Genomic DNA, 71,788 nt, shown 5'->3' on the forward strand with positions numbered 1-71,788 from the left:
TTGCTGTTTTTCCCCCAGAGAACTCAAGTGACACTGATCGAATGCTGATAGGTCTGTTCAAAACCCTTTACAGGACAAATAAAACAAAAATAAAAACTCTGATGCAATCAACAATAACAGTTTTCTAATTCTCTCTTTCTTTTGTCTACATTTTTCATTGAAAGCATCAACGTCATTGCGCCACCCAAGTCACATGTTTCAAAACGAAGTCGGCTAAGGGACAAGTTCCGCTCGCGGTCCGTGTCCCTTCGTTCAGTATGTGCAGTACGTTTACGGAACGTGTTAGAACCATATGTGGCATGTAAAAAGACGGGACCCGCTCGCGGGATTGCAATGCAGACGGCGGAGATAACGAGGTTGAATTTCCCATATAGAGGGAATGGATCCAATGGGAAATTCAGCGCCGGGTGCGAAAGTTCTCCTTCGGGCGGCGTGACCTCGTGGAAGCCGCTAAGAATCTTGACTAATGTCGTCACGGCAAACCGGCGGAAAACCTGGAACATGGAGAGGGAGACTCCTCACAATAGGTTGTGACGTCAATTGATGAAACGTGAAATTCTCCAACAGGTTTCTGTTATTACCTTTTTTTTTATTTTATTATTTTGTTGAAATATATTATGTAGACTATCACAGCGGGATGCGTGTTTTACACAAGTTGCACGATCCTGTTCTTTTTCCTCGTGAAAGTCTTCGTATTTCATAAGAAACTCGAATGGGGCTTGCTCTGCGTGTGTCTGCGTGGGTAGACAAAGATATGGTATATTGTTTCTTCATGATATGCCATCTCGATTAATAGCTAAGAATGAACACACACACACACAAAAAAAGAACTAGAACTACGTCATTATTGTATTTACATATTAATAAAGAATATTAACCAAAAAAAAAGGGGCCAACCCTGTCTTCCGTCACAGCTTGTCTTTTGATAATAATACATTTTTTTTACTTATTTCTTAGATCAAATTGCAACAGGAGGGAAGAATGGGTTGACCGCAGACTTGGTGAGGCGGCGTTACACAGTGGGAACGCGGGCCGGGCTTTGAAAGAGGCGCGCGCTTGACGATGAGATAAGCTTATACCCTAGGTGGGCGTGGGGTCTAGGGGAAGCCGTCGCTTGCCGTATATAAAATACCACGATATCCACAGTAAGGAACGTCATACAGACACAGCTGGTCGCGCAAGCTAGTTCACACGATTCAGCAGGAAAAGCAATTGACTTATTTTCATTCACTCGCTGATTGTTTTGGGAAGGAAAAAGCTCCACCCTTTTGATTTTTTCTTTTCACGCTCTATCCCGACACAATTATCGCTGGCCGCCTTTTTTATTTCAAGTTATTTTTCGAATTCAGTTAGCGAGAAGAGGAAAAATAAAGAAACAAACAACATAAATTGTTTAGTAAGCAACCTGTTTATTGGATTTCGGTTCGGATTACTCTTCACGCAGAGTCACCAGTTCCAGCCGAAGTGAAACGTATCATCTGTCGACCTCAACATTCGATCTTCTTTTGAGAGTTTCAAGGAACTGTGAAAGCCTATTATCGCCAGTTTGCCTATTTCTCCGGGTTTTTTTCTGTACTCTGTCCTTTCGAACACGAGCCTGTTTCATCGCCGTTTCATTAAAGGACGACAATCGGAGAAGAGCATCAGCAGTTCCAGTCGTCAAGGAAACAAAAGAAAAATGCATCAGAAATCAACTCATTCTGTTCTTATAGCGGTGATTGTTCTCAGTCTTCTAGCCGTCTCAATTCAGGCCTACCCGTCCTGGAGGTAAGTTTCCATGATCCCTTTGAAGATTATTTATAGTTAACAAGCTAACTATACATTTATAAGCATCTCATTTGCATTCTCGTTTATTGATCTCTGGTTATTTTCATTGTGACTATTACAGGGGTAGTAGACAGAAGAGAGTGTCCGATCAGCGATTGGCAGAGCTACAGACTTTATTGGCTCTGGCCCGTCTCAAAGGCAAGATGTCTTCATCGTCCGGCAAATATTACGGCTACGTCGACCCGTCCAAAATGTAAGTGTTCATCCACTTTTCGATAAAGCTTGCACCCAAAATGCTGTGTCTAATTGCGCTCTTGTGGACGACAGTGGCCGTAAGAAGAGGAGTCAAGACGAAGAGTCGGACGGATCGCTGATGGACGCTCAGATGGACAACGGCAGCCGGTCGGAGGAAGACCGAAAGGCAGCTGAAAGTCAAGAAGAGATATACGACGATATTTGGCGTTACCTCCGTGGCAACAACAAAATCCGTTGATCAGGACTCGGTGACCCACTCGTTACTCCCCTTTTCACGGCGTTTCGTCTAAGAAAAAAACAAACAAAACAAACTTCTTTTGGATTTTGAATCTCGGATTTCAACGGCATTAATTTTTACTCATTTCAAACAAACAAAAAACTGAACTGGAATTCCCTCTCAAACCGTTCCTACACGTAAGCTGCTCTTGTTTTGACCGCCACAGTCATTCCTCTCGATGTAAACGATGTGAATTCGATCATCGCGCCATCAGATCTGAGATATTTGTGAAATGGATGGCCTTTTGTTTTATTTTAGATTTTTTTAAATTCTTCCTTCCTTCTCTCGTTTCTCGCTAAAAAAAGAAAAACTCTAGTCACCAAGCCGGATGTTTTTGACTCCTATGTGTATATCCCATAAACATGTTCTCGCGACACGCGTGAATGCAGGTATCGCGCTCGAACAATGTTCTCCGCACGGTTCTTGACGTTCATCACTAAAGATAATGTGCATAGGATATTATATACCTGCCGCTTGATATGGCAGCCGCTAAATAGCTTCTCTCTTTCACTTTATCTGTCCCAATAAAAAACAAAACTAGAAAAAAAAATAATGCGATACACCAACTATTCCGTGCAAGGTGATCCTCATTTTGCTTGTGAGTTTCAATGTAGCCGTTTTTTTTATTTATGTCCAATTCATCCAATCATTTCCCCGTCTATTTATTTATCATTTAATGTATACTTTATGACCGATATTTGCATACACATATATTTTATTGTTATATGAAAAAAAAGAAGTTGTACCAACCCGATCGGGGGGTTCAGAAAATAGCCATCCGAAAAGCAAAAATTGAATTATCAATAGCAATTATTTTCCTTATGTTTGTGTACTGTACGTGAAAACAAAATGCTGTCCGTGTGTATTGTTAATTATGCACAACGCAATCTTTTTCGTTTGATATTATATTTGTCATTATTTTTCCTTTTAAGTTTTCTCGCCTCCTTTATTATATACCTTTTGTCATTGCACCGTCCCCTCTGTCCATTTTTCCCCCTTTTATCGTCGTCAAGATAAGACAAACCGGAACGTAAACCGGAGGAACCCGGGGACTGTGATCCTAAGGCCAACAAAAAAATGGAAAAAAAAAAAAAATGCATCATTGAAAAGAGAGAAGAAAATGAAGAATGGAATGATGATCAGCCATCGATGTGACGGCGAGTCACACAAGCCCATCACAATGAAATCAGCCGATTTAATATAACCGATGTGTAGGCTAATCTGCTACGTCTCTCCACCGAATAAGAATGAGAGACGCAACAAAGCAAACAGAAAAATCAATACATGTAAATGTCGAACACGCTGGCCCTGCAACTCTCCAAGCGTTTTTATTATCCTGCAGTTCAATATTTGTACATAAAGAATCATTAGAAGCCAAACACCCTTATAGAAGGTATAATAAAATGAATTCGATATATGTACGTAAGTCAAGAGAGAAATCACACACACAAATGGAGAGGAATGTTATTGCAAAGAAGCCAAGCTATCCATTGAAAAATACTCGGGCCTCAATATTGGATATAAGGGCATAGCATATTTTGATGATCACAAAGGGAATATTTGCTTATTCCTCTCCTGTCTGGCAATAAAAAATTGCGCTTTCTCCAGGGTTAAGATGACGTTAATTGTTTTACGGCATCTTTTGCCGTTCGTTTCGCTGCATACCCAAAAAAGTACAACGGCATCAAGTGTTTATGGGGCCTGTGTAACTGGGCGACAGGTCGGTGTGTGTGTGTACCCTATTGGCATTTACTATAAATTGGCTAATAAAAGACTGCCACGTCATTAGCTGTTTAACTTGGCAGTATAACGCTGCGCTTTTTTTTTCTTTCTAGAATCGCTATACTCATTTGCAAATAATAATCAGCGGTATGCTAATAGAGTGTGACATTTCGGCCGACCGCCTCCTATTACGGTGCTAAACCTGGATCGAGACTTGTTTATGTTTTCTTTTCCCCAGTTATGCGCACTAGGCTTCCGCAATGTTAGTTATGTGCCGCATTCTCGCTGAAACCACAAATAGAAAATGGCACGTTTCATTGCTGCTGTCTAGCTCATTAAAATACTATGTACAATGTTTTCTAGCCTCATGAGTCATGATGCAAATGCACATCTTTCCATTTAGAAAACTAATTTGGACATTGTCGGACAGGATCAATGATGTTTGCATTAAATTATTGGCTGGTGAGCGCAAGATTCGCGTAACTTCTAGTGTCAACTCCACTGACGTTCTGTAAGTTGAATTCTTTATTCTATGCAAGCGCAGATTCTTGCATAGTTCTGGAGGTTCACAATAGTTGGTTAACACTTGCTCTTTCATTTTTTGGCTGATTGGCAAAACAATGAATGACAAGGACTTTGCTGCAATGACTCCGTTTTCCTCCTTCATTAGCGTCTCAACTGCGCATTGTCCTCAGCCTCGTGTGGCACATCCATTTGATTAAGTTGCCATAAAAATGAGAGTAACTCAATAGACGCGACTAGACTACATTATGGGTCAAGCAATATCAGAGCTTCTAATTGAAACCAAGAGTGCTGCACATAGATGTGTCGCACAGACGACCTTTAGGGACTTAGTTATACAGTTTCAATCAAACGACAAGTGCCTCCCAAACACCATAGGGGTGTGTTACCTAACTTGTAATAAAACAATTGTTTCTGCAGTTACGTTGCGATTAATAGAACAGGACGTAAGATATCGTCTCATCAAGTAAGAAACTACAAGTTCATTGGCTTTTAGCAGCCATTGCTATTCCAACGATAGAAAATCCTATTAAAACATAAAAATAGCATCAATTATACAAGAAGGAGAAATGCTAGTTTCCCTTCCACGGCAAAATGCACAAGTCTAATAGACTAGCCTATTTATAGTTTGTTTACGTGTCATTGGTTGCAGTATAGATTCTGTGTAACAGGGTGAATCTTTTAGACAGCAGAGGTCCGTGGAACAAAGACCAATTGTCCAATTTCCCCCATAGGAGAAAGGAAAAGGTCTACAAGAACAGGTTGCCTAGTAGCAATCGCGTACCATTCGAGCGTTAAGCGCCTTTAAAGTGACGACGTCATTGATTTAAGTGAATCTTCCCTACCTGTATCATCATATATCACGAACACCGATTTACCTTTTCTTTACATCACGAACGCTATGGGCCATATATAGTTTTCAGGGGATGGTCGAAATCGTTAAACTAATCATTGGCCAAATGGGCGAAAAGGTCATCTATCCTGATGAATCAATTATGCAGCACGAAAGTTGGCTTCTCCGATGCATTTGTGCAGTTTGAACTTCCACACAAATATTCTATTTTTGTTTTAGTACGACCTCCTTTATGTTTCACCAACAATTTTTAAGGGAGGTTTTTTCTTTTTAAACGAAGGATTAAAAATCATTGATGGGATTTAGCATTGTAGGGGCGGCATCGTACACGGCCTTTGGCAAAGACAAACGTCGAAGTAGCTTGAAACTCGCTTGTTATTGTTTTACCCAAATTCCATTCAGGTCGTTAGACGGAAAAGAGGCAGAGCTAAAGGCCCCTTTTTTTTCATAGATAATGGATTCTGTAACAACAACAAAAATGGGACACGACAAAGATAATAAACATAAAAATAATAAATAATTAGCAAAGGCTACACAGTATACGTCTGCGCTTGCAAGACAAATTGAGTTTTCGTAAAAGGCAATCATCAAAGAGCTTCGACATCGGTGATATAGATATGTTAGCTGTGTACGTATATAGGGTTTCTGGGGGTGTAAGTTCACGCATGCTAATGGACGTTGCGGGAAAATAGATTCAAGGGATTTTGTAATCACAGACCTCCTATTTAATATCAGCAGCAAAACAGCCGCTTTCAATGTCATCCTATCCGAAAGCCGATGCTTATTGGATGCGTACTCCTAAAAGGATCAAATTCGACAGTGATCGTATAGTGTAAAGCAATCACTTCAAACGAACAGACATTCGTTGCTGATGGGATCGACGCCTCGTGAAGACTCACGTTACAGTAGACAAAAAAATAATAATAAGGGTTTATTTGATCCTTTTTCTGGAATCGCCGTTCAGCCTAACGGCGTTGGTCATTATACGAATTCCGTGGCGTTCGTTCAAACGTTCGGATTCTGCACGGATAGATGGCGTCTCCTTGGGTTCTCGTGCGTGCAGGTAATAACCAGTTGTCGGTCGTGATTGTGTAACTACTACACGATTTCCCCTCCACATTCAAACAACGGAGCGGGGTTTATTTCTCTCGACAAGGTCGCTCAGGTGGAAAGTGGGCGTGTTCCGGCCGTGAATTCGGGAATCTGCCGCACCATCTAGCGCTACACGATAGAGAAAAACAACCGCATCGTCTGGAATTCAGGCTGCCTATTTTCTATTTCCAAAAATCACGTTTGATTGCTTTCAATTCAACGGGTTTTTCTTTAGTTTAATCAAATAGGGACAGTCTAGCGGATAAGGGATCGTTATCGAGAATTGCAGCCACGTCGGTCTATAGAAGAAATGATTGCATATTTAATAACCTTTCTCACCCACACACATAAAACCCGATCCCATATTCCCGGTAGCTTGTTATTCCGGATGATTGTTCTGGTTGGATTTCTTCGATCGTTCTTTTCCCTTTTTTTGCTTCTCTTTATCTGAAAAATGTATTCCAAATTCTCAAAACCGCAATAAGAATGGTGAAGATAATGAGGGGCAGCCCTTTTGAATTTCTTTCGCGAAAACAATCAGAACAATCGATCCACCGTCGAGACAGGTGCTGCTGTAGTTCCATGTTTGTTTTTTACCTTTTTGCAAATGGACGAAACCGGGCCGGACGTTCACCACCAGAGGCACTACACACACACGCAAAACGGACCCCCTTCAATCCGTATTTGTCCACGACGACGACCAGTCAATTTCGACCGAAACTCTTTTTGTTTGCTGTCTGCTGATAATTTCGAATGGCTCACGATCTTGTGTCGCAGTCAAATTTCGCAAAACAAGTTACGTCCATTATATAGTACTCTTTTTTTGTGTGTGTGTGTGTATTTTAATATACCCGCGGTAGTGCCACCTTCATTCAACCGCCATTTCTTGAAAAGAATATAACGGCAATGAAGGTTGGGTGTCACAGACAGGACGAACGAACGACTCGCACGTAATAGACCCGAAAAGAAACAAGCAGGCAAAATCAGCATTGTTCTCCGTTTGAGAAGACGACGCCGAAATGGGGTCACGCGTGTATTTTTGAAAAAAGAAAAATCTAAAAAAAAAAAAAAACGCTCTTTTTATAACTCTCTTTTCTGAAGTGAAACCAACTAAAGAGAGGGGTCGCTATTCTCGCCCGTGACACGCGGGAGCGTGAGAAACATGTATGCCTTTCTGTATTGTACCCATGTATACCCCCCTCACACACACATACACAAAAAATGAGAATAATTTTTTGCCATCTAATAAACGAGCAGCAAAAAGGAATAAAACGTTCGTCAAAAAAAGAAATACAGACAAGTTTATCAAACAAGTCGTCGACATTTTTTCACGTCTAAGACCCATCTGTGCAATCATTTCGGGGCATTCTTGCCACATCAGTTCTCCGACAATGTTTTCTCTCTCAATCGGCTTCGGGCTGTTGCTGCTGATGAACCCATTCTCGTCACACTTTGTTTTCTTTCCATCGTCTCAACGTGAAATGAAATTTCATCAATTTATAGCGAGACGGTTAAATGTGTTTTCTATTCTTATCGAATCGCACGCCAGCCGCTTGTGTAATTCCCCTCGCAAAGTAATTGGCGTTTGAATATTTCACGCGCATCTCATTATATCGAAATTGCTTTGTATATTTGTAGCGCAGACAAAATCGCTTTGGCAGAGACGATTTTCCCCGTCGTGCTCGTGCCGTTGTCTAAACGTGGATGACCCTTTGAGTCAACCATCTCGGGCAAGTCGAACATAAGGGCATCGTGCAGAAATGAATGGGCTCCTCGTGATGGCAGAAACGACGAATGCCCTTTTCCATCCCAACTGGGTTGGATGAGTAAGCGGCTCCACCGGGAGCTGCCTCGGCATTCCCTGGGCACCACACACACATAAAGAGGGGCAGGAGAAGAAGCGAAAAAAAAAAAAAGAGAAATCCTTGGCCAGTGATGGCAAACTAAAAAATCTGAAGAAAAAAAAAAAAAAGAGAAGCAGTTTGTTTTCACGAAATGTCCTCCTTGACCCGTTGACCCTCTTGTTGTTTATCACATCTCTCTTTTTATATTCTGGCTGACTCTCTCCCGTACAACACGCCAATGTTAAAGAGTTGAATTTGAGCGTCACGCGTCCATACAATCCGCTCATCTTTGATTCGCCAAGTCCGGTGTAACCTCCCCCTTCGATGATCTCTTCTGCTTCTTTATGGTATTCTAACACGAAAGCGCTGGGAAAGAATGGCACAAACAATTCCATTGAAGAATGTCTAAACATTTTTGCATTGAAACATTCAAAGGAAGTGTCCATGGCAACAGCCTAGATCCTGTGTGGTAGGGGGTGATAGTGTAACTCTATTCGAATCGTCACGCGGCAGCATTTTCACTCAATGCGGCACGAGCCCGTACCACCACAGCCGTGAAAGTTTCTCAGTACTTGATGAGTGACGTAATCGCTCTTCTCTCTCTCATCTGGCATTATTATTTTTTTTTTTATTCCTCGTCATCAAGTGTTTTGTCCTCTCCTGATGTATTCAAATTCTACGAGGCGCCTTCACGATTGAATAGCCCTGTACACGTTTGTATTGGTATTTCGTTATTTTTTGTGAACAGTACGACCACCTCGGGGGTTACCGCACACAATCGAAGCCCATCAGACATTTCAAACCGCACAAGGCAGAGAGAGAAAAAGCGGTGCCGGTTCAGCACGGACGAAGAATGATTTACGGCCATCGCGACGGGGTCGCCTCTTGCAAACAAAAATCTTCTCTTTCGTGTGTCTTATTGCTGTCTGTTTTCTTGGGCATGCGAACGAACGACGAATGAAAAGGAAAAATCATCATCGTAACTCTCAGACGGTGCGAACAATTGAATCGTTTCCCCTTTTTATGGACATTCAAATCAAAAATCACGTGATGCCACATGACTGAACAAAGCGATTCCCTCTGTTGCATATACATCATACTTGTTGTCGTCGTGTTCTCCGTCGTGTGTGCGCAACATCAGCAGTTGCTGTCGAACGATGAACGGCTAATGCGTGCGCTACGTCTACATACACACTTCACCTACGCAATCGCATTTGTCAATTGTAACCTTTTGATCAAAGTCTGGCAGCCAAAAAGCTTGCGCAATACAATGGCCGTATTTAGGGAGGGTCAATTTTGTGTGTTGCCATTTGATGTTTCAAACCAAACAGAGATAAGGAAAGAGGAAGGAAGGGCGTCGACAGAGTGCTCTATTGTTTATACCTTTTGCGTATATATATGTACTATGCATCTGCCTTTCATTTGGCATTTTACAAGGCAAAAGCCGTCACCGCCAAATTTCAAATCGCTGTAGGCCAAACATCCAGGACGGAAAGCCAAGCTCGCAAAAAAATAAACTGAGAACGGAGGGGGCCACAACCCGGCCGCGTTTTCGTGAACTAAGCAATTCGAATTTGTTTCGCACAGATTAAACCAATAATGAGCAATGATGTGACACCTGGCTGCATAACTCAAAGCAAAGGCTCTTATCTATTATCGGTATCTTATATATCCATTGATTCTGTTCACATTCTTTACACGCCAAAAATGGATCATCATGTCGGCGTTTTTGTTTTGGTTTCGTGGCGTTTAAAGGACGGAACACATGACGAGCCGGACAGAAAATTGACATGGCACTCTTTCTTCATGGCCGCCTCAGTTGATGTGTTGACTGAAATAGTTTGTGTCATCGTCACTGGACCTTGCGCCTTTCATCTTTAGATTTTCTGTCAACATGGCGACAGTCGAGACACAAAGGATCGGCGAGTCAAGTAAAATAAGAAGATATCAACAAGATTAAGTTGACTTTCGTTTTTTTTTTTTCTATTAAAGAAATTCAAACATCGCGCGTGATTTACCTATACTTATGCTCTTAGCCGATTGTCTCTTAAATCAGACGGACCTTGAATGTCCGACAACATTGCAATGCTGTTTTTTTTTGTTCTTTATATCCTGGGCTGTCGTGTGGGATGACGTGAATGATCCATTCACGCGATAAATATTCGTATTCTACTTTAGATTCTCTCTCTCTCTTTGAAGCTCACGTTTAGCTCAATCTCACTTTGCGTTGTTGTTTTGGCTTCGTTCTTTCGTGTTTGTGTGTGTGTGTGTGTGTGTGTCAGATTTTTTTCATGCCCAGCAAGGCACGGCGTAACCTTTCATACTTGTCAATTCTATTTCTAGACGTCTCATTATAAACGCAGCTTATAGTTGTGTCATTGTGCGGACGAAAATACACCGTTACTTTATGCGCGGATGCCACTGTTAAAGAATATCTATCTTAATTCTCCCACCACGTCCATAAAAAAACAAAAAAACAACAACGTAAGCTGAATAGCCCCGGCATGTCAGTCCCGCAGCAGTACGGCACATGCACGCACGGCATTTTCGGTCTCAACAGCAGGTCGTTCTTCTTTTTTTTTTCTTTTTCTTTTGAGTGGGAGACGTTTCTTTTTCCCTCCCGTTTTCACGTCGCATCACGAATTCGTAACTGCCGGACGAAAATACGAGTGAAAACAATTTTTTCTAATGAGGACATTTTCGGTCGCGTTCAAAATCGGGAGTCGCCATCAAACGGAAAAAGCGAAACAACAAAATTCTTGGAAAAGAGAAACGAAGAAAACAAATGATGATCGGTTTCCTCCTCCTTGGCCCCGAAGGGTCGGAGAAAAATGATTGCAAAGTTAGACGAGTTGTCTTTCATCGGTTTTGATGCAATACCTGATCCCCTCCCACCTGGCAAATGATGGAAGAAACCCAACTGATGAATAAAGAAAAAAAAAAAAATGCTCAACCCAATGATCAACCAAACGCCCTAAACAAACTGCCTAACAACGTCATCCAAGTTTCTATTTGGGAAATGGACTTGGCTTCGAGTTGAATGGCTCCGCTTTTGTTTTGTTTTTTTATGTTGATTTCCCTTTTGTTTTTCTCGATCGATCCTGTTGCTGATGAGTTTAGAAACGTTGCGTGCCGATTGGGTCCTGCCCCCCCTTCTTCACATCACCATATGCATTCCCCCTATATATCTATATCTAGATGGAGACATCTACGCTGGATAAACACCTGTCCGTGTGTTTACAGGTTTTCGAACGCGCGTCCCGGACCTTTTTCTACGGGCTACTACACAACACGACGCAGCACATTCCACATTCACAATCAAGGGCGCCCCCACGGAAGAAAACAAGAGGAGTCGGCTCTATTCCTCCCCTTTTAGCCATCAGTTGGAGTGAGAGGACCTGAAAAAAAAAGAAAAAACAAAGATGGTTCTAACCCTTGATGGCAGCCGATAAGCTTATTGTCTAAACCACTCTCAATTCGAAGGTGTATACATGTGGAGGAAGACAGTTGTAAATATGAAAAGGGAAGACGGGCTTCGATCGTGAATCATCTGCGGTCGTTTGGACATTGTTCTTCTCCAAACATCGGAAAAAAGAAATCAGGGATGGAGATCGACAGACGAGAGAGAAAGTGGTTAAGATGAAAACAAGGATTTTGAAAACCCCAAAACAAGTCGATTCAAAATTCTGTTCTTTTAAAAAGGCCATGTTATAAAACCAAAGTTTATATCATACAGAGGAGCCAACACGAAAGGAAAGGTTAGTTTGATTGAAAAAAATATATTTATATTTATATTAACTGTATATATTTCGTGTGTAAAACAACTGCCGTGATTGGATATACGTCTAGTGTATTTCTTCTATCCTCAATTTACCCATTTCCTTTCGTTTTATCGTTTGACTGAACAAATGAAATACGGCACGTAGACGGGGGCGATTCAATCAAGCGCGTTCGATGGTTTAAGATCATCACAGCTATGTGGCCGTTTCGATGCACGCCCTCGAGGCGGGTCGTCACGTAGCACAACAAGAACCGACAGCAGCCACAAAAAAGAATCAAAGCAACAACAACAACCAAACGAACAACACGCAAGAACATAACAGACGAGATGAAGATGGAAAAGAGAAGCAGAGTATTTATCTCGTGCTATCCTCCACTTATTTCAATTTTCTTTTCTTCCTTAACGATTTGATGAGCCATTGCACACAGAAGAAGGAGCCGAAATGATGACTTGAAGATTACGTCAGCCGAGTTTTCATTTCCTCTCCGTCTTCATTCCAAGTGTGCGTCTCTTCTTGTGTCCCCGCGCTTCTAAAACGCTTTGAAATAGTTGAAACACGAGAAACGGAGAAACATCAACAAAAATGATAAGGAACAAACAAAGAATATTTAAAAAGAAAAAAAAAAAAGGGCTACCTATTAGTGAATGGGTGGCAACGGTTTACGGTTTATGGTGGTGGCTGGGTCAGTCACTGCTGCCGTGTTTGCTGCTGGTACACACACACGTGAAAAAAAAAAAATCCCTGCCCAGGAAAATAAGAAGAAGATAAAGAAAAAAAAAAAAAGTTTGTTTTTTCTTTTTTTCAGGGCGGATAAGTTCCTTGTTATTTCCCGACTCTTCTCAATCTTCTTTTGCTCTGTGTGTGTGTGTGTGTTTTTCTTTCTTCTCTTAGGTCTTCCTGGAGAAAATGAACGTGGGCGCTCCTTGCAGCTCCAGTCCCGCTCCCCATTTCCAAGTAGAAAGAGAGAGAGACATGAACCGCGCCCACCTTGACTTTTCTTTTTGCCTTTTGCGTTTCCCCCCTTTTTTTTCCCCCTCTCATCTACCTACCTTTATGTATACCTGCCCGCCTACCTTGGCTCGCAGCCCATCTGAGTGTGTGCGCTAGTCGACAGGGACTAGAGAGTCTCATTCTGACCTGGCCCGTGCGTCGAGTCGGCAGCAGGCGGTTCGAGTCTCTCGACAGAAGAGCACGTGAGCTCCCAAGCTGTTTCTCCCCACTCGTTCGAATCCCCTCAGCTCGAAAGCTGGTGGCTACTCTCACGCTCAATTAGCTTTTCTGCCTAACAAAAAAACTGTTTCTTTTCATTCAACAAGGGGTGACGTGCACAAGAGATCTTAATATCCGAACGAGACGATACGTTTCATCTCGGGCTTTTCGTTTGCAAGTTGTACTAATCAAGGCCTACTCGAACTTGAAAAAAAAAAAAACAGTTGACTTTGCACCTTTTCGTCTACGCAATTTTCGAGAAAATAAATTGATTTTGAAAAAAAATATAAAATTGTTTAATTTCTCTGCGCTCGCATAGTTCAAGTGCGTATTGACGTCGGTGTGTGTTAGTGTGTGTTAGTGTGTTGTTTTTTTGTTGTGTGTTTTGAAAGAAAGAAGCACTCGAATTGGATGGCGACCGGTTTTGGCAAAAACTGGACACATCTTTGACCTCGAAATAAAACTCGCTTTTCAAGATCAAACGCACAACACTCCGAACAGAAAACGAAAACTTGAAAGATTTATTCTTCCCATTTTCAACGCTGCGTACGTCGTCTAATAACTGCAATGATGACGGTAAGTGTGTCGTCCATTCTAAATGCCTTTTCACGTGCCTAATGTGTTTTCGGGAAATTGGGTCGATTACCACCGAGACGAGTGTGTCCGCTGCGTCTCGGGGCTTTATAGTTGGCATAGAAAATGCCAGCCTGGTGTGTGTATATGACGTTATTACTGTTATCTTTATATCATAACGAATTACAACACCATGGCCATTTGAAAATCACCGGTTGGGCTTTCTAATGATCAATTGAAATGCCTCTACATACTCTCCCGACAATTTCTGATACGCTGCTGAGCGAAGCGCGCGGGTGTTAGCCACCCGGTATAATTTCGTGATCGTGCGTGTGTGCATAGACGTTACATCTGGGTGTGTGTGGGCTGTTGCCGCAGAGCAAGAAAAAAGATCATCAAGCATTTTTTTCTCTCTTTTTCGAATTAACGTGAAGAAGAAAACAGAAAGAAACAATGAAAATTATGGCCCGTAATTTCCAATTGAAAAATAAAAAAATGGGCGCTGGATGTCTGCGGAATGGCCGCCATCGAGAGTGAACGTGAGAGGCGAGAAAGGGAGGAACGTAAAAAAAAAAAATACCAATTAGAAATGACCTAATCACCATTGAGCAGGTGGAAGAAAAGAAAAAAATATATTACGCTTCTGCTTTGCATAATAGTTAGCTCGTTGCACGATCACCCCCGTTGGAAAGAGGAAAACGAAGCCACAGTTATTTTTAAAGACAGATATGTTTGGCTAGTAAAAAAAAAAAAGGTGCTGCCCCAGAAAAAAAAAAAAACTATGAGGGTTCATATTTTTCTTTCATTTTTTTTTTTTTACGTGAGAGTTATTACAAACGCTTTTTCTAAGTCGTTGTTGTCTTTTGCCGGTTGTTACCGAATTCCCTCCTAAACTACCAGTCCGGAGTACCCCCCCCCAAAAAAAAAAAAAAAAACATTAAAACAAACGAATATGGTGCAGGAGAGTCTATACATACAAAAGAAGAAGATGATGATGAACAAAAAAAAAAAATCAAATAAAATAAAAAAAGGCCGCGTCCTTCACCTGCCATTTTTTTCCTTCTTAAACCAGTGGAGGAGGGTTAGAACTTTTACTTTCGGCGACCCTTGAATGGCTGTTGGGTCGGGAGCCAGTCCCACCAAACGGCTGCAAAACCAAACGAAGAAAGGATATCTAGTGAGAAAGAAGAAAAGAAACAAAAAATGAAATAGAAAAAAAAAGAGAGAGAACGACTATAAGAGACACAGAGAAAAAGGCAACAAAACAACAACAAGGACGCTCTCCTATATGGATATTCAAATGCGCTCGTGTATATATATCTATCTTATGCGATGTGTGTGTGTGTGTGTATACAGAGCGGTTATAGGGCAGCCGGCGAGTGCGCGGTAGGGCTTTCACCATCGTTTTTTTCTTTCTTTCTTTCTGAATCACGGACGCGCGGATGCGTCTCCCGCACGAACACACGCTACTCTTTTGGTCAATTACGACCCTTCGTCCGGCTATTAGCCCGATTTGGACTAAGGATTCGGATAGGCAACGACGTAAATAAGCCGAAACTGTCCAGTCCAATCATTTAGATTCGAATTGGAAGATAGAAAAGAAAGAAGAATGTCATCCGCCCCGTCTGCGTCGACTGGCGCCGACTTTTGAACAGCGGCGGTCTTCACCTCCCCGACTAACTTTCGATTTTTATTTTCACGATTTCAATGTCAACAGTTGGTGGACAATTCCAGCACACGATTCAGGTTGATTTTTGTTTTGTTTTTTGGATGCATTCACGAAGAGACAGAAAAGACATAATGTGAAAGACATACAGCGAAGAGACGGAGAGAGAGAGAGAGTATGCGCAGTATATTACGACAACTAGGCTAAAGAAATAGTCTACATTCCATGGCGGGTGAACGAGTCGAAATAAGAACGTGGCAAGGAATTGGGCCGTGGCATTTGTCTCGTTTGTTTTCGTTATATTCATGCCGCCGTCGATGTATATATAGCCCTCGCAGATATGCTATATACTAACACTGGATACACCCCTTTTTCTTCTTCTTCTTCTTCTTCTAATCTGATGTATTATAAACACAACTAAGCCTTACACGTCCACCTTCACTTTCTCGTCTGCCTGTGTTTTCGTCGTGTTACACGGACCAGAGGGAGCAGCACACAAGAGGGACGTCAGATAAGACGAAAGAAGATTGGGGTAATAAAAAAAATAGAAAAAACGAAAGGCATTTATATACAGTCTAAATAGGGAAATGGAGAGGCAAAAGAATATCAGAGGTGAAATGAAAAAAAAATACAAATTTAAATTGAAAAAAATAAACTATGAGGAGATGCTGTTAGCGAGAGGATCGCACGCCATAAAGACGAGCCCCTCTTCATCTGCCGGGCAAACCATCATCATCAACAGGGCCCATTATTGTGATACGTAATTTGATACGTACATGGATATACAAAATCGTCGTCCCCAAACACACGAATTCCTAATGAAAAAGGAGAAAAGAAAAAAAAAAGAACGTCTTGCGTTGCGTGTCAGGCCATTCGATAAAGTAAAATTCTGTAAAGAAGAAAACAAAAAGAAAAGGGAAATTTATAGATAGAAATGAAGCGTGAAGGATAGATCTTCAGACTACTTACAAAACAGGTCGTCAGTCAGATAAGAAGAAGAAAGAAAAAAAGGTTCTATCTGATAGATTGAGAAATGTGTCTAGGGCATAGACCCCAAACACCTGACGAAGAAGAAGACGAAGAAGCTGAGTCCTGTTTGAATGGCCCCTGGAACTCCTGGATGGGGGACTACCAAAACAACTATAGGCCTCCAACTTATGTTGTTGTATAGGCATGCGAGCTTATTCTTTCCTTTTTCTCTCTATCTCTGTCTCTTCTACGCCCCTCTCTCCGATAGAAAAAGAGAAAAAGAACGGAATGAATTATAGAACACACCAGTTCCGTCTCTTTCTTGTACGTCGAACCCCACCGGTTTTCTGGTAGCCGCTACTCCTATACGATGTAAAAGTCGCTTGCTGGTGTAAAATGAATGCTAGGCTATTGAAATATATGTATAATACGCAAGTCCGATGATTTAATGAGCTGATCCCTCCTCAACGGCGACGAATGGAAGGACAAGCTGAGGAAGAGACACCACAAGGAAAAGTGGCTTTCAAAAAGAACGAACTTGACGTTATGTAACCCTTGATCTGCTTCCAACAGATTTTTAATCGGAGATGGAAACAATGAATTTGAGGAATTTTGATACGTTTGGGTGTTTCAACAAACAAACAAAAATCAATGTAGGTGTTTGCTCGTTTTGTTTGCGCGCGATCGGGATGCGAACGACCGTATGCATAAACGCACAACCCGCGCGCTCGTGTATGCATAAATAAGCAAATCGTGGTGAATGACTAATACGGAAATTCCCCTCCCATATTTTGAAATGAAAAAGAAAAAAAAATGTTGAAACAGCCGCGTATAGGCGTCGAATGAAAGAAGACGCATTACCATCCGTTTCGAAACTGTACACACACACACAATCTCCGGCTACCTATAAATGTGTACAGGTAAGCCAATGCCAGTGGCCAGCATTCGTTTGCCACACAGCCACACATCTATATGATGTACAATATTTTTATGGGTATATCTCATCATTTGATTCTGTCCTGTTGGAAGTCAACGAGTATAAATTACAAAGCAAATCACTCGACGGGAGGGCGCAGCGGCTTTACGGTTCTTTCTCTCTCTATTTGATAGGTGGAATAAATGCAGTAAATAATATGCATATTGCATACGACCCTCTTCAAATAGAAGGCTTCGATTTATTTTGTTTGAGGATGGTGACGCTTAAAGGCGATTGGAATACCGCGCGTGTCATGGGCGACGCGAGCCGAAGTTAAAGAGGCGTCTTGAACAAACTAAGAAAATGCGAAGATGAAAAGGGATTTAAAAAAAATACACGAGAAACCAATGAATAAATATAGAAATGAATAACGAACGTCAACGACAAATAAAAATGCGGGTTTCTGAACCCTGGGTGATGCCAGCAAAATAGCCATGGGTGGGCATAAAATTCAAAAACTTAATTTTCTGAAATTGCTGGACAAGACGAGTCGAGTCAATATTGAAAATGGCGAGCTGCAACTCTTTATCGCACCATTGACAGACCGAAGAAGAAGTGGTTTTCTTCCTGTGTAATACCCCCCCCCCCCCAAAGAAACACACACTGTTGACGTACAAGTGTAGACACTTGAAAAACAGACACAGCAGTTCATTTTCCTTGTTTTTCAAACTGCCTTTGCTCCAACTGCGACAGCTAACACAGAAGGCGTCCATGTTTTCGACTTATTTTTGATTTAATTTGTTCCTCCATTATTTCGAGACTCTTCCAGTTATAGATAAGCAGCAAACTAGTGATAAGCTTCCCGGAGAGAGAGGAGAGAGAAGAGTTTTTTTTTTCCCATTGATACCAAACACGTCACGATTCTTTTCTGCTCCTTTTTTTGTTGTTTCTTTTCAACTCTCAAATGTTTTTTTTTCCTCTCTTCTCTCTCTCTCTCCTTTCTGATTTTTTAAAATACTTTTTGGGCAAGGCCATGGAACGGCGTAACATTGTGGGAGCAACCATTAACCCTCCCCTCTTGGCTTGGCGAGACGCGCAACACCGTCCCGACCGTCCGAGAGAGAGTTGGGCCAGCGGATACGGGACACCTGTGCCAATCCGGTAGGTTTTGGCGGGCCGGATGAAGAGTTACGAACTCGGCACCAACACCAAATTGACCGGCGTGGCGGAAATAGTCGAACAGTTGACTTTTCCACCGGATGCGATGACATTTAGCCCCGCAAAATGCGTGTCCGGTTATTTGACAGAGAGGGTTCAAAGAAAGAGAGAGAGAGAGAAAAAAGGGCTACACACACACACACATAGACACACACAAAAAGAAAACGCAATATTTTGATGGCGTTCCTCCTCTCTCTTTGGCTATCGTTTGTCCCACCTCCTCACACACGAAGCGAGAGTTTTTTTGTTGTTGTTTTCAAACATGAAACGAAAAGAGAAAAAAGAAATGAGGCCCTTGGTTTGATTGACTCACCTGTAACCTAGTGCTATTACACACACACACACCCCTCTGCTCGTGTGTGTATACAGCGTGAAAGCAACTGCCAAAAGGGACATTACCGAACAAATTCACGGCTAAATATAAACCCAAAGATCTCGAGATCAAAATTGAAGAAAGTGAAATGATTCGTTTTCAGCCTTTCGACCGCCATCGTCCAGCGTGACTTCTGATTCATCTTTGCTGATGACCAACTTGTCCGAGGACGCACACAGCATTTTTGGCTATTTTTTTTTTTTTTTCAAATACAAAACTGGCGCGCACCTTGAATCCATGATGAATTGGCGTTTCGTTATTTTTGTTTCTCTTTCGAGTCTTTTTTTTTTCTTCTCCTCTTTGTGAGTCTGTCGTTCTTTTACGGTGCGGCGCCGGTGATTCATCCGCTGCCGCCACCATTTCACAGTCGCAAACGGTAAAAAAAAACGCGGAGCGCTAGACACACAGGATAAATTGGGAGAACAAAAAAAAATAAGCAACACTATTTATTCTTCATGTTGTTGTTGTTCTTTCTTTCTTTCTACATTCCAAACAATCCCGTCCAGATGCGATGGTGTGTGTGTGTGTGTTTGTTTTATCTAGACCGCAAAGAAACGAAGAAGAAAACCGCAAAAGGCTATCGATCTGTGAAATCGCAAACAGATGACCGTCATGCATTATGGATTTATTATGCTCCGCTTTTTGCTTTTATTTTCGCTTTTCCGTAATTGGAATCTTGTATTTTTTTGCATTTTTAGTTGAGGGGCAAAAAACAGCTCGTCTTGATCGGTTTTTCGTGACGTTCAATTTCTTCTCTCCTTTTTTCCCCGACGTCTTTGCGATTGTACCTCGTTGGAAAAAAGTGAAGGTGTTGCGCCAATAGCTCGTCCTCTGATTTCTTATGCCCCGCCACTCTCTTTATACTTACTCACTTTTGCTGATAGTCGATCAAATACGAAGAAGAAAGTGAACACCTACAACATGGTTTCGTGAGCATACCACACGCAGTACTGATCATGTCGACAATGTTGTCGACATACTCTGCCACTCGGGCCGGCTCTTCGTTTATTCAAACTCAAGTCACGAATTCTTTCTCATTAAACCCGTGAAAGAATATCAAAATGTATGTTTACTTATTATTATTATTTTTTTTTATTTGCGGTATCGTATCTACTTAAGATACGTATAATCATAAAATTGCCTCAAAAAAGGAGAAAACCTTGCGTTTCCTTCAGTCATGCTTTGCTTTTTGAACTGGCTAAACCGGTTCGCTTTTGAGTGACTGCCGTGATCTGTGCGAAGGCACGCGCAACATTTGAATGAAACAAAATAACAAACCGCTGGAAGGGAAATTTTTGAAATAAAATACATCAATTCAGTGCACACTTGTAGACTGTGTTAGATAGTTCTTTGGAGAATAGCTGGACTAAATGCGCACCTACATGGACTTCTCCCGAATTGGAAGGTGTTTGTTTTGTTTCTCTCTCTCTCCTACGCCACCCTCATGATGCCACCCGGCGATGATTATTTTTGTAGAATTCCATGTTGAATAGAATTAGACAATTGCTTCACTTTTCTTATTGGCCAATTCACTGTGAAATGTACTTTCGAAAATGTTTATTCATTTAGCGCTCGTTACTTTGCATTATTGCGCGTGACGACCTCATCCGTAGGTTTTTTTTTAAAGCAAAATCTCCAGTCGACTTTGATCTTTAAATTCAATTAGATTTTTTTTTTCTTTTAATTCTCTCCTCCCTTTTTTTTTCAAAAAAGAAAATGGAATTCCTAAGATGGCGATGACGCAATGCAAGTTCGACTGACGCATCGCGCCGATGCGCACCGCCTAATACTCGACAAGGCGATAACAAAATAGTATATGACACACAACAGAGAGAAAGAGAGAGAGGCTGAAGCTGATGATGGGAAATCATATGGTCAAAAAGGGGAATAATAAATAAAATAAAAAAAAGACACATACCTTTTGAATCGGAATCCCAAATGCGGTGACGATCGGAAAGGTTGGGAGTTTAGGTTGAGGACAAATATGTCCACTAGACAACCAAAGAAAGAAAAGAAAAAATATTGTGTATATAAATTGTTATTTATTTATACGTAAATGCATTCGGCAATGCAGCTGAAAATAAAAAACAAAAAAAATGAAAGAAAAGCAAAAGGGAAAATACACTCCCCCCCCTCGCTCCGATCTCTGACTCTTGCCCATATACAGGTAGCGAAGGTTCTTTGGGAAGTGCGTATATATCTATCGTATGTATATACGCGGTGACGTAGTGTTTCGGTTGCCGAGGAGATGTTGGATTGAGAGAAATAACTCGATGGAGGTTGCAGCCTTTTTTTTTTTAGAAAGTGAAAGGGAGAACTTGGCGTATAGTTTACGAGCTTTTTTTTTGGGGCCGTCCGCTGCTGCTGGAACTCGGTTTCGTCTACCTGTGGAACGAGTCCGTCTTTTGATTTTTAAGGCTCGAAGACACCTCTTTTTCTCATAGCAGATATAGCCAGAGAGACTTGCAAGGCGAGAGAAGGTCAGCTTGAGAGAGTCTCTTGTGTCTCAGCAGCACACCAGGTGTGCTCGGCGTAGGAGAGCTACGTCGTCGATAACTGATGTGAATTCCAAATCAGTTGTCAGCTGACCGACTCCGCCTTATCCGCTAAGTCTGCCGATACGGTATAACGACTGGCCATTAGCAGTGCGAGTCAGTTGCGCATTGACCATATTCGACAGACACACAAAGAAGAACAATGGCCCGGTCAGCTGATTCTCGTTTGAGCGTTATTCCAAAAACGAGGCTCCTTTTTGTAACGAACGTTCTTCTCTCCACTTGAATGATTAACACCTGTCAGCATGGCGTTTTGGGTCGGCCCTTGATACTCTTTCCAGTAAAAGGCGGCCCTGCTGGCGTCTGGCCACACACTTTTTCATTTGCCTATTCACGATCTGCGTTTGCATTAGACGCCAACGGTACATCACGACGGATAAACAGCGATGCTACTAAACTATAAGTGCTATCAAATATTCGCTGTCAAAGGTGTCTGTCTATGAGCTTTCTTTTTTTTTCTTTTACACATTTTTTGAAACCGCAAATGAAATGAAGAAAAGGTAAACATGTCGAAAAGGATTTGAAAGACTCTCTTTTCGTTCGTGAGCGCACGTTGCACGAGAGGCACGTTAAGTGCAGTTAAGTGTCGACAAGTCAAATCGACCGCGTAATGCTCAAATGAAACGCCCAGTTATACAAGGAGAACAACGACTGCCTAGAGGGTTGGAATATCAAAGGGTTAAAAATGGGGTTTTCCAAAAACTGTTTAACCCCCTCAATGATCTGCCGGCGGTATACGTTACACGGAGCCAGACAAGGTCACGTTTCATTTTCAATTAAATGGCCACGATATTGAGATAGCTGAACACTGTGATTCATCTAAGTGGTCACGATTGAAATCAAGCCCGCAAATATGTTAATTATACACTTGAATCGTGAGCCGTTTCGACGAGACGGTTGCCGTAACTGGGGCATGAATATTTTCCACCTTACATTAGAAAATGAACGGCATTTCGGATTCGCTTTGTTTTACCATAGAGAAAGCGGTGGGGAACGAAAATGGCGTAAATGTTTACAAATTCTTAAATTTAAAGTATTGGCGCTGAACTATTGAAATGTATCATTTATTTTGAATTTCTGGCCCGTTTTAATTAGTAGCTTAGCGTTTACGTAGGGTTTTTATCTGTCCGACGTGGAGTATGATGTCATGGCGATCTAAATAGAATTGAAACTGGCGCAGCTTTCACCGTTTACCGATTAAATCAAGCAAGGATTACGTATAGGTAACCAGTTTTCCCATGAAAGCCTTTGCCAAACAGTCCACAGATGCTCAGGGCACGACCTTGACGAAATTGCGTGGTGAAATCAGTTGAATTCATTCCAAAATCGATCGCGATTGCGAATTCGGTAGCTCGAATTGCTTCACTTTTAGCCCAATAAAATCAAATTTTTTTTTAAAATGATAAAATTACCAATTAAATCAACAACAGGTAGGCAAACAAACAACCGTATTTGTGATCTTTTGTTTTTTTTCTGATTACACACTCGTGTTAGCTTTACGCTGCTAAGTTTAAACATGCGCCGTACCAACGATTATAAAACACACACACGATCTCAAAAGGCAAGTTTTTGACCCTGTGGTTTCAGAGATCGACAATACAGAAGATCACAACGACATAAACATGACGCGCGTATCACCTGGTGTTGTAATCAGCTATTTTCGTGTTTCTCCTTTGTCTTACGGTTATCGTCCTCATACCATTACGCAAGTCGACGGATTGTCTGCGCAGTTGGTGGTCTCCCCTCCAATGACATTCAATTGCGGTTTTCTTATAGTCTGCAGCTTATCTTCAGTCAAGTTTGAAACAGCGGTTTGATTCAAATGTATATATCTCCAGCATCATCTTTGTTGGCCCCCAACAGTTCGCTGTTAGTCGGCCAGCACAAGAAACGACCTCGTGAGTGCGTCGACGTCGTCTTTGCGCAACGCAGGGGAGTCTTTGCACAGTCGAGTAATCAAGATAGGGGAAGGTCGTTTCGTGTCCTTGCCTGCGATAACAGATTTGAACTAAAAAAATCCAAATGAAACTGGGTGCCCTTTGCAGTTTTGTCCCCAACCAGAGATAAAGCGAATTCTTTTATTACGCATGTCCGGCCACATTCAGATTAGAAATAAGAAAAGAAAAAAAGAAAGAAGAGTCACTTGGGTGCTGTACACCTGCGATTTTGACTCGACAGATCGTAGATAAAAATTAAATTAAATAGCCAGACAGGTGATAAAGTTTGATCAATAGACGTCACAGTGAAATTCAGTTGTTTTGTTTGTTTGACTCGGATCAGACGTGCCTCGTGTGTGCGTGTAACGTTGCGTATGGGTGTGTGTGGGCGAGTGACGTGAACTTGATTTGCCGTGGGTGGGCCGATCTGTTTTGCATATTTCTGAACCCCACCCTTGTTGTCGATATCCATCTTTAATCTTGTAACCAATCGGGGGAGGCAATTCTACAGACCATTAATCTTAACTATATTTGAAGGGTAACAAAGAGGTATAAACAGCATTATCTAGAAATGAAATCGAATCCCCGCCTTTTTTTCTTTTTTTCTTTTTTTGGAAATATGAATTTGGATTCTAATGAGTTTTTTTTTTTTTTGCTTTATCATTTGATGTTTACCAGATTGACACACGGCTCATGTCCCACTCAACTGGCAAACATCTGCGCTGCTGACAAAGCTACGCCATCCAGCAATTTAAATTCTCATCCGTTGCAAAAAAAAATCTTCCAGTCACGCCAGCTGACCGTTGACCTTCATCCTCATTGCCATTTTGAGACGCAATCATCCAAGCGAATAACACAATTGGATACACAGAGTTTCTTTACGGCTTGATAGGTCGGAATTACTGGATGCCCTCACATTTTCACATAACACCGACAAGGATGGTGAGTTCTTTGAAATTTCCAGCAGCGTGATGAGACATTCTGCCGAAACGAGATGGCCAACAACTTTCCAATCAACCCCGTTGAGCTGATGAGTAACACTCACGCACAGTATTTAATACCAAAAAAGAACGAGGCTTTATTTTGAAAATAAAAGAATCAAACGAGCGAAACTCTGCGCAGGATACAAGCACGACATGCCATCAAGATTAAATGAATTGGATAATTAGTATTAGATTATAGCCACCATCATTTTCGTGTTGCCAAAACATTCCGAAAAAAACAAAACACGCATGCATCCATAGAATGTCCACCTGCTGATTCTAATCAGCCCGCAGAGTTCAGTCAAGGTGTTACCATAGCTACAGTTTTTATTTTTTTAAAAAGGGCAATCAGAATAGAGCGACTATCTCGCGTTGCAAGGGCGTCTTGTGCAACTCGTAAATCCTGTTGGAGCTGAAAAACGTCGGCTGCCTTTTCATCTAAATTTTGTTTTAATTTCGACGTTTATCAAACGAAATCAAAGCATTTCCCACCGAAAATGTTCCCAAAACAAGAGAACGGGATCGTAGGACGGGATCGACATTCTTTTGTTTTTAGCTCCTGTATATCTTTAACGATGTGTTTGAACGGTTAACGTATAGACGATGAAGCAGTCAATCTTGTTTTTTTTTTTTTGTTTTGTTGTTTTCCTACTGAAATGAGCAGTAAAAACAGAAAGTAAAAAGCCTGGAGACAAAGAACAAAAACTGGAACGCAGAATCGAAAAAAAAAAAACGATTCAATGAAAAACAAAACCAAAATGTTTCGAGGCTTTTGGGCCCGGAGATGACAAGGAGAAAATCCGAAGCGAGAGTGTGACGGATGAGGAATGATTATGACACAAATGTCAGAAGCCTATTATCACAGGTGAAACGGTGAAAACCTCGGGGTTAAACGTAACAAGGTGCCCCCACCTTCATGCTCAGCATAAATCCTTCAAGCAAGTAGTACACGGTCTCCCTTATATTTCTAGTTTTTAATTGGATAGATGACGTTGAATATTGATGAATCAGCATCAACATCGATGCACGTCTTTCACTTGATAGACTACATAAGAAAGAGAAAGACAAAACAAAAACAATGAGGAATAGAGCTGGGAGGTAAATGCCGATCATCGTGATGACTGTCTATGAATCGCGAAATTGAATTAGGAAAAAATGAAATTCGCTAATGTCATATTCTATTGTCTACTGCAGATTGGCAGCCATTGAATCAACGTCAGATTGGTACGATAAACCAGCGTTCAGGTACGATTAGCAGCGTCATGGATTCGCGCATCGGACTCGACTACATCGTCGAGAACCGCGAGTATGTCGCTAAATTGGCGTCGGCCCTCGACACGGCCAACACCACCGTTAAAAAGCAAGTCTTCGAGCTCCTCTCGGCCCTCTGCGTCTACAACGCCGATGGCTACACTCGCACGCTCGATGCTCTTGAACATTTCAAGAACCTCAAAGGTATGTCTTATTGCCTCTTGTCTATACATCATCCCGTTTCTTTTCCTTGAAATGTTGCTCTTTTCCTTTCCATTTTTATCCTGAATATAACGTGTTACTTTCCTCGTCTTGGTGATGCTTATCACAAAGTTTCATCATCGTGCGATACCTTTGGTCATCAGTCCCTTTTGTTATGTCATGAGAGTCTCGGCTATTAAAAGTCGAGCCTTTAGGGATGGATGAACTTGGGTCTATTCTAGACTCACCTGCGTCTTCTTTTCTTAGCACGTTTCTTTATCCTTTTCCTTAAAAATATTTGGGCTGGTATATCTCACGTTCACAGACCTTTCTATTATGTTGTGTTGTGATGCGATTTTATCGCGCAATCATCATCTCGAATCAGCTACGTTCTACGTTCATTTGAATTGCATTCTCCCAACTCCTCCTCTCTTTTGCCCACCTTTTATTTTATTTATCTCTGGTCCGTTCAAAAAGCCTATGATTAACTTTTGTTGTTTTCTGTTCTGTTTCACGATAACGAACCCGAACGAAAACCCCAGGTGATCGTTACCGTTTCGCCGTTGTTGTACGCGAACTGCGCGATGCTCCGACAGTCGAATACAAGACGGCACTGGTGGCTTTCATCAACTGCATCATCATTTCGACCCCGCAGCTCAAGGATCGGCTGCGCATCCGCAACGAATTCGTTGGCATGAAGCTGCTGGCCACCCTCAACGAGCTGAAGAATGAGGCAGTCTCCGACACGGATCTGGCCGTCCAGATCGACGTCTTCGACGAACAGCGGGAGAGTGACGAATCTCAATTGCAAGGTAAATTTGAAAAAAAAAGCTTCGATTATTCCATCCGACCCATCTTCTTCTTGCGCAGTACCTTCTTTTAGCTTTGACAACTTGATGAAACTGATGGATCGATATTGTACCATCGTTGGGCCAACAATAGATACTCATGTAGCTGGAAATAAGTTTTCGTTTTGGAGGGGGGAAGTAGAAATGTCGACATCGCGTGACTGGCCTGACAACGTAACCTCCTCACCCCCCATGGGCGTTCTGGCTGGCCCACCTGTAGCCATAACCCAGGAGCCGCGAGGGGCTTATCGAACGTTGAGATTGTTAGTTTCTTTTTTTGTTTTTTTGTTTTTTCATCGAATTTTTCTGTTACGACATGTACGATGTAGTTGGAGTTGGCAGATAACACACAGAAAAACAAAAAAATGGGGTGACTCGATTTATGAATATTATTAGTGGGCGTGTGCTGTAGTTTTGCTGGACTCCCTACGGCTTACTGTGGCGTTTTCCGAAGAATCTCTTTTCATCATGGCTTATTCGTGCCGAAGGCTTGTTCTCTCTTGTGGCAAACAATTACGACTGTACAGACACAAAGCGGAGAGTTGGCCCACCTGTAGTTTTTTTTACCTGACTGTTGGCAAAAAGCAGAAAATTTCAGTTCTAAACAGCAACTGAAACGCCTACTGGAACAAGGGAACCCTCCCAATGATCTGATAATCAATGAATTGATGTATCGAAATCGACCGCGAGATCGTGCGTGGATGATCAACATCTTTCTTTTCATCAACCTAATTAGGTCCTGATGGGGTGGATTTGAGTTCTCATCTGGATGTTTTTCACGCCATCCTGCGCCAAGTGGTTGACACGCCGCAAGAGATTCCGTTCCTGTCCATTCTGCAGCATCTCCTGCGCATCGATCCGAAGGAGGCCGTTTCCGACATGATTTGGGACACGGCCGAAACGCTCGTTCATCGGGCATCGCTGATGGAATCGAAGGAAGAATTGACTCGGCTATTGCGTAGTCCGTCGCACGCCAAGATGTCGCATCGAGACGAGCCGGGCAGTGGTAGCAAGTCACGCAAACAATCGCTCAACCTGACCTTATCACCGGCCGGCGATGGAAGCCGAACTCCCGCTGGCCTGCTGTCTCCTACCAACGGACCTCCACCTCCACCACCTCCGCCACCGCCTCCAGGTAAAAAAAAAAAAAACTTCTTTGAAATCCTTCACACACCAAAATGAATGTCCGGTTTTTTTAAACTTTTAAATAGGAGGAATTCCGCTTCCACCACCTCCACCTCCTCCGGGTGGTGGACCGCCACCACCACCCCCGCCGCCACTCTTGCCGGGTTCGGGAGGTCCTCCCCCGCCACCACCTCCAGGTCTGGGCGGTATGACTCCACCTCCACCAGCTGCTCCGGCTGTCCATCCGGATTTGAAAAACCTGCGCTTACCGCAACTAGAAATTCCCCGACCCAAAGCCAAAGATGAAGACGCTCAACTGGGTCAAATTGCCGGACATCAAGGTAACTAAGACATCCGTCAACACAGCGCCGTCATTGCTTGTGTCCGTGCGACTCGCCTGATTAAATAACGAACAGAACTTCGTTACCAGTCAGAAGAGTCTTAGGCCAACACCCTTACCAAACATAAACAAGGAAATGGAAAACGATGTTGACATCATTTCAGCTAACAAACCAAGGCCGATGACAGTCGAACACGGCCAAAGGGACGCCTCTTCTAAAAATAAGTTTTCCCCGTCCCACTCACGAGAAAAGGGCGTGTTTGAATCAATAGATTTTCATTTCAATTTTATGTGGGATGATGCTGATAAAACAATGTTTTGTGTTTTGGGGTTTTGTTTTTACTGGAGTGATGATTGATGGTCATTTCGTTTGATGTATGCAGATTTTCGGCCGTTCGAATATTTGGACAACGGTGGCCAAGTCTCACCAGAAATCGCCTATGGCCGATTTAGACTGGGCGGAGATGGAGGGCCTGTTTTGCCAGCAACCAGCACCGGGCACTCCGTCATCAGCTGGAGGCAAAGGACTTGGCCAGGCGAACGGAACGCCCAACGGCAGCGTCCTCGGCACGCCCAACACGCCGGACACGGAGCGTAGGCGTAAAGAGCCGGCCGAGGTGTCGCTGCTGGACGGCAAGCGGAGCTTGAACATCAACATCTTTTTGAAACAGTTCCGTTCGAGCAACGCCGAAATAGCGCAAATGATTCGCGACGGAGAACACGATGACATCGGCACTGAGAAACTGCGCGGACTGCTCAAGATCCTGCCGCCAACCGACGAGGTGGAAATGCTGCGCGCCTACGACGGCGATCGCAATCGACTGGGCAACGCCGAGAAGTTCCTCCTGCTGCATTTGATGACGATCCCCAACTATCGCCTCCGCATTGAGTCCATGTTACTCAAGGAAGAGTTCACGTCCCAGATCAATTACTTGGGACCGAGCATCGAGGCCATGATCTTGGCCGGAGAGAAACTGAAGAGTAACATCCATTTGCAGGACATTTTGTACATGGTAGTCGTTGCTGGAAATTTCCTCAATTCGGGCGGTTACGCCGGAAATGCGGCCGGAGTGAAACTGGCGTCCCTGCAGAAGTTGGCCGACATCCGAGCCAACAAGCCGGGCATGAATCTGATCCACTTCGTGGCGTTGCAAGCGGAGAAAAAGGATAAAGAGTTGCTGAAAATGCCGGATGAAATGAGCGTCTTGGAAGACGCCACTAAGACGACGGTGGAGCAATTGCGCAACGAGGTCAACGCGTTGGACCTGCGCATCACCAACATCGCCAAACAAATCGACGCGCCCAACACGCCCGTTGATATCAAGACGCAAATGGAGGAGTTCCTCCGCATTGCCAAAGACGAGATGGAGGATCTCCAAAAAGATTTATTGGTGAATTAACGAAATTTTCGAATTCGATTTGTTTTCGCTTTTTTAAATGTTTTTGCTTTTTTTTTTGTTTTTTTTTTGAACGAAAAGGTTCTGGACGAAGTGAGGATCCAATTGGCCGACTTCTTCTGCGAAGACCGCGATTCGTTCAAACTCGAGGAATGTTTCAAACTTTTCCTGAACTTCTGTCAACGTTTCCGGACGGGCATCTTGGAAAACGAACATCGACGCCAGCACGAAGCGGCGGCTGAGAATCGCCGCAGGCAGCGTGAGGAACAACTGGCCCTGAAACGCCGTCAAAGCGCTGGTAGCATTTCAAACACACACACACACACAAAAGGGGAAAAGCAACGCAACCTGTCTCTCTCATTTGCATTTAACACAAAAACAGGTGGACAACAAGGTAGCACAGGAGGCAACGAAACCGACAACGTCATGGATTCTCTTTTGCTGGACATCCGTAATGGCTTCCCGATGCGCGACAAGGTGCGAAACATTTGCCTATTCTTTAGGTGGACATTGTTAAGTATTTTCTTTTTAAAAAAAATATATAAAAGATACGCAAAGGAAAGAAGGCCTCGCTTGAGCCGTCCGGCGAAGATGATAATGCATCTCCATTGGTGATGGCCGTGGCCAGCTCTCCGCGCGTCAGCCGTAAAAGACTGGGATCCAACACGGTCGTCAACGTGCCAAACAACAACGACATGAACAAAGATGATAATCTCCTCGGTAAGGAATTAAACGAACTGACATTAAATTTTTTCTTCCTTTCACAGTCATCGCCAATTTGCCTTGATATTTTTGGAGATTTTTTTTTCGTGTGTTAAATATAAATAAATTACACACTGGGTTGATGGATTGATGACGTATATTATTGTGCAGAGGATCTGACGCCCAACGGGAGTCTTCGTCGACGTCGAAGCCGCGTCCCTTCGGAAGAAGACGACACGCTGATGGATTATCTGCGGACATCAGGTCACGCCGACGGGTCCCGCGAACGCAAATCAACTGGCAACATACGTAATCTTTGGCTTTTGGTTGATTTGATTTGATTTGATTTACGTCGAATGACATTGACGGTCGACTGTATGTGGTCTGGACCACCGTGGCGCTTTGCCCAAACATTGTTCGACCCCCTTCGGATTGACGTCGTGAAAATCGCCTTGCGTGTGCTCTATGTCGAAAAGAGCAGAACAAAAGTTCTTGAATTTCTTCACTTGATGCTTATCCCCATCCGGGTTTTGTTTCTTTTTACGACACATCACGAGATGTTTCGATGGCAAAAGCTTTCGTGATTCTTTTGCTGGGACGCAAAGTCGATGACATAACTCTGCCCGTTTACGGCTGCCGTAAAAAGATCCAATTCATTAGGAGACATTTGAAAGAAAGAAGGCGGGATACGGATCTTTATGATCCCATTTTTAAATAAATAAGAAAGAACAAGGGGTTACAGTACTGTTAGATTCGTGACTCAGATAAAGGTCGTATCATTTTCCATAAAGTGAATGCTGTTTTTGTTTTTTTCCCGTTTGTATCCACTTGTTTATGTCGTTTTGTTTAACCTCCAGCCGATGGATACGGATCGCTGGATCGTTCTTGGTATCGTAACCGGACGCGGGGCAGCGGTGGAGCCGGCCAAAAGAAACGGCCAGATCTGATGAGCGCTGATTTCACGGGAGGCGGTGGAACATTGGCTCCATCACCGTTGGCTGCCCCTCCACCTGTTCAGGACATGAACATTTCCAGCACGCTGGAACCGCTGCCCGAGACGACCCTCATCGACAGCCGGAGGTCACCGCGACGAGAATGGAAGCCACCGCTGGAGAACACGGACGTGGTTGGAGTCATGGAAGCCATCGAAGGTGTGTCTGATCTTTTGAATTGATGTGTGTGCTGTGTCCAAATCGTTGGGTTCAACGCACCCTCCCGAGGGTAACATTCCCATAAACGGGAGGTTGACTCAATCAAGATGACCAGCCAATCGCTCTATTAAAGAAATCGAAACAAAAGATAGAGGCAGTGGGAGAAAACAAAAACAAACGCACGCAAGAAAGAGCAACAATGGCAACTCGCCATGTTTAAGTTACCAAGGTCCTTCAGGTTGTTCATCCGGTTTGGGCTTATAAGAAGATTTCCATCTGTGCGTTTCAACTCGTTCAGTGCGCAGAAGCGGTTCGTCCAAATTCCCTTTTTTTTTTTTTCTTTTAATCGAGCGATTAATTTGACGGATGGAACACACATTGACTTCGCTGTTGGAGACAAGGGGGTCTTTTTTTTTCCCACCATCTTTATGTGTCTATCCCCCCCCGAAGGTCGTCTTTGCTGATAGACCGTGAAAGATTAATTTATTCTCACTGATTATGGTCTTACCCTATCGCCCCCATACGGACAGCTTACGCTATACATATACGTATTGTATTCAGAGAAATTAATATCGTGTTTTTCGAGCTTGTTTGATTATATATTCCTCGTCCCGGGCTTCATTTCGTATTCCGGTGGCACTCAAGGTCCCCTCCCTTTTTCTCGGTTTTAAACAAATCCGGTATAACCTTGGTACGTTTTCGATTTTGTTTTTTTTTGCTATACGTCGAGGAAAAAGAAAGATCGTTAAACAAACAGACGAGAGGAGATGTTAAAAAATATTCCGGAGGAGGTGGGGGGGGAATAAAAATAAGATTCAAATTTGAATACGTAATGCTCGTGAAAATGAAACGACTGTTTGTTTTCTTTTTTAACGTCTGGCTATTTTCTTTTTTTTTTTTTTGGACATCATTTCCTTCGTGTTTATTTACAGATGCTTCCACTAGAGATAAGCCGGTTTGGCAAAGAAAATCTGCGTTGATTGGCACTCCCAACAGTACGACCGATAATGTGCTGGATAGCCGCAATCGCTTTCGCCGGACGCGTTCGCGTCTCCAACCGGACGAACCTGATCGACCGACGGCTGTGACCACTCCGACAACTCCGGTAGTTCATCCAGCACCGGTAAGAAATGAAGGGATGGCAAATGTACGGCTCCAAAATGAGGTGGACTAGTCGGAAATAAAAATTGTTTTTTAAACTTATGGCGAGGATCACATTCCAAGATGGCGCCATCTGTTTGAACGTGGGGGATGAAACTGATGAGAATCCCGAAAGAGATTCTTGTCGCTTTCTAGTTGAACAGACATCAGCTTTTCTCATATTTGAAGTCGTCAAACTGAACTCCGATCGTAAATCACAAATATTTTAGAGAATGGAACAAACAGCAGGTGCTGATTCTGCTCGAGATTGTGCGTTTGATTGACACTACGGATTAATATAAACAAGGATTTCTTTGATTTTTTTTCCTGTTTTTTAACGATCATCCTGTGATTAGAAATGCATCCTGTCAATACGAATTTGTTTTTCTACTTTTCAGTCTCAACCAGAAAGCGAAGTGGAGAGGAGAAAGGCCATGATAGGATCGTTGGGTCGACAACCGACTGAAGATAAGTTGACCATCTACATCAAACAGGATAGCGACCCGCACATCAAAGAAATGCTTCCCACATTGGTCGAGCAAAGCCCCGACATCTGTAGGAGAAGAAGCGATCAAGGATTGCCAACTGCGGTCGAAGGATCTGGAACAGCTTCACGCCTACTGAACCGCTATCGTCAACAGACGCCACTGGACGTGCCCAACGATCTGTTGCGTACCATCGAAGAGGTGGATCGCACCAAGAGTCCCGTCGAATCAGGGGAGACGTACGACCGATCACCGGGTCCTCTAATTAACAGCACTCCACCTGCCCCGATCCTGTCCGCCACTGAAAGGGAGAAGAAACGCTACCAGCGCACAATGGTTCGATTGATGAATCAAATCCGATGAAAATGTGTTGATCTAATGCGATTGTGTTGATTATTTACAGACTCCCAACACGCTGCGTTCGAAATTGCAGGAGAAACTGATCAACACGTTCGATACCAACGAGTTGGCTGGAACGATTGCGTCCATTCAAATTACTCCGGAGAAAAAAGCGAACGAGAAGAATAGCAATGCCATCATTTCGTCATCAAAGTCAGCGCTAGATGGGGACTCTAGTGGGACGGGCGAGAGCGAAACTTCGCTTCCGCCCATTCAGCCGGGACCGCGGAAGTCCCGGCGCTTGTCACGCGGAGGCCTCAACGGCGAAGATGGACCGTCGGATAAGATCGACATCGATTCGGAGAATATCGAAACGCCTCCAGTGACTCGAAGAGCCTACGGATCACGTCCGTTTGTCACAAGCTCTGGCACAACATCGGCACCGACTGGAACGACTGAAGTGTCCGGATCTCCGGCATCCGGCACGCCATCGTCTCAAAACGGACGTATGTCAATGAAAACCGAAGACGATGAATTGGGCGACGGACGTTTCGATCGCTTCTCATCTACCCGACGCACCCGACGCCTCCGCAAAGCTCCGGAAGGCGCCGAAGAGGATTCGTCGAGTTTGGAACCTCGCAAATCACCCGAGGGTGTCGAAGATCCTGAAGACCTTTCACAAACGGACGTTATCGTCGGCATGGAAGTGAAAAAGGTTCAACATTTACAGCTTTTCAAATTCCGTTTTGATTCGATCCCTTCTCCGATTCCGTTGCTGATCGATTTATTGATTTCCGGCTAGTAAAAAAAAAAAAAATCGGATTCTTAAAGGAAATCAATCGATAAATTTTTTTTTAAGTCAATTATATGCGTGGATGAGCATCGACGGATGCGGAAAAATATCGTGCGTATTGATTACGATGTTGCAATATCCGACAGGAAGGAGAAGTGAGCACGGTCGAAGTGACGCGACGGATGAGCGAGGAGCGTGATCTTCAGCCGCACACAGCGATTGGCAATAACAGCAACCACGGAATGGCCGTGAGCTCGGACGAAAAGGAACGCCGGCTGCAGCGCTGGAAGGATAAGTTAGGACCCCGCGATGACAGCGAAACGGCCGTTATGACGGCCAGCGGCGCAAGCGCCATCAAGGTCCGCCGCGATCGACCCTCTCGCACCAACGAAGCCGAACCGGTACACACACAAAAATGGATCGTCTCTTTTAACACATTGTTTTGCAATCTGCGCGTCCTTCAGAGGACGACGTCTCTTAACTTTTTTTAATAACCCATTAAATTTTATTTTTTATTTTTTTAAACAAAAAAATGGAAATGTCGTAATTTCATTTCTTAGAATCGCATGACGATTGTTACACTTACGTAATGCCAAAACATGCGGCTATTTCTGGAAAAAAAGAAATCCACTTGAAAAAGAAGTTCTCTTTTATCTCATAAATGTTTGGATGCAATACGGTTGGCCGGATATGCAAAGTGCTGTTAGATCATTGGAGCGTGCCATCGTCCCGAATGAACTTCATATTTTTTGTTCTGTTTGTCTCTTTTTTAAAAATGCATTTCGGGGTCGACCAAGCAGCAACAATCAGGCCAGCAAGAGCCACTTCGATCATTCACCGATGCAGTGACAACATCATCGCCAGAGGACAACTGGCGCACTCGACTTGCCCGACAATTCCGGCCGGCAGAGAAACTTGATTCCTCTTCGGTTAAGGAAGACGATCCGTCCACGCTGCGTGCTAAATCAAGATCCAGATCTTCCAGCCCACTGAAGGTAAGACATATGGCCCATCCGCTGTTCTTTTGTTCTCTCTCTCTCTTCCACACAGCTGGTTGACAAAGACAGTCGGTCAAAAACCTGATCATTTATTCGGACGGCCGAAATGGAGAGAGGGTCACTCCGCACGAATGACCAAACATTCTAGTGTTCAAACATTCTCGTAAAGTCGTTGGATGTTAACTGAAACGTTCTTGTCGTCTAATTCCATGCGATCTTGGTCGACTGTTCACCTCATTTTTTGGAATTCCGTGACATTCTTTTCACGATCCGCTTCTTGTAACAGGATGAAACGCAAGGCTCTCGTTTGGCGTTATCGCAACTGCGGGAATCGCCGCCAAGGAAAACGGACTCGGTGTTCTCCCGGTTGGCACAGGGTTCCGGCATGCGTGGAAACAGCAGCAGCACAACAAGCAGCCGGACGTCTAGCGATGCCCAGGTAAACATTCAATTCAATTGGTTCAAGTGAAACAATCAATCAACAATGTCGTTTTCAGCCAAAGCCGAGACGCAGCTTGTTCGGAGATTCGACGCGGGACAGTTTCACCAAGACGCTGACGAAGAAGTTCGAAAGTCCCGCCAAACGCACGGATGAAAACGGAACCGGTTCGCTGAGGCGTTCGTCGTCCATCCGGACGGCAGATCGTCCGCGTTCGACGTTCTTCTCTCCGATCAGCGAACCGCCGCCACCGGAGAGAGAAAGGACGATGACGTTGGGTCGTTCATCCAGCTTCCGCGTTGGAAATCGGACGCCCGGTGCCGGATCAGCCACACCGTCTAGCGCGTCCAGCACAGCGGATAAGAAGACGGCGTCGGGTTACACTTCGACTCTGATGAACTGGCGTCCTTTCCGCAAGAGCCGCGATGAGAACAACGCCGAACCGGAGCCTTCCAGCCGGAAGTCGTCGATGAACTCGACCGGAACCAGCCGACCGATTGGAGCCAGCACGAGATCTTCTAATTTGGGGACCAGTAACACCAGCCTGAAACGGTCCACCTCTTCCGTCGCATCATTAACACCCCATCGGGTCAGTGTGCGGATGTTAATTCATGTTGATGTTCAATCTGATGTCTATTTTTGAAATTAACATCCCCCGTTTTCGTTTGTTAACAGGGCGGTGGTTATATGCCCGGTGGTATGTCATCCAACAGCACTTTGTCCAGCGTCCAAAGGAGCGGCCCGTCAAGTACTTCCTTGATGCGATCAGGTTCGGTCAAAACGGCAGCTGGCCCGGTAAACGGCCGGACAACATCATTCCTCAAAGGTAAGTCACGTGTGCGTGCAATCCCCCACTTTTTTTTTTTCTTTTAAAATTTCAGTTGATTTTATTGACGAATGATCATCGAGGCCACCATATCCTGTGTCCGGCTGAGCGCAGAGATTTGTTTCCTATTGATGTTGGTTACGCATCCGCACATTTTTCTCTCCCCGTTTGTGTTCTATTCTTTGTTTATTATATGCGGTTGGTTTTGTTTTGTTTTTCTTTTCTGCTATTATTGATTCCTTTTTTCTTTTTCCTTTTCTTTACTTTCCGGGTGGCATGGAAAACGCAAACCGCACATTTTGTAGTGTCTGTACCAAGTTCTCCCGCTCCGGTCCGTCGCAGCACGGGGTCCAGCTTCATGCGACCGACCGCGTCGAGCGTGGCCAAGGATAAAGACATTGGCGGGCCCGTTCTGGTCAAGAGCAGCATCCGCCCAGCAGCCGCAACCTCCGTCGCTCAACGTACCAAAATAATGCTCTGAGCTGCTCCCTTTTTTTATTTTCCATATCTACCTTCCATTTTAATTTATTTTTATTTTTCAATTTCTTTTTTTTTTTTTTTTGGCTGACATTTTCATTGTTCATTCACCGTTGCTTTTCGGCTTTTTTTTTTTTTGACTGCCTTCCTCCCGCAACACACACAAAAAAACAGCAAACTAAAAAAAAAGGGATTAATTTTAAAATACCCCAGCTATGCGCTAAACAAGCCAGAACAATTTCGTTTTGTCTATTGTCTCTCTCATTTTTCGTTGTTTTCGTATCCAACTGGAACGCAAAAAGAAGAAAAGAAGAAAGAGAGAGATAAGCCAAAAGATATAGAAACGCCAGTGAATACATATTTATAGCAAAAGTTCATTTGCCTGCATTAAAAGAAATGATGACGTCCATGCCTTTCTTGAAACAACAAAACAAAAAACATTATCGGTGATATGTCTCTTCATTTTTGATTGTATTACATTACATCATGCCTTATTCAAGCTCTCTCTTCATGTGTCTCCCCTACCCCTCCCTCCCCTTTTTTTTTTTTTGGAAATATCTCTTTGGTCGAATTTTTTTATTTTTGCTGTGCCTTCTAATCTTTTTCTCTACCTCTGAACTCTTTTGACATTTTTCTTGTTCAAAAATAATCCCAGGGCCTGACCGTACATATATTATATATTATTTACAAATTCCTCTCCCCCCCTCCCAAACTTTTTTTTAAACATAAAAAAAAAAAAAAAAAAAATCTGTTAATTTGCTTACCCGCCACATCAATGGGAAATGATTCCCTCTACGCCTTCGACCGTATGTTGGTAAAGGTAAATAACCCGCGTGCCAATTTTGATCGAGTATTCTATTTGTACAAGGATCACGATAGCCATGTCCCTCCCCACGTCTATTTTTTTTTTAAATTGAAAAACATTACCATCATTCACGATGTGAAATTATGCAAATTTAAACATTGGTCATGCCAACAAAGACACGACCAACTGTCAAAAAAGAAAATACGTGGATGGGCGGAACAATGCCTTTTTGATATGAAAAAAAAAAATCACATGGTGTAATAATAATCTCTTCAGTTTTGATTGTGTAAAAAAAAATACTTTTGTTTTAACCATCGGTGTTGATTGGAAACGAAAAGAAATACATATACTCATTCCCGCTTGTAAGAAAAACAAAAAATTCTTAAGTGAAATCATTTGATTTGTATTTCCATCCCGTTTCAATTTGCATACAAGCTATTTGAAAATGGCAAAAAAAAAAAAAAAAAAATATTTGATAAAGGCACACAACGCCAAAAAAAAACGTACATGACACACGGGGGAGGGAAATAAAAAAAAAATTATTATGAAGCCGAAATCGAATTGAAAATAAGAAAAATATTGGATAAGTTGTTAATAAAAGAGAGAAAAAAAATGGAGGCATATCTAATGTGGCAAATAGCGGAGAGGGAGGGAAAATATATTAGGAAAATTGGAAATGGATTATAATAAGTTGGGTATTATAATGTTTTTTTTTATTTTTAATTTAATGAAAACAAAAAATTGAGGGGAGGAATGTTCTAGTCCCGATTTTTCTTTTAAGCTGAGACAAGTCGCCATCGCAAAAAAGCAAAGCCAACACGGACAAAAACTGGATTTCAAAAAAAAAAATTCTCCAAATTTCCATATTATTAATTAATTTTTCCCATTTCTAAAGCAAGTTGGACAATTGCTCGTGACAACGTATCGTGTTTACCCATCGCTCAATGCTGTTGCATTGTCAACAGGTTTTACATTGAAGACTCTTCTCATTTTCGTTCTCATACTTCTCGATTGCTTCCCACAGACGAAGACAAAGAGTGGGGGGGATGAATTTCCCTTTAAAAAAAAAAAATTGCGTTTTTTTTTTTTTTTGTGGCGACACCGTTATCTTAGCCTGCATCTCGTTAATTTCAATTCTCCGAAAAATTGGAAGCCCATCTCAGGAACAGATCCAAACACAAGGAGAAAGACGGAAGAAAAATAATACTAAATAAAAGATGAAAAGAATAAGAAAAAGCGGAAGAGAAGGGGTCCATCTTTTCACTCGAAATCAGCACAAATCGACGACGTTCTACCACAGTTTGGATGAATAGCCGCCAGGAGGGACTCGACCGCGTCGTGGTGTTTCTTCTTTCTTTTCAGCAGCTTCAGCGCTGTATCCTTCGCCCGTCACCGGATTACCTTTGATTTGTCAAAAAAATAAATTGAACATAAATAAAGACGATCTCATCATTAAGGTCAAAGTTTGGGATGGCAAAGAAAGTGAGTCATCAGAAAAAGCCAAAGGAAAATGTTCTACCGTGCGTGTGAGAACGGGATAAACAATACATTTTTTTTTAAAATAGTTAATGGTGTGACGCAAACTCACGTCGATTCCCGCAATTTCGTTTTTTTTTTTTTGTTTTGTTTGGAAGGTTTTATTAGGGGGGTTGGTTAGTTGGGATCATTTCCGGACTGGGGTCGTTTTACACAATTCAAAAAAAAAGAAAAAAAAGAAAAAGGGGACAATAACGGCAAATGCAAAGGAAAATAAACACAGAAACCACGCCCAAAAGCTGAATAATAAAATGGCAATCATTCAACAAAAAAAAACTATTTGGCGTCACAGTTTCCGCCCTGCAATTTGCTCTCACACGCAATGAGCGCGCACACACGTCGGTGCATCTTTTGTCCACGTGTCTTTATTTGTTTATTGGCTTAGATTGTCTTTTGTTTTTTTGTTATCATTTGGGATTACCTCGCGCACGGTTTCCTTGCTGACGACCAACCGGTGTAGGTAAAGGCTGTTGGTTAGCGTAGGCAATCGGCCCGTTAAGCAGCGGCGTACCTGAGTTGGATGCAAATCGCGGGCAGCGATCACCGATGCAGACGGCGGGGTTTCAAACAGTAACAGCGAAACAAATTTTGGAAAAGAGAAACCCGGCAAGAACAAAAAAAAAAAGCCACACCGAAACCAACAACAGACGAAGAAGACGAAGAAGACGAAGAAGACGAAGAAGACGAAAAAAAAACAAAAAACAAAAACAAAACACGGTTAATAAGTAAGCCATTAATAATTATTTAATTTAAATTTTAAAAAAATGTCAAGAATTCGGGACAATTAAAATGTAAAAAAAAAATTTTTTTCAACTTTACGTGAAACGTTCCCGAATTCTTGACAGGATTAGGTCTAACCCGGTTAATTGGATTAATTACGGTAAGGATTTTTTTTTTCTTTTTAAAAGTTAATTAGAACAGCCCAAATTAAAAAGTAGTTGAAAGTAGCGGTTAGGAGGATTCTTGGATTTTTGTTGTTGTTGTTGGTCAGTTTACCTGATCGCGGGGTGTTGGGTTCGGAATTGTTTGGCGATCCGTTGGACGTGGACGTTTGCGATGGGGTAGAAGCGCCATCGTTGGAATCAATGGATGAGCCTTTGACGCCCATGTCGCTCAAATCCCCACCGAAACCGGAACCGGAGCTGAAATGATCAGAGTGGTTCGATTTGGTACCGGCCGCTGGTTTCAGATCAGCAGTTCCAAAAATGTCGCTCGATCCGCCACCAGGAGGCTTCAACACCCTGCAAAACATGGGAGAATTAAAAAAAAGAAAATGTCATTTCATTTCAAAAACCGAAATAAAAAAAAAACATCCAATCAATCAAAAATCGGTTAACAGGTTGCGCACTTGCGTTTGCCGCATCCGACTCGATCCATCTCGACACTTCGAAATTCGTAGTAAGCCGGCATATCTGCTAGATTATCACTTCAACGTAACACGTAATAACAAAAACTCGATTCACGTAAAACAAAACAATTTCACTTGAAAACTACGATAACAACAAACGAGTTATCAGAGATTCAAGTCGAAATTTTGGTTCCACTATTTTCGACTAAAAGGAGTGAGAGAGTTCGTGTTCACCAGGTGAGAGTCAACGAGGGATTTAACTTGGTTCTTAGCGAGTCCATGTCTATTTATGGAGATTCGCCCTCTCTCGGCAGTTGACGTTGCGTGCAATAAGAGGCGGGCAGTATATGCGCACCCACCAGACACAATGTGCGGCAGGTACCACGCGCTGCTATACTTGAAAAAATTTCGTTTCAAGGGAGGAAAAATAAAACAAAAAACAGGTGGAGTGGAAACCTCCAGGTGGGCGGAGGACCGAGGGGAGGGAATAGCAACAACCAGCAGCGATCCACGCTTCCTGTTTCCTCTCCATTTCCCCAATGGTCTTTTGCATGTCCTCAATATTTTTTTTTTTATTTTTAGTTTTTCTCCCTTCCCATCTTTATCGGCCCCAGACCTTTTCCTAACACGATTCATAACATCATTTTAGCCCTGAGCATTTTCTTTCCCCTTTTAAAGAAAAGTTTAAAGAGCTCCCGATAATCACCAGCGTGACGCTGAGGGACACCGAAAAAAACCGGACGAAGAAGCCGAATGTTTCCACTCGACTGACTTTCTTTACCACCATCACCCCCCCCCCTCTCTCCCTTAATTTTGTTTTCTCTCTCCTTCCTCCATCATCATTTCCTACCTTTTTTTTCTTCTTTTCTCTCGTCTTATTATATCCAGAAAACTACTCGACTTAAAAAGGGACGAGGGTGGAAGCTATCGACAAGACCCAATTCAAATAACTGAGAAAACATTTCAACCGAACCAGCCACCAACGACGGCCCGTTCAATCAACCGAGACTCGCTAAGTTTTTTTTTCGTTTTTCCTCTTCGAAAAACAGAAAATGTGACTCACAACAAAAATCGAACGAATAACAAGACGAGTTGAACGCGTCTACGTGTGCGGTGGGAGTCCTTCAACGGTTTCGGCAGCTGTCCACCTGTCAAACCTTACAACATCCAGCAGACATATGACTCACGATAGGCAAAGCCACCATCACTGTCGTCGCTTAAGTCTTTTTTTTTTTTCGTTTTGCAACCTTATGAAACTCAATCGATCGCTTTCAAAGAGGAAATTCTTTCGATTAGAAACTGCAAAAGAAAAAAATATATATCAATACAACTTTCGAATACTGGTGAATGATTGGATGAAATTCTCTTTTTTTTTTAAATCCCATATGCACACGAAAACAAATGGCCAGACAAGTTAACAATAAGCGGATGGGTATTTCGTTACGTTCAACTAGCTCTGCTTTCACCATCCGGCCCGAATTCAATGCCAATGATGATTGAACGAGCTCAACTGAACACATTGTATCCCCCGCCCAGACACAACAAGCAAAAAAATGGCATTTTAAAAAGAATAACGAAACCTTTTCTCGAGTTCTCTTCAACAAAAAAATAGACGATCAAAAACAGACAAACACGTACAGCAGAAGCTATAAAAGAGCTGAAACTTTAGACTCTGCCACCCTATTTCCCATGTCTCTGTGGAAAACAAGGGATCACGAACACCTGATCGCAAAACAACATGGCGGGACTAAAAAAAAAAAGGAGTTAAACGGGACGCCTATTTTTTTTTTATTATTCTCTAATCCCTTCGTCTCGTCGAACCAGAAAGCAGCTGCACAGCCAGACCTTTTCTTTTTTTTTAAAGATAATCCTTGAAAATGCATTTTCCTATACTTTTAAAGTGTTGAATAAACATTGAAAAATATAAAAAATGAATTCGTCCAATAAAGTACGCGACATGGCGCCATGTCCAGTTTCCTTTTCTTCTTCCCCTTTTGTTTTTTCTTCGAAGAAACAAGACAAAGAATGCCCGCTGGTTCCGCCACGATCCAGCAGCGGTCAGTTAGGTACCGGAGTTAAAACCGGAAATTTCAGTTTTTTTTTTCACCCTATTGTTTTACTTCCAAAGAACCCCTCGTTTCTTAAAAACAATGCCGAAGGGGAAAGAAACAAAGGCACTAATTAACGAGCAAAGACCCTAGGTAGGAGCGACGGCCGCCATCGTCAACTTCGAATCTCAATCTGCAGATCACCCCTCCCACGCCACAAAGAAAAAAAAACAAAAATGGTGCAAGGTTAAGAAGTAAGAAAATGTGATGCAAAATTTAAATATGATAATAAGACAGGAATCGGGTGATTGAACTTCAAATTGCGTCGATATCCGCTCGCTAAAATCCGCTACATTTTCTAACCTTAACCTGCCGTTGATCGCTGAAAACAATCAAAGTCGATAAGAGGAATAAATCCCGTTAGAAACGAGTACATTATGCCAATTATTCAATTCGAAATGTCAAAATAACAAATATTCTTTTTATTTTAAACACCCAGTTAGTCTAATGTCCCGTCATGTACACCCCCCGAAGCATTGCGTCGTCACGGGGATCTGATTCGACAATATCAGTTTGAATCCCTCATTTAAAACCTATTCAAATAATTCGAAAAAAAACCCTTGTTAGGTATCCATTGTCGAATGTTGCAAACGAAACGAAATAACAGGAAAAGAAAACAGACAAAATATCCCGTTTGATACGTTTCTTCTTTAGTTTATGACGGCGCGCGCACGGAACAGAAGGAGCGGCTAATGGATCCGCATGAACTGTCGGGGCCGGAGGCTCAATAAAAAAAAAAAAACGGCAAATGCTAAACGAAATAAAGTTATGCCCCATTTATATGTTTTAAAAAATAATAATAAAAACGATTGCTTGTCCTGCCCTCGGCTTTTCTTTTTGCAAACCTTTGCCCCGCCCTATCAAATCGAGTTAAACTGTTTACAAGCGAAATTGCATCTGGAAATTAACACGTGAAAAGATCAAGTCTACGAAAATAAAAAAGACAATGTCTCGTTCCTTTTTTTTTTTTTTTTAGTTTTTAAATATAGCTGCGGGGGTGAAAGATTTACGTCCCGAATCTCCGTTTCCGAGCGTATTTTTAACTCGACTTTGTATGCAATCACGTCAGTAATTCAACTGATGACTTGCTTCCTGAAATTTCAAAAATATGATTTCTGAAATAAAAGAATGATACACACGACTACCAGCGATGCTAACACTCTTTCATTATCGTCATGGAACACTGGCGAAGATAAACATTGAAAAGTGCATCTGACTTCCACCCTTCTCAACGGGCGTGGTCGTGGTCTACTACATTTCGCCGGAGCTTCATTTCCCGTTGGGAAGCAACGGTCTTCCAAACTCTCTCACCAAGTGAATAGAAAAAAGAAAACGGAAGAAACAAACGTGGGGTTGTATACCCCCCCCCTCCCACCCTCCCTCCAATGCGATCTGGCTGTTCTCATCCGACGACATGAATATCCATCATAATAGATCCCACGCGTGACGTGCACGTGTACCATCTCAAAAACACGTCAATCGATCTCGAACCGCATGAACTAGGGGGGCTACATACAAACAATCGATAAAATGTACAGTAAGAACGAAATCGATTATCTATACAAATGGAATATTATTTTCTTTCAAGGTGCAAGGATATGAAAGATTACTGGGCGGTTTACACTAATAAACATTAAAGCTAAATGACCCGGATCGCACATCCGAAACACCTGGTTTCTTTCAACATTTTCTTTTCCAGTCGGTTGATTTTGGCTTCTTTTTTGACAGAATACCAAAACAAGAAAAGTCAACGGATCTTGAAAGGACAAAAGATTTTGTTTTAAAGCCCACCATAAAAAAAAAATGTTAGTAAACTCGATAACAAAGATAATGGGACTGTGTGCCAAATTATAAAAGTCACGAATCGTCTTCCGAAATCCTGCAAGAAGATAACAAGAAATTCTTTTTCTCGTTTGGTTCTCACGTCCTCCCCACCCCAAGATAAAAACAAAGTTGCTTCGTTTCAGTTCATAACAAGAAAATAACAAAACGGAAAAAAATGACGACAATAGAGGACATTGTTTCTTTTGAAAAAAAAACTGGCAAACAAAAGTCGTTTGATGGCCAAACACACCGGATCTCTTTTCATCACGGACAAGGTTATAAAGCCGCCCCCAGTCCAGTTGATTCACGGAGAAAACAGGCCGCATTATCGTCGTTCCATCATAATCGAAAAATGATCATTTCCCGTCCTTAACATAAATATATAAAAAAAGGAGCCGAGAAGACTGTCGATGTTAAATTTTTTTCCCAAAAGAATAAACGCGTTTCCACTCGAGTGACTTTTGAAGCCAAACCGCAGCAACCGGCACCTTCGGCTCGTGATCCAAAGTCACAGATTAAAACAGGAAAATGAAAAGAAGAGACTTGGGTTTTTCTTTTTATCGGTAGCCGGAAATTCTTGATCGTCACGCCATGAGAAGCATCTCGACAAATCGCGAAAAATGGCGCAAAGCCGTTTAATCATTTCAAACCATCGCCAGACAATAAATTTCCCCCCATTGGAAAAAAGAAACAAAACCCAACAAGTTATGCCAAAGTTCAAGTCATCCTTTTAAGGTTACAGTACGCGTCAATGTTATTCAGGTGTAGCCCCGACGTCAGTACACAATCGAATATGGAAATACTTGGAAAACAAAACACAAAAGAAAATGGTCCAAATCCTTGGAAAATAATCCCAACAGAACTTTTAATGTCTTTAGAAAAATATAAGTTAAAGGCTTCAGGGTCATTTGGGTAAATGAGGTGAAGGAAACATTTCACTCGAAACCACAAAATAGCGGTTTATGTTTTTCTGCAGAAACATTTCTTACGACTAATTCTAAGGAACAATTGTTTCTCTAATCAAGGTATAAAAAAAAGAACACGTTGTCAAGTTGCCATGAAAACAACTGCGCGTTAAGCGTAGCCTATCTAAGCACGTTTTATTACTGTGTCTATGTCGTAACTGTTGAGGAATGGCCACCACATGTTTTCTTCTTTGCCATTTGTAAACACAAAAAATAAATGCCTTTTTTTTTATATTTGGGTGCGGACCATATCGATGGCCGCCTGACCAAATATAGAAAACGACAATGCAAGATGGGAAGGAAAAATGGCCTCTAGCGATCCCTTTTCACCAAAAGAGAATTCAAAAAAACAAAAGAAGGAATTTTCTTTTCCAACGGCCGAATTCTCGAAAGGCAAAACAGCTGAGGGTTCAAACATTTGAATTGCCAATTTAACACGGAGGGCACTGTCCGCCATCTTGGGAGAGGCTTTATAAGGAAATCAAGTGGAAAAAAAAGAACCGGTTCGTCTGATCTCGAGTCTCGCTACAAAAAGGCCACGTGTTTCAGACAGAGCCATGACGTTTTTCCAACTGTCATAATTCAATCATCTCGTCGTTTGTACAACTGTATCAATTGAAAATTAAGGCTTCTGTACACAGGTTTTACACACAGGTTCAAGCTATTGAAGCAGATGGTAACCCCAATAAAAATGCCACAGGTTTGAGTCATCACACACAATGGCTTGTATGTTGCCATGGCGATCAACTATAGAAACACAGTAATCCCCTACACTAACAACGCCCAAATCATTGCAGTCAAAAATAAAAAGCCCCCACCCCTGAAAAACTGTACAACTAACATGCCATTCAGTTATGCAATCGATCCATCACAAGCCCTAGCGACAAATGGCCGCCGCCAGTGATGTGTCATCACGTTCGAAACACGATAGCAAGATGATATGGCAACGTTGAGTCATCCATTAAACACATTTTTGTTTTAAAACTAAGTGAGAAAAAAAAAAAGAGCAATCGACAATAATTAACAGAAAAGAAAAGAAAACTCACTTGCTGGAAATCCTCATCTCGTCGGTCACTCCCACGGTAAAATGTGTAGACATGTTGCTAGGTGCTGAACGTGTGATTTTTTTCGAGACAGTAGTTGAAGTCAACACGGCCGTCGACTCGGAATGCAGAAAAAAAGAGACGGTAGAGTAAATTAGCGAACGGGAAATGAGACGAACGTCGTCAAGAGGTGTCTGCGTGTGTGAGAAATGGTTACTGTCACAGCCGAATGCTTCCAACAGTTCTGAGCGAATACTAAACTGGCCCCAGTTCTCCCTTTTTTCCAGACTCCCTTTTTCTCTCTCGGTGTGTCGGTTATCTGACACACCAGAGCCAGACCATTGAAAGGAGGAGGGGGGAAGTAAAAACCGATGGGGAAAGGGGGAGGATATTTTGTCCGTTGCCATGTTGTGCGTGTGTCAATGGGAGAGGGTAGCTTCAGGCGGTATGGAAGGGGGGAATGGAGGCTGGCTCGTGTTCAGACCCGTTTTTCCTATCCCATTCGATACGGATAATGGCCGAACAAGCCAAAGTCCGGAAAAAATTGTGCCAACATTCGGATATTATTCATGAGTTTCAATAGTCATTCTTGTCTGAATATTTTAATATTTTTTACCTATTTTGAATAGAACGATTCATTCACAAATAACGTTAGATATGTCATTCAAACATCGGAAAAACGTGCGACCGATATGGGCATCCCGTTGCCAGATTTGAATTTCCTGTGCAATTAATTGACCCACGCCATCTAGCGGCAGTCAAATTAATGCAATGAAAATTGTTTAAATGTTGCTTATTTACATTTAAATAAGTCAGTTACAATTATATAATACAGTTAAAGTTATATAATTTGAGTCAGAATTTATCCCAACAAACATGGAAAAATTGGGTTTTCTGTGAACATATTTTAAGTTAAATTGAATCTAACAAGTATTAAAATTGTCCGGCGACAGTGTTCTCGAGCAGAAGCCAAAATGAGGAGGGAAACCAGAAGACAAAAGGAGGAGGGAAACCAATTGAGTGATTTAAGTGTGAAGAATATATTTTGAGACAGAATTTGTTGCAATTATGACAATAAACATGAACAAAACCTAATGAAAGGATTCTGTTTTGGGAAATGCATGAGTCACTGGTGTCAAAACTGTCCGGAAACAGTGTTCTCGAGCAGAAGCTAATGACGAATTTTGTGAATTCAGTGATGACTGTCTGTACGTGGGAAGAAACTTGTTCTCAAAATGTCGATTACGTAATGAGCAAAGTGTTTTGGTCTCCACCACCGCTTTCCAAGGTAAGAAACGTTTTTTCCCCTCTCGATGGGATATCTTATAGATCAGGCTTGACACTGCAAATAGACTTAAATATTAGATCACATTCTTATCTGATTGACGTCACGTAAGCAGCTCATTTTATAAGCTTATGTTTTTTTATACGTAGTCATTCGAAATTGTGCACGCCCCACTTGTGCAGTCGAGCCTGTTCGTCAAACATCCCCCCTCCATATTAAAGTAGCCATAAAAAAGAAATGCGAATTAAATTAAAGAATTTAATTGATCGCCACTCGGTAACCAACATCACTATTTTAACAAGACCAGATACTTGTCCGTTTGAAAACATGATCTTTTTTTTTTTTTTTCAAATTAGAAATAACCAACGGTAATTCGGCCAGTTACCATGACAACGCCCATGTTTTCCAAGCACTCCACTTTATTAATTAAACTCGATTTACAACGCCCAAATAAAAGCCGAATTTCACCGAAAAACAATTCGAATCAACTCAATCGAATGTCCATTCTCATTACAAACCCCCCAAATAATTGAATAGACCAATTTGAGTTGCACCCCATGTTCAATTCGCCATGCGCATTGAATTTCGAGATAATAATTACCAATTGGGCAAGAACACGTTCACGAAAAACACATTGCTGAGAAGCACGTGCTTGTCCTTGCTCGCGTCAAATAATTGCCAATATAGTCGAGGGCCAAGGGGAAACGCAACAACTCCCACACTTATTTTTTTTTAATGTTTTTTGCTGACGGTCATCTTTCCCCTTTGTTTTTGGTCCCGAGAGCGAGGCGTCCATTTTCGGAGGCCAGCCGTGGCCACACTTGAACGAAGCGAATATTGCAATCTGTTGCTACCCTTTTGGGACGCGGGATTTGCGACATTGCAGTTCGAATGCATAATCAATAGAACGACATTTCCCCCCTACCGACACATAGAAAGTCACGAATTTTTATTTTGTCCGTCAAAAAGACTTAGAAATGTCGGTTGATCGATGTACGTATGCACTTCTCTGATTGTTTCTATGTTTTTCCCTGTCTGCTTTCATTTATTATCACTCGCTATACTTCAAACAAAACACACACAAAAAAGAGAACAGCGACGCTGGCTTGAACGCACAGAGTGGCTTGATTGGTCATTAGTCTCATCGTTTCTACCGGCGGGTTGATGTCGGTAGCTCCCGAATTGCCATAGCATTAAGATCCCGCCAGCCATCGTACAAAAAAACTCTTGATGAGTTTTTTTTTCCCCCTTTCCATTTCTAACGAAAGAGCTGCTATTTAGCCGACTTATTATTTCCTTCACTTTTTCCTCTGTTGTGCTACGCCCGTGAAAAAAAAGGGTGGGGGGGGGGTGTAAAGAAATGCCAATACGCCTGAAGCTTTTCCCGTAGACTTTCCGACCGCCGGGCGTGAGAAAATGTTGGAATGTTTCCTCCGTGCGGGATACATCTTTTTTCTTGGGATGTCTATAAGCTTTTGGTCGGAACCGATTAGGACTATATATTCATGTCGATTATCACTTGGCACAGGATGTTGTATCTAATGTTTTGCGGATGCGAATGGAGATAATCTAACACCAGCTCAAAGACCCAGAATTGATCAAGTTTCCCCAATGGGTATGTATATATATATACATTCAGGATTGTTGTTGACGCATAATACGATCCGATACGAGAGGATTTCTTTCCACGAAACAAAGTCCACAGTAAGAAAACAAACAAGCCCAACTACTAAATAAACTCTTGCAGTTCATTTGATGTACCCTATAAATTTTTGATTTTTCAAAGAAAGGATATTGACTCTACATGATTTATCTAATAACAGACTGTTTGTGTTACGTATAGCCCTACGCGTGTGGGTGTTCCTTTCTTATTTTTTAACGAGATCTGCTCTTTTTTTTTTTTTTTAACTGAATTTTTAGAAGAGAGAAAAGAAAAGCCCGCTAACATCGTTTGTATAGTAGTTAGTAACATGTACGTATATAAATCGCAGACAGATTCGCTTCGGGGCGGGTGGGGGGGCAACTTAACTTTTATGGCACGCCCTTCTTTTCTTTTTTTTTTGCATAAAAGTCCGGAGCATCGCATGTAAAGTGTTTCCGCTTAACAACTTATCAAAGCTGAATCAAATCGGACTGTATAGCGTGTTCTTTTCCATTATGCGCATTTATCAGCACGTGCTGTGTCCTATTATTTATGCTTGCGTTACTTGCTTGTGTTATGCTCTTTTCTTTTCCCAGCTATAGAAATACGTAACTTTTCATTCTTCTCCCCTTTTTATTTCCCCTACCGTTAGCAAACCGTCAATAACGTTTCAAGACAAAGTCCATTTTCACGCTCTACATTGAAAACGGAACTGGCTCAAACGATTTGGTAAACGTTTGTTTTCTCGTTCCACGCAAGCCGTGTTTCTCGATGTGCGTAATAACTTGACACGCCGTTTGAAGCGAATGATCAATAGACACCATCAGTTGTTACATCATTTGATTGTTAAAAAAAAGCGGGAGTTTTTCTTTCTGGCTGTCTTCTCGTTTCTCGATGTCTGCTGGATTGCGCCCTCCTGTGACCCAATCAAAGAGTCCACCCTCATCCCGATGTCACTCATATACCCGCATTGTTCTATGTGACGGTATGCGTGACCCGCAAAGACGGTCGATGTTGCTTGATGGGCTTTATCTCTCCCGCCACGCAGATTTACTGCCATATACTAATACAGCTGTATTTACTCTACGAATATTGAAAGATAAAGACGCTCTAACAACCAGCCAATTATAAGCGAGTCATCTCTCGTTTATCCCGCGCTAAAGATTGATGACTTTTCCCATTTTCTTCTTTTTTTCGTATTAAAATTATAATAAGATGCAAAGGTTCTCTTTCTCTGTTTTTGAAGAAAGAAAGATTGGTGATCCAACCGTATCGAATCGTTAACTCGTTTCGATTAAAAACACTTTTTTCTTGAATTTAAAAATATCGATCAGAAACGCGAACTCGTTTTCTCTGCGTCCGGTAAACGCAGCTGTGACGAAATAAAGACAAAATAAACAAATTAATTAAATGAAATGCATATATAAAAGCGCCTATATCACGTCTATAAACAACTTGAGCTTATTGAATTCTTTATTTCGTCCCGATTTTTCAAAAGAATTTTTTTTTTTTTAAACATGGAATAACAGGAGGAACGTGCAGCCTCACGCCGGATGGATGAACGCACAATTTTTTCCCCCTCTTATTCCATGCTCGTATTCATCAGACCAAAGGTTATAGGCTTTCATCATTTTTCCATCGATTTTTTTTCTCTTTGTGTGTGTGCAGCAATGGACCTGTATCGGTCTTACACACACACACACACAAGACGTTGCGGAGAAGGGAACTATACAGTTAGCGACTTCAAAGCCGCATAGCTTTACGTCAATTCTTCGTATACAGCGTATAGATACATCGATACTGCATTAATAATGCGCATCGAGTCCGCCAGAATCCAGTAAGGGACGAGTAAATTGTATACACACACAAATATGATGCACTAGTCTTTTGTACATCGTCAGTAAAAGAGAGGAATTCTTTAACCAAAACTATAAAATCGTGTTAAATCAAGATTTCTATTTAAAAAATAAAATAAACAAGGGGACGAGCTCTTCGAAACAACCGAGTTGTAATCCATGTGCGTTATTCCTTTTCAATGACTGTTGGTTATCGTGTTGTTCCGATTGGTGCGACCTTCTTTTTAAATAGAAAGAAGAGATGACTTTGGTCTGTCACCCATGTTTTATTGTTTTCGTCTTACGTGCGTGACACGAGCGTGCAAGCTTTTATCCTTTGGCTAAACAGTACACCCAACTTGTTTGCATTTCGTGACAGGCGGCACTCGACTGTTGTTCAAGTACGCTTTTAATATCGCGTAATCTTTGTGCGGTACAAAGGATCCGACTATAGAATGCACCAGCTTTCGTTGTACGGCAATTAACGCTTTCTTTACATTGGGGGAGCCAAGTAACAATCGGTTACCAAAAACATGCGCACGCGCGCATTCAAATTTTAATACCGCCTTATTTAGATTTTATTTTTATTCTATTTTTTTAATCATTACGTGATCGTTTTGTGTCTTGAACTACGCATTTGTCCTGCATTGCCTTTATTTACTTTTTTGGAGCTAAGGCAACTAGCACTATCAACAAGCAGGTTCCAGTTCGTTAGAAGGGGAGACCGGGGTTAGTTGTCCAATTTTTGGTTCTCTGATTTTTTTAATTTTCCCTGAAAAAAGAACAGCAAACTTATTAAACTCCTGAAGCCTATGATCTTAGCTAAATAATGAAAGCATTTAAATTCAGTTATCTCTGTTTATTCAATCAGAATAAAACAAAATATACACATTCCCCTTATTGTCTTTGGGGTAAATTGTCCGTCTAACGATATGGATATGGAGATTGGAGCCGGGCAATAAAGGTGCCGTGAAACCTTTTTCATAGGGTGAAAGCCATAGCAAGAGTAACTAAATTTTTCCCTTTCTTACTTTTTACGGCCCAATTTTTTTTCTACCTTTCCTGGCGACAATTTTGTCTGGACGCTGGACTGTTGTTATGCCTGTCTCGTCCATGTTCCAGATTGATCCAGGGCCAATATGAACTGACATTCAACCATTATAACTTCAGGCTCGCGTGATAGTAACTAGTAAACCATCCTACCAGCCTGCTATTTTTCATCCATCCCACTTGAAAAAAAATTCCACTTTCCGTGCCGAACTTAAAGGCTAGTTATTTAACGCCATTTTGTGTGAGACCAAAATAAATGTCACCAGCCTTTTTCAAATATTCTTCTAGGGCACCTTCTTCTTCATCAGAAAAATCGTGTCGAACAAAATTTTAGTTTACGTAACTTTGACTGGTCTTAGTGACACACTGAATAGTTTATTGGGTTTGGCATACCCTTTGGAAAAAGTATCATGTTCAGGCACTCAGAAAGACTATCCTGATGAGAGCAGTACTTTTACATTCCTAAAAATTTTGGAATATTATATTCTCTTCTGCTTGGGAAATATTCATTCCGTTCTCTACTATAGCTTTGATTATTCATATAATTTTTTTTATTTTTCCCCTATTATTTTTCTTTACATATGTCCTCATTTCACCTGTAATTCGATAAAAAAATTGGGATGTAAGGCAAGCAAAAAATAAAGGTCAACTTGCCCCAACCTCGCCTTGACAACTTGCCAGCCAAGGGTGTAAAAATTTTTTTTTTAAAAAATTTAAAAAAAAAAAAAAAAAAAAATTTAAAAAGGAACAAAGGAATACCGAGGATTACAATGAGACTGTCGTCGACTTTCAAAAAAAAATTTATGTCAAAAAGCCTGAGGCAACATCAAATTTTAAATCACGTCTGAAACACTTTTCATTGCAGCTTTCCAAATTTTTTTTTGAAGGCCATAAAATTACACATAAGACACCTGAGGTCATACTGTACACTACAAAAATTTTTAAAATAAATTAATGCCATTTGGTCAACTTGCCCCCCGGGAAACTAACCCCCGTTTCCCCTATAGTATTAGTCGAATTTCTGCAGTCTACTTGATGACGCAAGTGTCTCCCCTTGTACATTGTTAAAGCTTTTTGATTGAAAGACTTTGCAGCCGCGAAGTTTGCCAAGGACTTTGTTTATGACCTAAACGCGGATAAGATATGCATACATATCCCTTTCGTGCAATCGCGATGCATCAAACCGGAATTCATTTCGTCCCTCAGATCGTATAGAATAATGACGCCCTATGCACATATTAAAAAATACGGAACAAGAAAGTGGCAATACCAGTTGCTTCTGTTAATGATAGAAGTCCCTTCGTTAAAGAAACAGAGATGTCGTTCAAACACGAAGCGCGTTATGCACACGAGCAACATGAATGGCGACCGCCCACTTGGAAAGAGCAAAATTATGCCCATTGCTAACCACGATTTGCCGCAATCCACTTGTTTGTCGTTTTTTTTTTTTTACAATAAAGAAAAAGATTGTGTCGCTTCCTTACGTTTTGACAGATATATATACTGTACTGTGGCGGCGAAACAGACACGCGAATCCTTCCGTGCGCGCACTTCATGATTCTTCCTGTCTGCAAAACAATGACACACAGCAGATGCGCCCATATATCGCTGTACTGTTGGTCCGTTTTATTCCTTACGCGATAACGAACTCGGTCGATAACGTGATTTCTCCAACTGCTTCCCCGCCAGTATATACACACACACTAGTCCGTCTGTACGCAATCTCTCTTAATCTCGATTCCCATGATGCATTAGATCCTATACGAGCTCTTCATCTTCTATGAAACTCTGTGGCACAACGATGACGCGGTCGAAAGGATTTCCTCCCAGTAGTTAGACCATCAGCCCTCTGTACGCTATTCAGCAAGTCGTCGCAATCGATCGATGTGCACATCTATACAGTAGGCCAAAAAATAGGAGCACTGTGTCTTCGCTCGAATAAATCCATTTCCTCTCTATGCATACACTACTGTGTGTGTGTATGTACGTAATAAGCGGGAAAAAATAGGCTCTTCACGTGTGGAATGATGTATCACACGCAAAGCCTTGCGATGAGTTTGTTATGCGTTTACGAACCAAAGGCTCTCTCTCTCTCTGTGGTTTTTCTCTTTCAACAGCTACGTCCATCTATAGTTTTCCAACGTTTTCTGGTGATCAGATAAATCTGTACAAAACGAGACAGAAGAGGGGTGAGTAAAAAAAGACCCATTTTCTTTTTACTGTGTCTATGTAGACCAAAGCGTGTTTTTACTTCTCCCTGTTTTTTTCGGTGGCGTGAAACATTTTCTCCGTCTGTCCCGACAGATTTGTGTTTATAGTATAACAGACGGCGTTGCGGAGACGGCAAGGAACTATATGGCTTATACAGAAGCTAGTTTTTTTTTTTTTAAATAAAAAAGAAAGCTATTTCAGTAAAGAAAAGATGTGACCTCCATCAGTGGTTAATGGAACTGGGGCTGATGGTCGACAAATAGGTTAAACCAGAGAACAGGACATGTTCTAGATATTCTCATACATTTATAGATGCGAAAAGAGAACCTTTTTTTTATGAGGTCTGTTGATCGTGTGAATTGTCCATTGACGGCTGTATTCTAAATACATATAAATGATATCCATCTGTATAGGAGAGTGATAAATAGAATATAGCGTTGAGTCACGCAGCATTGTAGAACGCATGTGTGTCTACACGATGTGGATGTCGTGAAACGGTTTGCAATGCGTAACACGAACCTGTCGATTTACTCACCACCTCTTTTTGTTATTGTTATTTATCATGACGTGTTTTGCATTTCAATTTGTTATTCTAGTCACGGTGTTCGTCCCGGCCGTTTTTTTCTTTCCCTATTTTTAGCACAACTCTTTATAAGCTCTGGCAATGTGTCGAATTTGCAATACGCTTAATACATCTATACATATACGCAATACGCTGTGTGTTGTTGTTGTAAAGGGGGAACGGACGAAAATAAGGAAACGTGCGAGCGGGAGGGGATCGATAGCTCTCCCCTTCCGCAACCGAAACCCGGACGAATTTCAGAAGCCAACACACACAAAAAGACGTGATGGTAATCGAAACCATCTATTTTTAAAAGCTCTAATTTTAGAACCGTATTATTTGCCTTATTTTGATTTGAAGAACCCCCCCCCTCTTTTTTTCAGGCTTCCCTTATTGTATTTTCAATTGGCAAAGGATATAGGTGTGCGCAGGAATGAAAAAGGGAGGAGCTACAGTGGCTGTTTCAATCTATTAGTTTGCATCGTGAGGTAAAGCCTTTGACTGCAACTTGATAAATGACGACCAGGGTAGTCCCATGTCGAAAGATCGTAAATTCCCCATGTGTTGTAATTGTGAAGAAAATGAAAGCTCTTTTCATTCCTTCCGTGTAATATCCTTCTCCTATTCCGCTGTAAAAAGAAGAAAAAAAATTAAAAACAACTGGCGTTGAGGCTGCGCTACAAATTATTTGCCATTGTTGGTCTAGTTTACGCACAGCCACAACTTGCTGAGCGAAACGGGGGGTTTGCATTACTACTCAAGCTGCCACTCAAATAGCTGAGACACGAAACAGCAGCAATTTGCCTTGTCTCAACACACACACACAAAACTTGGCTAGTAGAGTCTGCCTTGCTTATAATATTTCACTGATATTTATTTTCATGCGTGCGGGGGGCGAACGTTAGCGAGATTACTCGAGACTGTAGTCCGCACGAGTAATATCGTGACTGATAAGATTGTAGAACGCCTGTATATCTCTCGACGACATTTGAGAAAGGGACTTCTACACCAATTGAAATGGGTTAAAAACACCAGTTATTGTCCATGTCTGGAAGATGTTTCTGTATTTGGCTGGGCAACTTTCCATTTATTTTTGGGTTGGTCTTTATTTTTTTTTTATCGTGTTATTGTTATGAGCGTAAAGGCCTTCCTAACTGATATTCTTGTATCCTTTTTAAGGATAACTTGTTTAGAATAATATTTTGGAAAAAAGAAATCAACAGAATCGAATGTCAATCGTGACACACCTACACCAAAACACGGAATGGCATGTTTTGTTTGGTTTTTTTTTTTTTTTTTTTTTTATATACATGCATTCTCGTTTGGGGATGCTCTTTGTGTACAGTTGACGTGTACATAACTGATCGGGATGCGAACGAAAAAAGAAAGGAAAGAGGACGAAAAAGAAAAAAAATTAATCAAATGTAAAAGCGAAGAAGAGACACGCCTGAATGCAAACCGACAACATTTTTGATTGATATTCATTACGATGTCTTGTCACTTACGTACACGAGGTGCAAGTGCGGAAATAGAACGCCAACGCTATTCAATTTCTAAATATAAGTACAGACACACACGTAACTGATGGACATTCATCTTCTTGCCACACGGATATACACCATCGTCGTGTGACATTTTGCGGCCAACTACGTCTAGACACGAAAAATTTCAGCAGTATATGCGTGAGCGGACATTGGCAATTAATGTACACGAAGGCAATAAAACAACATCATGTCCGTCACACAGCTAAAGCTTCTACCATATATCAGCCTTGTTACACGATTATAGCGCACTCCTGGTTTCCTTTTTTTGCATTGCGGAACGTTCAACTTGCGCCAAAATTAATTAGGATAAACTCAGGTGAAGGTCGTTCGTTGTTTTCATCGTGATTCAAGTTCGTTTGAGGACTGCGCCCCTCTGCAGTTTGATAGGATACGCTACATCTAACGGCTCCGAGAGACTACGATTCATATTAGACGGTGTCATTGAGTCCGATCACGATGTGTTTATTTTTGTGCGCTCTCCGAAGGCTAATAACCATATAGAAAAAAGAAAAAACGGGCGTGGGAAGGTAATTGATTACCATTGGCGTGTAGGAAGCGACGCTCGCAAAAGAGGCATAAATAAATATGCGCATTGACTTTGATGGTCGATTCAATTCATTTCTTTAAATTTCGTTTCAAATGACAAGTGTCTCGCAACCATTTCTTAAAGGGCAATGCATTTTTTTTTTCTTCTATAAGTAGAATCCAATAATAAAAAATTGAAACAAAAGGAAATTGCACGGAAAAGAAAGAAGAAGAAGAAAAAGTATAGTTTAAGTAAAACGCACTTTTCTCTCTCTACTGCTGGCGTGACCGTTTTTCATAGTTATGTGTATGGATGTGTCGGCCTAGTCTTTGACAGGCGCTGTCTCTCTATAGACACGATATGTAAGCCTATACGGAACTTGTAGACGCATAACCCATCAGTTCTTTTCGTCCCCTCTACGTGCCAGTTGTCGAAGAAACCCTCCCCCCCCCCTTCTTTCTGCTACATGGGGTGAGCTTTTCTCTTTTTTTTGTTTTCATCCCTTTCGATGGCTATGAAATGTCTTATTTTCTTGCTTTATCGGTCGTGGGGAAAAAGAGACAGACGCGACGTCCCAATAGTCTCCTAGGCCCTATCTGTCGTCACAACTAGCAAAACCCGAAGTCTTTCACGACATTCCCCCCTCTTGTTTTTTTTTTGTTTCTCTTATACGAGACTCCCTTGCCGGCCGTCACACTGATGTAGATATATATGTTGTTCATTCGGTGATTCAATGACGCGAATGCTTGCGTTTAACATGCTCGTATATTATGTAAGACACGCAACAATAGGCCTATCTTTTACGACATGTCGATATGTACGTAATGATCAATAGCACAGGGTGACGTGACACACAGCCGCATAAGAAACGTCATCATTCCCCTCTACTTGTTTTGAAGAGCTCTGCCTATTATTTTGAAATTTACTACCCATTTGGTTTTTGTTTTGAAGATAAATCTTTTAAATCATTTTCAGTCAATGCGTCTTAGTTTTAAGTGAAATGTGATTGAAATCGGCTGTTGGCACAGCGAATTTGATGACCTAAAAACTTAAATGGGGCCGACTGAAAATATATGGATAGGCACTGTCAAGTTTTTTAATTGGAAAAAAAAATAAGAATAATAATGTTTGCCATCCATGGCGCTGTGTTGCTCTTCGTTTTCCTCATCGCATTACTTTTTTTTCCGGGCCAAAATAGGCAATCACTGCACGAGCAAGTAATTTATAATCATCGATGTTTTATACACCGTGTAAGAGAAAGTTTCCAGTTTGATGATTCTCCTCTATTCCGATGATGCTGGCGCATGCGCTGTGTAAAAAAAAGCAAAAGATCACAATGCCATCCACCCCTTCAGTATATAGGAAAAAGGAATTACACTGTAATTCATCAATAAATAGGGGGGATAAAAACAGACCATAGAAATCGCGAGAAAATGATGTTGCTCTCTGAATTTCTCTTTTGTTTTCAACTTCAAACTGCTTTTGCACTTGTGTGTACAGCATTGCGAGCTTGCGTTCCTCCGCAAAAGAGAAACGTTGTTCACGTGCGCGCCGAAAAGGGGCGGAGCGCGTGGATCTTGTCACCGTTGGACCAACAAGAGTGTTCCAATCTTAGTCTTACGTTGTCGGAGGAGACATAAACATCACCGTTATTCTGATCTGTAGTTTGTTTGTTTGTTTGTTTTTTTTTCTCCGAGACCTTTCCATCAAAACTTTGGGAAATAGTAGAAACAAGTATCCAACAAATCAGGCCGACTTTTAAGGTCGTTTGTGAGATGTTTTGTGCGTTGCCCTCCCCCTTTTTTTTCTCCCAACTTTTTCTTTGATCACGTGAGAAAAGTTTTGATGAAGATCCACTTGTCCAACATCAAGTGATTGCCGCTCTTTAGACAATAAAAAAGTAAACAAACTCTTTTGCTTCAAAACATTTTCATCAAGTCCAAAAAAATAAAAGGGAAGCCTCTACTGAAAAAAGCTTACGTCACATCGATTAATTTCAATCTACACAAAAGACGAGTGCTTAATTATTACGCTATTGTGTTGGTGCGTGCCGATCGACGAAAAAGAAAAAGAAGGCAAAACGAGGGTGGAATTGCGTGTCTACGTGCGTGTGCGTCCCTATAGTGGTGATCTTTGTAGACGACAAGAGCCAAAGAAAACAAAAGAAAATCGAAAAGTGATATCATGAGCAAAGAGCCATTTTGAAATAGAAGATTAAAAAAAAAAAAAATTCTTTTGATCGCAATTGATTATCCAAACGGAAGAACTTGGGTACGAGGAGGTCAAGTTGTCCTATTGGCTCGCTAACGAGCGACGATGTTGCTGCTAGATAATTCAACAACGGTTAGCGATGGCCGGTTGGACGAAGACGTTAACCGTCCTATGATTGACGCCAAGGACTACGCTGACTTTCTGCAGTATGTCAATAGCTTCAACTGGAGTGGCGTCGCTGACGTCGTCGACGCTATCGAAGATCCGTTTGCCAACTTTGTCGGCGGACTTGACGGATCGTCAGCCATCGCGCTCGACCCGGCCAGTTTTTGGCTCAACTTTAGCGGTCACTTTCCGACCGTCTCCGATTCGTCATCCATCTTGAATGCATCGGCAGTTGATACGGTCATTAACAGCAGCACAGCCGACTGGATTTGGGAGGCTGGCAAACTACGCATCCCTCTCTACAGGTCTGCGCTTTTCTCGTGTTACGTATACCCCACAACTTCGGGGCGGGTTCGATGTGATAGCAATTAATAAATCGAGAAAGAGTTGGTGACAAGTCAAAACTTGTTGGCCGTCACCCCTGTCCGCCCTTGTAATATCCACACGGGCCGGAAAGATCTTTGTTTTTTTTTACCTTATTTTGCGAGTGCCAATTGACTTTTCCCTCTTTTTATTTTTAGATGTAGTTCTTGAGTTTGTTGTCAACAGGCATATTGGCCAATCAGAATGTCTAATATATATATATTTTTTTTAGCCCACTTTAAAAAGAAAACTATGTCGTCAGTTGCAGCGGAGAGGCTGTTGATCAAATGTCATCTTCGATTTTTATGGCCTGATTTTTAACATTTTCAGTAGCGTTCCGCGTTACAAATCAATTCAAAAACAAGTGGGAATATCTTGCACTTGTGTTGGGATTAATTCAAAGGTAGGGGGGGGGGACAGGAATAAATGTCAGATGCTTTAAAAAAAAGTAGAAAGATTAAAATTTGATCGTGAAAACTGAATTTGAAAGTCATCCCTCAAGAGATTCCCGTGAAAAAGCGTGGGAATAGCGATGACATGAAAACAGAATATTACGCAATTTTTATTGACTCTTTGTTGCGTCCGTAATCGAGGCAGGGTCATTGATGCTTCCATTTTGTACCGAAGTCTAATATTAAACTCCACGTTACATTTCTTTACCCGTTTTTTTCTGTTTTGTTCCATTTAATTTTGGCAGCTAAGGCGAATTGCATTTTGCATAATCAATTCAAGACAAACGCGTGACAAATTGCCGCAGCTGAAATTTCTCTCATTAACTGCGTATAACCCCCCCGCGGTAAACTTTTATCAAAAATTTAAGTGACAAACAAGCGGCCAGCATTCCGCTACATTTCAAATCGCATGTTTCACTTCTGTTTTAATGGTCCACTTTTGTTTAACTAGTCGTTTGCCCTTTGCCAAACATCTTAAGCACAAGTCTATATAGGAATACATTATTGCACGAAGAACACTGTAAGAAGCTCAGCGAGCTTTAGCACTTGGCTTTTTAAAACATTTCGTTGTTGAATTTTCTAGTTGCCGGCAAAAAGCCTTTGCCCAGTCAAAGGCTATTAGTGAATTTTCCATCAGACAGGCTTAATCTGATGCCTTCTTATCTAACAAAAAAAAAAAGAAAAATAATTCTGTTCCCCGTAAGCTTGACTTCTTGCGAAATGTTGTTGCTTATTGAGTTGGGCTTAATTATTGAACGATGCTCTCTGAGTTGCGTAACCGTGATCCGGCTGATACCCGGCAGCGTCTTTTATTGACAAGGTCACATGCAAAATTTCTCTTTCATAATTGACGTTTGGACGTATAGAAAAAGAGCCGATGACAGTTGTTGTTCCTCCCATTCGAATTATTTTTTTTTTATTGAATAGTTGAGAGATATTCAATAGAAAATTGATTGCATTCAAATCGAAATGCAAGGAATTTGTTCTGTGGATTTTTTTTTTTTAAAGGGACATTTATAAGCTCACGCACAAAGCCCCGATAGGAAATCAAATAATAAATCCTTTTAAAATACGAATTCCCATTTCCCCCCCTCCTTTTTTTGTGCATTCCCTCTCAAGCGATTACATATTCCATCATTCAGCTTTTTATCGGTGGTCAGCTCAATTTGAATAGCGATGAAAAAAAAAACGCCATGATCGAACTCTCTCCATTTATTTCACCATCTTTCGCACCATTTTTGACAGGCTACATCAGGGGGGGGAAAAAAAAATGGGGGCAAACTTTCGACAAGAGTCCTTGTGTTAAAAGGCTTTTCAAAATAGGTCCGCCGTAGTACATATGCGTTTCTATCGCTCACGGCGTCTTCCATAGATGGGCTCCTCCGCCCGGGGTCGGATCGTTTCACGCTTCGATAAAGAAAAGAATAAGAACCGTTCTACTCGCCATGAATGGTTGTAATTTGAATATCACGTGATCGTTTAACATTGATGTTGTCCTTTAATTCACCTTCGTTCCATCATTTGATCTAATCTTTGCACGTGTCTTTTTTTTTATTCTTTCTTTTTCGGGTTGTCTCGGTGGCGCCGTCTCGATTACGTAGCATCATTTTCCTGCTGGGCATCACGGGCAACGTCCTGGTGATTTTGACCATCCTGCAAAACACGCGGATGCGTACCGTTACCAACATGTTTCTACTCAATCTGGCCATCTCGGACCTGCTGCTCGGCGTTTTCTGCATGCCGTTCACGCTGATCGGCCAGTTGCTCAGAGACTTCATCTTCGGCGACGTCTTTTGCCGACTCATCTCCTTCTTTCAAGGTAAGTTTCTTTTCAATGATCGAACCACGTCTTAAACAATTGCTATATCCCAATGAGGTTTACGGGGGGGGGGCTTCTATCACTTTAGTTGCTATGGATCCTTTTTTCTTGGCATCACAATCATCGTCAGACTATTGTACAATCAAAGAAGGCGTACGTAAGCCAAGTCCAGTGATGCCCGATGCCAGAAACAGCCTCGTGCACTGTCTACGGTCTGTTGAATCGATCGAAAAAATGCTTGACGTTTGGAACGTCGGCTCGCCGATATCCCTTTACGCGCTACAAGAGTTTCATAGAGGAAAATAAAAAATGGAAACAATTTTTGAAACAAGAGTCTGACGAAAATGTACGTATAAAACTGAAAACACGCATCGGGGAGATCGTAGACGGGGACATTCCTTGGCACGAGATGTGGGCGCCCCAACGGAAGCAGATGGCGAGGAATGAAAACTGTCAGGCAAATGCTGCTGACCTAGTACACGGAGACCGAAAGAGATCAAGAATAAACAGAGGGGGGTACAACTCGCACAGCAACGTATAGTATACCATCTATATTAAGTATATATCCTATACGCAGCCATTTCCCGTTAGCCGCGCGCGTTCAGATGAGGGCCGGGTAAGAAAAAACACGAGAGCTCCATCAGCTCTACTCGAAGGAATCCCGTCATTCATCTCTGACACGATCAAGTGTCGGTACCGAAAGGGGTCACCCAAAAATACTGGCCATATCTCTTTTAAAGCTGATCGCGCACACTCTTTCCTCTATTCTTTTTCTCCCTACTCAATTACGTGATCGATGAGATTACGTCCGTGCTGATGGTTTTTCTTTTTCTGGTTCTTCACGAGTCCGATGACGTTTATTGAATTCTTGTTTAATCATCACATCGTTTTTTAATCAAGTTAATGATTGGTACAGTAGCCAGGTATTTGCTGTTTCTTACGTTCGGCTATACATATGTACGAGTCGTTTGAATGTCTTTTTGGTTTTGTTTTCAAATCTTTAAATACAAGTACCGTTAGGGGTACTTGATACTAATGAAATGGAAGTATTTGCTAAATTGAGCGGAGGAGAAATAGTTGAAGGAAGAACAAAAGGGCGATGGCGAAACACGTCCAAAAGCTGTTACTCTGATTAACGTCAACGATATATATTCACTAGATATGCGCATTCGCGTCTGCCCAAACATCTTTCAATGTGCAAATCAAACGAACAGGGATCCAAACTAAAGAAGAAGAAAAAGAAAAATAACCTTTAATTCGTTTGTCGAGAATAAACGAGGCATTCTAATAAAAACGTGTATAGCATTATTTGGGAAAGGAACCGCCTATGTGTTACTCAAGAGACGGATGATTTCTCTGGCATTCTAAACACGGCGACATTGAGAAACGATAGATGAAAAACGAAACCCAAAACACGCGTATTTTTTCTGTTTCATTCCTTTTCAAATCGTCTCGTTATTCTTATTAAACGGCGCAGGCCTTTTAATCTTGAGCCGTTTCTTTTTTCGATGTTTGTTTGCGTTTCATCCATTCCCGGTTAACTGATGTGTTCGCCGAATCACTTCAAGTTCCCACCACCAGGAAAGGCTGGGATGCCCTTTTGTGTTTCGTTTCTTATTTTTTCAAGTCTGCGTGCAAATCGATCGTTTCTGATATTGAAACTCGAATCAGCGAGGAGAGAAAGCCGAATAGCAAACATTTCTCTTGCCATCTGTAGCGCGTCTTTCGGATTTTCCAAAAAAATAGAATTTACATATTCCTAGCATCGCGATCTTTTTATTTTAACTCGAACCGATGACGGACAAAGCCAAAAACAAAAATTCGAAAATCTGGCCAAGAGTCGTTTTGATATGCTAGATAGCACATAACTTTAGACCCGCATAGAATGAACTGTCCAGCGTGGCCGTTCCGTCTACGTTTTTAGCACAGCAGTTTCTTGCGACGCAACGAAGCGTATGTATTTTAACTTTTGATTCAATCTAAAAAAAAAAAAAAAGGCACTACTCCATGCCGTATACGATCTTTGATTGGCTTTCATGAGGGGAAAGAAGAAAACCAACAAACATAACGAGTTGAAATAAATAAAAAGGCGGGCTGGAAGGGATAAAGTATGTGTAGTAAAAAGGTTAGCATTTTGTGGGACTGAAAAAAAAAAAAAAGGTGCTACCAAAATGATGTGTAGTAAATCTTCACCTTTCGTTACTTGAGTGGCAGTAAAGGGTGGGCAAGGAAAAGGGTTTAGTCAACCCTGCCGTTAAAGATCGTTGCACGGCAACGGGATTTATCAGCGAAGTGCACCTATACCCATATCTCCATGGTGAGAAGGTAGACCGGCCGTTCGGTGGGTTTTTTTTAAAAAAGGAGGGGGGGGGGGATACATAAATGCTCAGGGGGAAACCATGGACAAAACGATGCTAACATTATTTCCTATTGAACTGGCATCGAAACTACCAAGCTGATATAACATATACCCCTCCAGAAAAAATAAGAAAAAAGAGTAGATGTACCATAATGCCAGATCAATGGGAGAAAAAAAGAGGGGGGGGACGATCCATCTTCTCCGTGCCAACGCCAGCAGACGGAAGGAGTCCAAACACTCGTGTGTTAAGGTTCAGTAATAAGAAAAAGGAGGGTTTGAGTTATCTGGACCAATGGACGCTTACGCTATCATGGCCACTGTTAAAACAAAAAAAAAAACTAAAGAAAAGAAAAAACTCTAGTCCGTGAACGATGATGAGTCTCTTTCTTGTATCCGGTTTGATTTGTTTTCGTCTTGTTAGCGTCTGCTTAAGTTTGTTCGAGTTTTTTATTTTCCTCGTGTTACGTTTACGACGTTTACGAGGTATGAGGGAAACCTACGAGATGAACAGGAAACCGGCAGAGAGAGAGAAAGAACAAAAAAATAATAATAATAAAAGAAACAAACATATGCTTGGGTTCCTTCAATAAACATCGGTCGCAGTTATTGCTTTAAAGTAAGAATAAAAAAAGAAAAAGAAAGAAAACAATCCACGTAAGACGCAACATTTGCGAGATCGATATATAGATCTTTCTAAGAGAACTGAAAATACAACGGTAGACCGTAATAGATATTCTGGCGTTGCTCTAGCCAAGAATTTTCAATTTTCTTTTTTGTTTTTGGGTGGGGGGGGGGGAACGGCTGCGTTGCCGACATTTAGAAAGATGAGGAGGGCTGTGTTTATTCTTATGTGGTCTGCATTCATCATCACCCGGTGCAGCTTTTTGCTTGGTTGATTTTCAATGAAAAATTAATAGGGAAAAACGAAGAAAGAGGACTGGCGGAGATTACGGATGATGCAAATAAGTCAAACGTCTATTTCCAGTTGCTCATCGCAGCTTCGTTTGAATTTTCCCCGCCGTTCTCTCTCCGAACGAGATTGAAGTCTGTGAACTTTCAGCATTAAAGGATAATGGAGATTTCTCGCTTTTGTTTCTGTACGTTCGTTGAAATTGTAGACTCGTTGACGTTTGCCGGAATGAAGAATAAAACATCGGGGCAAAAGAGTCTCGCAATCATCGACTGGGGTATTATTTGAACAGTCTTTAACGTCTAAGACGATTGACGTTAAAAACGATTGCACACGCCCCCTATTCTTATTTCCTGCTTGGCAAATCATTTGCTACGGTACACGGGATTTCCTATTATTATTTTTTTTCCTTTTAATTTTCGCTCTCTTCTTTGACTTCTTATTTAAGGAAGATAAACTATCGATCCGATTGAAGCGCCAAATGAACTCGAATTGCCGTGAAATTTGCTCGACTTCCTCCGACGATAGCATAGAGTTCTCTTTTCTCGAAAACTCAATGGCACTCGACGCCCCGAACGGACTGTCAACACAGCTGCCGGCGCTGACAGTTCTTTTGCCATTCAAACATCATTTCCCTTTTCTTTTTCTTTTTAAATATTTTTTTCGGCATGAACTTGAATTTCGGTACATAGGAAAGGGACGATCGAAGAAGAAATGGCAACCGTTTTTGAGCATCGCTGCACTCAGGGTGGAGGGAAATGCTTTAAAGAACAAATAAAGGGCGAGGCCAAAAGGCTGGAAATAAAGAGTTGGGCGATATTATAGAATCAGATGTTTGAGAACATTGACGTTCAACACGAGAGTCAACATAAGAGCGAGGTACTTGTATAAAATAGCGAAGCACGTTCTTTGTTTTCTTCTTCATCTCCACTTTTGAATTTTATTTGCCATTTGAAAATCTTCAACAAAAAAAAGATCAAATGCGAATGAAAGTCAATTGTAAAGTTCATTTGACTTGTAGGAAATTGCATTTGGTTTTCATCGGGGTACTTTATTTGAGCATTATCTTGTAATCAGAGGAGCTGACTCACGATTGTTCGGCAGAACAATCACGCCGACAAGAAGTTTGCGGCTATCGCAATTCCGTCTACGATGTGATTTCACATTTATACCCGTTAGAAAGAAGCTGAAATGTCGCTGCTCCAACTGATAAAAAGAGTGACTCCAAGCCAAAGAAATGAACATGGCATTGAACCTTGTCACGGTGTCGCGTGCTCTGCGAGATTAGAGTCAGTTAGCAGCTTGTCAGAGGATCCAATTTTTTTGTTGTTGTTTTCTGCAAACCGGAAAGTGCTGACACTTGTGCGTAGATTGTTTGCCGAATCGGATCTGATTTTGGCGCAGATTTCCTTCAGTCTGAATTTAAAGAATTTATTTTTCAGCATTACACGCGTCGGTGTCAAGGAATGACAGACAGGAGGGTTTTGTTTGATCCGGCATACGTCCCATTTCCCAACGTCTTTTGGATGGGGGAGGATGTGTCATCGGCAAAGCACTTGGCACAACTTCAATCCGCCAGCCTATACCGATATCTGAAAACAAGAATAAAACCGACGACGAAGGCGAATCGAAAAAAGGCGCTTTTTTCGATGGGCGGAGAAGTGTACAAACATGTCTACGTTGCTATAAATAAGTAAAGGTTTCAAATGCCGAGTGTTTGAAGCGTCCGTCTATATAGGGTCGTAAGCCTATCATTCATCCGTCGGATGTATGGAGGATCAATTAATATTACATCAAGTTCCGCAAGAGTTTGCATGGCTGAACGGGAAAATGTTTGACATTTGGTGACTTCTAGAAGTTTGATTTTTGCGTTTGCAGTGATTCCAAAGTCTTTTTTTTTTAAGAGAGTAGATTCAATATGGATATAGAATTTGAAAAAAAAAATAATGCTCGGGTTCCGACTCCACGTGGACGATCGTCGTGAAATTATTACGATGTGTGAATTCATCAAATACAAATGTATGCTATATAACACGTCTGGAATAATTTTATAGCATCAGTTTGGCTATACAGACGTCAACTGTTGGTATAAAATATATAGTTCCGACTTCTTTTGCCCTATTTTATTTTTTCGAAATGCCTTTTCTTTAAAATACCACACACATCAACATTTCTTTGTTTCTGTTCGTCGTGAGTTGCATAGCAACGGCCTAATTTCATGACGACTGAGCCTTTGATCTTTTAGCAGGATCCGATAAAGATTAGCTTCATGTTAACCTGTGAAAACAGCACAAAGTGGACAAGCCGTGTGGTCGAAAAAGACTTTGGTTAACTCCACTTAACGAGCAAAATACCTAGTAATCACCTAAATAGTCACGCGCTGTTGCCCAGACATGTTCATAACATTTGCAAGTATAACTGTCAACCCGTACCCGGGAACCCTCGGACACTTGAGAACTTAAAAGGAACTTGCAATCACGAAGGCAGAACGATGGAGCGTCCTCATTCCGCACTGCAGAAACAAGACTGGGCTTTTGCAGAGGCGAGGGCAGGACGACCTGATGTCTGCATTTATCTACGATCGACTTTACCCCAAGATGGACATGGCCGTCTATTAGTAAAAAAAAATAGGAGAATAAAGAGCCTGAAGCAGAACGAGAGTGGTTTCCGCGTTCGTGATACGTTACGTATAATACGCGGCGCGCGCGTGGGGGATTTCGTTAGTCTGCGTATATAAATAGCCAACAAGAACAAGGAAGAGGTTCTACTTTCAATGATGTAGCCTAACTCAATCTTTCAACGAACCGTGGAATGCCGTGACTCCTCGCTTTCATCGTTGCCGAGACATTTGAAAAGGGGAACACAACGTCCATTCACGACGGCGTTTTAATATCTAACGCTGGGTGTAATTAGTTTCGGATCGTTTTTTTAGTTGAAAATGGGTTGATTTTCGTATTAGCCAAGGATAGCGAGCTCTTGAATTTTTAACCTCTAGCGGAGTCTCGTGTGTGACAACTTTCCTCTTTGCGCAAAGTGATGTCCACTTGGATTTTGAAAGCAAAATTATCTTGCGGAATTCCAGCAATAGAAGGTGAAATTACCGCGTACCGTGTTCGACCTTGTCGGTGCATGTTCAAACGTGATCCTCTAATTCTTCAAAAACTTAAGAAGACTTGGCTATACTTCAGCGCAGACAGTTTTTACACATATCATTTCAATGTCACCTGTTAAATACATGATGGCGTAATCGATCCTGGGGGGCAAGACGAATACAATGCCAAAAATAATGCATTTTATTTTTAGATACAAGGATCTATAGATTACTATAATCTCAATTCTCCTTAATTCTTTCCGAGAACAAGTCTGAAAGGCGGATATGCCGCAATAGACAGGGAAAACTCATCGATCCAATCAGCCGCAGTACGAGTTTATTATTCCACGACTCATCTGCTGACAATAGACAACTTGGATGGCAAGGAAAAACAGGCCGACTTTCTTTTTTGATTGCCTAGTATACTAATATTTGTAGAGACGTAGGTCTCCGTGACCGATCGTTGTCCATCCTTGGCAAGCGTAATTTCCCACCAGACGTGTCGCCCAGCTTCCTTCCTTTTAGTAGTCAGCACACTCAATCTACAGTGCTTCGTTCTTATTTTTCCTTAACTAGATCGACATAGAGATCCACTTTTGGGTCTTCCGTCTTTTTCTTTTCTTTCTTTCCTTTTCACGGGCAAATGACAGTAAGTCTTGAGTGGGCAAGGCCTAGAAACCTGACCACTCTATAAGATCGTTGGCCAGTGTCACGACCTTCCAGGCCTCTTGATCATTGTAGTGGAACTAATGTTACTGAGGCCAAGTATAATATCGACAACGCCATATGACAAGCGTAAGTCGGTTACGGTAATGACTTCCAAAGGAAATCTATAGATCGAATACAAAGGTCAAATGAGACGCGGACGATGGAGATGCGGATTCAACATAAAAACCCTGAATTATTCGGTTTTACGAACGTGCGGTCGAAACCACTTGAACCTTTCATCGTCAACAGATACATTTTACTACGTATTTCTTCTGTTTTCATAAAAGATTTACATTTGGCGTGGAATTCCGTCATTTTCAAGCGTCAAAAGCATCACAGTTGATTCACCATTCGACTTATCGCTCTTGATCGTTGCGCTGTTGGACGTCGTTAATAAGAATTAACCCAACGCTTGCGACTATGTCTACGACATCATCGAGTTGTGTACCATAAAGATGACGTCAAATCACCATGAAAAGAAACTCGAACAAAAGGCGATAAGTAATATTGACTCACTCGACTTCTTTGTCCGTCAGCTCTCGATATGTCTCTCACACTGTCTCTCTTCTCTGATGGCCGGCATTGTTTTGATCTTTCTTATAGTACACCACACATTTTTACCCTTTTCTTTTTGAAAAGAAAGACGCCAGTTGCCTTTCCTTTTAGCAACTGTTCGACCAACAGTGTTGGATCATTTTATAGCGATGCCTACACAAGGAGACCCTTTTTAAAGAGCCGGGTTATTTTGAGTTGAAAGACCTTCCTTTGAGACGCCGGTGTCGGAAAAGAATGTGGAGATGTAAACAAATCATGGGATATTTTCATCCTCAACTTCCTCTGCATGAACAAGTATCGCTGTCTTGTATATCGAACAAGACTATGATGGATAGAATCATGAATGAATATCAAAGAGGAGATTGAAGACTTCTCCATTGTAAAATCTTAAATCGGAGAATCTCTCGAGAAGAAGCGAAAGAAAATCAATAATGTCAAGTTTGAGCGAACTTGGCCATGTCTTATGCTAAACGCTTGTGCCATACTATAGAACCACTCGAAAAAGAAAAAGATAAGGGCTTGCGTTTACACACTTCAATGGCGTGTTTTTCTTTTGATATCCGTTTTATTGGCAGTCCATTTAATCGTAGGTCTATTAAAGGTTTTCAGTAATAGTCTTCCGGTCTTCTAAATTGTTTTTCCTCGAGATTCACACGATATTGGCCCCTCTGAAATCGTACAACAGAATTCGTAAACGCAATGACGCACGTGGGATGTATCAAATTGCACTGGTCCGTGCTAGGAAATTGTGGATATCCCATCGGGTATACTGACCTTTTTTTTTTCTCATCTTTCTTGCACTACTATTGCCTCAAACATCACCCAGACTACCGTGTGTAGTTTCTCCGCAAAATCTGAACAGCGTTGACCATCCATGAGCGTGACGTTGACAAATCACGCAGATTGCATTAGAAGCCAAAGCCCTGCACCCAACCAAAGAAGCTAAGTGGCTACATCATCGCGATTGTTGGATGAAAAAAAAAAAAGAAAAGCTAAAGTTTGAACCACGTAAAAATGATAAACGTTTGATTGATGCGCTACTTTTTATTTAAGAGTGGGGTTTCTAAACGATCTGCTGCATTGTTTATTAGGATACCTATTAAACATTATCTGTTCTAAATCTAGCAAAACGAGTGTGGTGAACGAATGTGACGACAAGTGAGGGTCTCATGTAAAACTTTATTAAATGCGCAATAAACAGACTAAAGGGCCAGTAGTTTGCCAAAGCTGGAGCGTGTCAAGGACAAATCCCAGAATAATAGGAGAATAGTCCGCAAACAAAATTCCCGTTCACGCCTTTTTTTTTTTATTTCCGTACCAACGTTCAGGCGAAATGGTCGCCTGTAAAGTTAGGGATGATTGTATCAAGCGGATTTAGTTGTAGCAGGGATATCAAAGTAAGACGGGAGAAGAAGGATTTCGGAAAGAAAAAGAGTGAAACGCTATAAACTTAATCGAGTAGATTGCCAATGGATATGTCCTTTGCAACTCGATTATTTTGCAGACTTTAAAGAAATTCGGCAACATATCGAATCTTTTCGAATTTGGCAAAGAGGATTGTCCAGAAAGGAAAAAAAAAGAACTGGATGTCTCGTGAAAAGAGTTTCATACTCAATTATCTTGACGGCAATCTGCCGATAGTGTACTATCAGTCTATAACATAGAAGTTTGTTTTACGATGCCAAATAGTGACGAATCGATCAATTATCTTGAATACGTACTGTAGAAGACTGTCTCTCTTGGGAAAATGTTGATTTATTGTCTACTCGACGAAATTATTCGTGACACAGCGAATTCCACTTCTAATATCAAGCGCAAGGAACGGTAGCGCAGTAAAGAGAAGAGA

General features: G+C 41.7%; 4 protein-coding genes and 2 long non-coding RNA genes across 6 annotated transcripts in view; 3 read left to right on the forward strand and 3 right to left on the reverse strand.

The window, feature by feature from the left end:
* Window positions 1–1,137: 1,137 nt before the first annotated feature.
* On the forward strand, window positions 1,138–3,602 carry LOC116928323. Its single transcript, XM_032935402.2, has 3 exons — window positions 1,138–1,767; window positions 1,889–2,020; window positions 2,095–3,602. Exons 1-3 carry the CDS (start codon window positions 1,679–1,681, stop codon window positions 2,258–2,260), a joined length of 387 nt encoding a protein of 128 aa, XP_032791293.2. The 5' UTR covers window positions 1,138–1,678; the 3' UTR covers window positions 2,261–3,602.
* Window positions 3,603–12,021: 8,419 nt separating this feature from the next.
* Window positions 12,022–13,103, reverse strand: LOC123475309. Its single transcript, XR_006650345.1, has 2 exons — window positions 12,749–13,103; window positions 12,022–12,651 (listed from the first exon to the last, which is right to left on the reverse strand). It is a non-coding gene; the product is annotated as an uncharacterized LOC123475309 (long non-coding RNA).
* A 171-nt stretch (window positions 13,104–13,274) lies between these two features.
* Window positions 13,275–38,202, forward strand: LOC116928274. The gene is given in 22 exon segments (XM_045177873.1): window positions 13,275–13,899; window positions 24,209–24,472; window positions 25,708–25,968; window positions 26,508–26,777; window positions 27,550–27,948; window positions 28,025–28,236; window positions 28,238–28,279; window positions 28,662–29,669; window positions 29,757–29,973; window positions 30,058–30,152; window positions 30,224–30,395; window positions 30,549–30,686; window positions 31,235–31,528; window positions 32,461–32,651; window positions 33,067–33,489; window positions 33,557–34,207; window positions 34,432–34,686; window positions 35,086–35,280; window positions 35,570–35,722; window positions 35,781–36,311; window positions 36,398–36,548; window positions 36,854–38,202. Coding segments are annotated over 20 exon segments (5,766 nt in total). The 5' UTR covers window positions 13,275–13,899; window positions 24,209–24,472; window positions 25,708–25,775; the 3' UTR covers window positions 37,030–38,202.
* LOC116928339 lies at window positions 29,756–32,465 on the reverse strand. The gene is made up of 2 exons (XR_004397151.2): window positions 31,754–32,465; window positions 29,756–31,652 (listed from the first exon to the last, which is right to left on the reverse strand). It is a non-coding gene; the product is annotated as an uncharacterized LOC116928339 (long non-coding RNA).
* A 10-nt stretch (window positions 38,203–38,212) lies between the features above and the next one.
* On the reverse strand, window positions 38,213–40,980 carry LOC116928308 (microtubule-associated protein Jupiter). The gene is made up of 4 exons (XM_045177874.1): window positions 40,715–40,980; window positions 40,363–40,607; window positions 39,788–39,877; window positions 38,213–39,231 (listed from the first exon to the last, which is right to left on the reverse strand). Exons 1-4 carry the CDS (start codon window positions 40,774–40,776, stop codon window positions 39,122–39,124), a joined length of 507 nt encoding a protein of 168 aa, XP_045033809.1. The 5' UTR covers window positions 40,777–40,980; the 3' UTR covers window positions 38,213–39,121.
* A 17,935-nt stretch (window positions 40,981–58,915) lies between these two features.
* LOC116928295 (cholecystokinin receptor type A) overlaps window positions 58,916–71,788 on the forward strand; it is an 18,453-nt gene continuing 5,580 nt past the window's right edge. Inside the window, exons 1-2 of the mRNA XM_045177875.1 lie at window positions 58,916–59,990; window positions 62,102–62,319. Of these exons, the coding sequence (XP_045033810.1) occupies window positions 59,626–59,990; window positions 62,102–62,319 (583 nt within the window). The 5' untranslated portion in view covers window positions 58,916–59,625. The remainder of the gene's footprint in view (window positions 59,991–62,101; window positions 62,320–71,788) is intronic.

The sequence above is a fragment of the Daphnia magna genome, linkage group LG8 (genome assembly GCF_020631705.1).
Source record: "Daphnia magna isolate NIES linkage group LG8, ASM2063170v1.1, whole genome shotgun sequence".
Lineage (NCBI taxonomy): Eukaryota > Metazoa > Arthropoda > Branchiopoda > Diplostraca > Daphniidae > Daphnia > Daphnia magna.

Coding starts and splice junctions, on each gene's coding strand:
- LOC116928323 (XM_032935402.2), top strand. CDS start 1,679: ATGCATCAGAAATCAACTCATTCTGTTCTTATAGCGGTGATTGTTCTC. Junction 1,768..1,888: donor CAGGCCTACCCGTCCTGGAG/GTAAGTTTCCAT, acceptor TGACTATTACAG/GGGTAGTAGACAGAAGAGAG. Junction 2,021..2,094: donor TACGTCGACCCGTCCAAAAT/GTAAGTGTTCAT, acceptor TGTGGACGACAG/TGGCCGTAAGAAGAGGAGTC.
- LOC116928308 (XM_045177874.1), bottom strand. CDS start 40,776: ATGCCGGCTTACTACGAATTTCGAAGTGTCGAGATGGATCGAGTCGGA. Junction 40,608..40,714: donor GTCGGATGCGGCAAACGCAA/GTGCGCAACCTG, acceptor CATGTTTTGCAG/GGTGTTGAAGCCTCCTGGTG. Junction 39,232..39,787: donor GCAAGGAAACCGTGCGCGAG/GTAATCCCAAAT, acceptor GACAAATCAAAG/GTAATCCGGTGACGGGCGAA.